The sequence below is a fragment of the Primulina tabacum genome, chromosome 15 (assembly GCF_025594145.1).
Source record: "Primulina tabacum isolate GXHZ01 chromosome 15, ASM2559414v2, whole genome shotgun sequence".
Taxonomy (NCBI): Eukaryota; Viridiplantae; Streptophyta; class Magnoliopsida; order Lamiales; family Gesneriaceae; genus Primulina; species Primulina tabacum.
Window position 1 is genome coordinate 34567050 of NC_134564.1, and position 70465 is coordinate 34637514.

Consider the following 70465-nt stretch of genomic DNA (forward strand, 5'->3'; position numbering starts at 1 on the left):
TATAAATGTACAATAATTTATTTTTCATGTATTCATATAATAATGTTTTATTGTAGAATTATGATATGTGTTATATTTACATATGTATTGTCAGTAATCTTATTTCATTGCATATTTTTTTTGAAGTTCAAATATGGAAAATGCTATGAGCAAAGCTGAAGTTTGCATACCCGATAGTGGTACAACGCACACTATCCTCCGAGATAAAAGATATTTCTTGGAACTAAAACCAACAAAAACAACGGTGAATACAATATCAGGTCCTGTAGACTTGATTGAAGGATGTGGTAAAGCACAATTTTTGTTACCTAATGGTACAAAATTTTTGATCAATGATGCTTTATATTCACCACAATCGAAAAGAAATTTGTTGAGTTTTAATGATATATATTCCCATGGGTATGATACTCAAACAATGAACGAAGGGAATAAGAAATATGTGTGTCTTATCACATATAAATCAGGAAAGAAATATGTGATTGAAAAACTACCAATGCTCCCTACTGGATTGCATTATACACATATAAGTCCCATTTAATCAAACATGGTAGTAGATAATTCTTCAATATTAACCAATTGGCATGATCGATTAGGATATCCTGGTTCAACAATGATGCGAAGAATTATAGAAAATACACATGGTCATCCACTGAAAGACCAGAAGATCTTTCAGAATAATAAGTTTCAATGTAAAGCATGTTCTCTTGAAAACTTATTATAAGACCATCGCCAGCCAAAATCCAAACTGAATCACCAACGTTTCTTGAACGTATTCAGGGTGATATTTGTGTACCAATCCATCCACCATGTGGACCATTCAGATACTTTATGGTATTAATTGATGTCTCCAGCAGATGGTTACATGTATGTTTATTGTCAACTCGAAATGTTGCATTTGCAAGATTACTTGCTCAAATAATAAAATTGAGGAATCAATTTCCCGATTATACAATCAAGAAAATTAGACTTGATAATGCTGGTGAATTTACTTCCCAGACTTTCAATGATTATTGTATGTCTATGAGAATCATTGTTGAGCATCATGTTGCTCATGTACATACACAGAATGGATTGGCTGAATCATTGATTAAACGTCTGCAAATGATTGCTAGACCAATGATTATGAAAACAAAGCTCCCTATTTCTATATGGGGACATGCAATTTTACATGCTGCTTCATTAATTCGCATCAGACCAAGTGCATATCATAAATACTCCCCATTGCAGCTTGCATTTGGTAAAGAACCAGACATTTCTCAACTGAGAATTTTTGGATGTATGGTGTATGTGCCTATTGCACCACCGCAACGAAAGAAAATGGGACCTCAAAGAAAGTTTGGAATTTATATCGATTATGATAGTCCATCAATCATTCGATATCTTGAACCTCAGACAGGCGACGTGTTCACATCACGTTTTGCTGATTGTCATTTTAATGAGAAAATCTTCCCAATGTTAGGGGAGAACAAAAACATACCGAAAAAGAAATTACATGGTATGTATCATCATTGTTACATCTGGATCCAAGAACAAAACAATGTGAAAAAGATGTACAGCAAATTATGCACTTGCAAAGAATAGAAAATCAAATACCAGATGCATTTGCAGACACAAAAGGGGTAACTAAATCATATATACATGCTGCAAATGCCCCTGCTCGAATTGAAATTCCGAAGAAACAAATTGAAAATACTCATGATGTCATTAAACGCCTGAAGCGTGGAAGGCCAGTCGGTTCCAAGGATAAAAACCCTCGAAAAAGAAAATTCATAGAGAAACACGATGATCACAAAATAAAGAATGATGTTCCTGAATAAACACATGATCATCACAAAATAGAGAATGGTGTTCCTGAAGAAACACATGATGATGAAAATGTTCTGTCAGAATCACAAACTGACGAGAATCATGAAATCTCTATCAATTATATTAATACTGGAATAATATGGAACCGAAAAGATATAGAAGAAATTGATGATATATTTTCTTATAATGTGGCAATCGACATCATAAATGATAATGAAGATTATGACCCAAAATCTTTTGGTGAATGTAAAAATCGGCAGGATTGGATAAAATGGAAAGAAGCCATCCAGGTTGAATTGGATTCGTTAAATAAACGTAATGTTTTTGGACCTATAGTCCTTACACCTGAAGGTGTAAAACCTCTTGGATACAAATGGGTTTTTATTCGAAAGCGAAATGAGAAAAATGAAATAGTAAGATATAAAGCTCGACTTGTTGCACAAGGTTTTTCTCAAAGGCCTGTAATTGATTATGAAGAAACGTATTCTCCCGTGATGGATGCAATTACGTTTCGGTATTTGATTAGCTTGGCGGTATCTGAAAATTTAGAAATGTGTCTTACGGATGTTGTTACAGCTTACTTATATGAATCACTTGATAGTAATATATATATATGAAAATCCCTGAAAGATTTAAGATGCCTGAAGCACAAAGTTCAAAACCCAGAGAATGTTATTCTGTGAAATTACAAAGATCGTTATATGGATTAAAGCAATCCGGCCGAATGTGGTATAATCGGCTAAGTGATCACTTGATGAAAAAGGAATATGTAAATAATTCAATATGCCCTTGTGTTTTCATTAGTAAAACAACATCCGGATGCGTAATTATTGCTGTATATGTTGATGATTTAAACATCATTGGAACAAATAAGGAAATTCAAGAAGTTGTGTCATACTTGAAGGAAGAATTTGAAACGAAGGATCTTGAAAAAACCAAGTATTGTCTGGGTTTACAAATTGAACAAAAAGAATGTGGAATGTTTGTTCACCAGACAAATTATACAGAAAAGATCCTTAAACGTTTTAATATGGATAAATCAAATCCTTTAAGTACTCCAATGGTTGTTAGATCATTAAATATAGAAAAGGATCCATTCCGTCCATGTGAAGATGATGAATATATTCTTGGTCCAGAAGTACCATATCTAAGTACTATCGGTGCCCTTATGTATCTTACAAATTGTACAAGGCCTGATATATCTTTTGCCGTAAATTTGTTGGCAAGATTTAGCACATATCCAACAAAGAGACACTGGAACGGAATTAAACATATATTCCGTTATCTACGAGGAACGACAGACTTGAGACTTTTGTATTCAAAAGATGCTAATACAAGTATAATTGGTTATGCCGATGCTGGATACTTATCTGATCCACACAAGGCACGTTCCCAAACTGGATATGTATTTACTCGTGGAGGCACTGCAATTTCTTGGCGTTCACAGAAACAAACGCTCGTGACAACTTCATCAAACCATGCCGAGATTATTGCACTACATGAAGCAAGCCGTGAATGTGTGTGGTTAAATCAATGACCCAACATATCCAAATCTCATGCGGATTATCATTCGACGAGAAGCATGTGATACTATATGAAGATAATGCTGCATGTGTTGCTCAAATGAAAGAGTGATACATAAAAAGCGACAGAACTAAACATATTCCTCCTAAGTTCTTCGCATTCACCAAAGAGCTAGAGAAGAATAAATGTATTGATGTTCGTCACATTCAATCAAGTGAAAACTTATCAGATCTCTTCACAAAGGCACTTCCTACGTCAATATTCAGAAAGCACATATATAATATTGGGATGCGCAATCTACGAAATTTGTGAAGAATTGTTCGTGTCAACATGAGGGGGAGCTTACGTGACTGCACTCTTTTTCCCTTACTGTGGTTTTTATCCCAATGGGTTTTTCCTAGTAAAGTTTTTAACGAGGCAGTACAAAAACACGTAATGAAGACATCATCGTATCATGATTATCATCACAAGGGGGAGTGTTGAAAATAAAATTTGAATGTTGAAAAAGTAATAGTTGAATATTTGAATGTTGAAAATAAGAGTTGTAAAATTAGAAATTTGTGTGTGATGATGTAGGTAATGATGTATTTTATTTTTGGATTATTTGTAAAGATTTCCTATAAATAGATCTCTCATTTGTGAAGAAATTCACAATTGAGTAGAGAGAAAAATATAATAAAGTGTGTAGTTTTGTAAATTTTGAGAGTTTGAGATTTTTATTTTATACCATAAATTTTTACTTTTCACAACAAAGATGATGTGTTTTGCCGAAAGCATCATTATACCAAGTCATTAAACAAAATAGTTAATAAGTTTTCAACTGTTACAGAAAAAGAATTTGTTGGCAACGGTCTTTCACTATCTACTCTTAGTAACTCACAAGGATCAGTACTCCCTTGCACGTGCTGAATCATTTGATTCACTCGGTCGAATCCTTCCACCAACTGTATACAATTTGATATATCTAAGTGCTATCGGTGCCCTTATGTATCTTACAAATTGTACAAGGCCTGATATATCTTTTGCCGTAAATTTGTTGGCAAGATTTAGCACATATCCAACAAAGAGACACTGGAACGAAATTAAACATATATTCCGTTATCTACGAGGAACGACAGACTTGAGACTTTTGTATTCAAAAGATGCTAATACAAGTATAATTGGTTATGCCGATGCTGGATACTTATCTGATCCACACAAGGCACGTTCCCAAACTGGATATGTATTTACTCGTGGAGGCACTGCAATTTCTTGGCGTTCACAGAAACAAACGCTCGTGACAACTTCATCAAATCATGCCGAGATTATTGCACTACATGAAGCAAGCCGTGAATGTGTGTGGTTAAATCAATGACCCAACATATCCAAATCTCATGCGGATTATCATTCGACGAGAAGCCTGTGATACTATATGAAGATAATGCTGCATGTGTTCCTCAAATGAAAGAGTGATACATAAAAAGCGACAGAACTAAACATATTCCTCCTAAGTTCTTCGCATTCACCAAAGAGCTAGAGAAGAATAAATGTATTGATGTTCGTCACATTCAATCAAGTGAAAACTTATCAGATCTCTTCACAAAGGCACTTCCTACGTCAATATTCAGAAAGCACATATATAATATTGGGATGCTCAATCTACGAAATTTGTGAAGAATTGTTCGTGTCAACATGAGGGGGAGCTTACGTGACTGCACTCTTTTTCCCTTACTGTGGTTTTTATCCCAATGGGTTTTTCCTAGTAAAGTTTTTAACGAGGCAGTACAAAAATACGTAATGAAGACATCATCGTATCATGATCATCATCACAAGGGGGAGTGTTGAAAATAATATTTGAATGTTGAAAAAGTAATAGTTGAATATTTGAATGTTGAAAATAAGAGTTGTAAAATTAGAAATTTGTGTGTGATGATGTAGGTAATGATGTATTTTATTTTTGGATTATTTGTAAAGATTTCCTATAAATAGATCTCTCATTTGTGAAGAAATTCACAATTGAGTAGAGAGAAAAATATAATAAAGTGTGTAGTTTGGTAAATTTTGAGAGTTTGAGATTTTTATTTTATACCATAAATTTTTACTTTTCACAACAACGATGATGTGTTTTGCCGAAAGCATCATTATACCAAGTCATTAAACAAAATAGTTAATAAGTTTTCAACTGTTACAGAAAAAGAATTTGTTGGCAACGGTCTTTCACTATCTACTCTTAGTAACTCACAAGGATCAGTACTCCCTTGCACGTGCTGAATCATTTGATTCACTCGGTCGAATCCTTCCACCAACTGTATACAATTTGATATATCTAAGTGCTATCGGTGCCCTTATGTATCTTACAAATTGTATAAGGCCTGATATATCTTTTGCCGTAAATTTGTTGGCAAGATTTAGCACATATCCAACAAAGAGACACTGGAACGGAATTAAACATATATTCCGTTATCTACGAGGAACGACAGACTTGAGACTTTTGTATTCAAAAGATGCTAATACAAGTATAATTGGTTATGCCGATGCTGGATACTTATCTGATCCACACAAGGCACGTTCCCAAACTGGATATGTATTTACTCGTGGAGGCACTGCAATTTCTTGGCGTTCACAGAAACAAACGCTCGTGACAACTTCATCAAACCATGCCGAGATTATTGCACTACATGAAGCAAGCCGTGAATGTGTGTGGTTAAATCAATGACCCAACATATCCAAATCTCAGGCGGATTATCATTCGACGAGAAGCCTGTGATACTATATGAAGATAATGCTGCATGTGTTGCTCAAATGAAAGAGTGATACATAAAAAGCGACAGAACTAAACATATTCCTCCTAAGTTCTTCGCATTCACCAAAGAGCTAGAGAAGAATAAATGTATTGATGTTCGTCACATTCAATCAAGTGAAAACTTATCAGATCTCTCCACAAAGGCACTTCCTACGTCAATATTCAGAAAGCACATGTATAATATTGGGATGCTCAATCTACGAAATTTGTGAAGAATTGTTCGTGTCAACATGAGGGGGAGCTTACGTGACTGCACTCTTTTTCCCTTACTGTGGTTTTTATCCCAATGGGTTTTCCTAGTAAAGTTTTTAACGAGGCAGTACAAAAACACGTAATGAAGACATCATCGTATCATGATCATCATCACAAGGGGGAGTGTTGAAAATAATATTTGAATGTTGAAAAAGTAATAGTTGAATATTTGAATGTTGAAAATAAGAGTTGTAAAATTAGAAATTTGTGTGTGATGATGTAGGTAATGATGTATTTTATTTTTGGATTATTTGTAAAGATTTCCTATAAATAGATCTCTCATTTGTGAAGAAATTCACAATTGAGTAGAGAGAAAAATATAATAAAGTGTGTAATTTTGTAAATTTTGAGAGTGAGATTTTTACTTTTTACCATAAATTTTTACTTTTCACAGCAAAGATGATGTGTTTTGCCGAAAGCATCATTATACCAAGTCATTAAACAAAATAGTTAATAAGTTTTCAACGGTTACAGAAAAAGAATTTGGTGGCAACGGTCTTTCACTATCTACTCTTAGTAACTCACAAGGTTCAGTACTCCCTTGCACGTGCTGAATTCATTTGATTCACTCGGTCGAATCCTTCCACCATCTGTATACAATTTGATATATATAATGGAAATATGCAAATGCTGCAAATATGGAAAGATAAAAAGATCAGTCAAAAGCAAGAAAAATGGTGATATGATATGTGGTCATACCTATTTATACAGTAGCGTTTTCCAGTGGGAGGTGGCCCATCATCGAATACATGACCAAGATGAGCGTCACAAGCAGCACATAGAACTTCTTGACGAGGCATGAAAATGATAAAAATGTCTAGCTTTGACTTCACATTGTTTCCTATTGGTTGATAGTAAGAAGGCCATCCAGTTCCACTATCAAATTTAGTGGATGATCTACAAAGTGGTGCAGTAAGCTATCAGATATAGGCAAGATTAGAGCAAGTCGAGAACCACGAAGAACAACCGTACTCATTCAGAAAAGCACTCACTCAAATAAAGGAGTGTCGCAGCAGATGCACTGGTGAGTTCCAGGAGTTTTGGTGTTCCAGTACTCTCTAAACACAAAAACATCGATAGAACTCAGAACAATGAAAATTGATTTGTTGATGATATAATAAACATCCACACCAGCGCATTTTTAATTAAGAAACATTAGTCCACTAGGTTTACACACTAATTCTATTTCAGTGTCCCGATAAAGGAAAATAATAATGATCATCTCTGATATATGCCCAAATTCCTCATACCTCCTTCCAGAATCTCATATCAATCCATAACTTTCTATTTATATCTATCAGTACTTAAGTTTAGATGTTAACATATATCTCCACAAAAAATATTAAAACAAAATTACTAAATACATCCCAGGCGTCAAGCTAATTATGTGGTCATGTGTTTTGAAATGCACAATCCGATATACAACTTCCATTACTTAAAAGAACTTGTAATTAAAGAAAAGGACTTGTCTTACAACTCCTTACCAACTTCCACAATTTTGCATCGCGTACCAATACGATGGATCGAGAGCATTTTAAAAGGGCTCATACCCGGTGAATGCCCTTTCCGTACCCTTCTGCCGAGAAACGTAAAATTGTGTCTGCGTTAGTCGTTATTTCCAATCTTCATCATTGATGGTGCCATAGTTCATGGCTCCTGCCTCTTCACAATAGCTCATTAAATAGATATTAAGTCGGAACAAAGTGGAGAAAAAGTTTAAGCTAGATGATATTAGAGTAGTAGCAACATCAACAGCAATTTGGAGCTTTCAACAACTAATTTAACTTACTTGTTCTGTGGCACAGTTATCCCATAAAGTTCGTTCATTTTCACAGCTAATAATGCTTAAGAGAAAATATTCTTTGCAACTTGAAAATGGCAAAAAAAGCCCAGGACTATAAGCCAATCATATTATCTAGATCCAAAAAGTAAAATGCAAAATGCTGCTAACCTGAAATGTTATTTCTGATCATGCTCGTGGAAATACTGACATTCACACACATGCACCTAACAATTTTCAAATCCTAGAAATCTAAACCATTCCATTTTAATTACTTCAATATTGCCATGCACAAAAATACATCAGAATAAAGCATCAAATCCATCGATTATTGAGAGTTGGGACTAGCCGCGCCTCAGAAGTTTGGTTGTATTGAAGGTCAAAAGCACCTTTTTTTAAATCTTTTTTTCCTTTGTGTAAAAAAAAAAAGAAGAAGAAATTACTCAAAGCTTTGAACTTGGCTTGCTGGCTGCAGCTAAAACCATGAACTCACGTATCAGGATGAACCATCCTATTCTCCTTTCTTCCTCTGTTTCCTTTCCCCCCTTTGGGTGAATTGGGAAGCAGTAAAAACATGATTCAAATTAAATGACAAAATTTCCCAAATATGCAGCATAAAAACAACTACACAGGCAGAAATTCACACCCAAAAATAAATAAAAAAAGGCAAGTTTTGAAAGCAAATGAAAAGATACCTTGAGAGCTGTCCCTTAGCTGCGAAGAAGATGAAGAACCCATAGCAGAAACCAAGAAAGAGGGGCTGTGCCTGAATTCGTTGGGAGTTTTTCCACTAGAGGCTACAGAAATCTGACGTTTGCTGATAAAAGCCTAAAACCCAGATGGGAATTCGTTGAATAATGTCAAAGAATTTATACTGCTTTGATTTACGCAGCAAGATGCCACGAGTAATTTGAATATTCGAAAACTTGATTAATAATTCTTGATTTTTACATTTCTAGATAATTATACGAAATGTTCGTTAAAAATCATACATTCTTTTGTATTTTCTGGCCGCACGATCAACAAGGACTTCTTGGTTCTGATTATCATTATTTTGAAAAAATCGTTTATTGTGGTCTCGAAGTGGTCAGCTTTTGTACTTCCACGTGGCTTTAATTGTTTAAAAAATTGTAGCATTTTTTTAAAAAATTGTATCATTTAAAAAAAATACTAAAAATAACGGTATAAACAAAATAAAGAATAATAACTAATGTAGAGGTGAAAAAATCCATATCAAATTTTAGATTCATTAAGATTATCGTCTCGAAAAATATCGAATTTATCGAAGTTTTTTGCATGGTTTGGTATCGATATCAAAATTTTAGGTACATTAACGATATAAATTTGAAAACTTTTCTATATATATCGAAATAATATATATAATAAAAATATATAATATTTTTGAACAATAAAATTCATTTTTTTAAAAAAATGTAAGAAATCAAAATATAAAACGTTATATATCGATATTGTACCGAAATCTAGTATATCGCAATATTTCAATATAATCGATATGCCGATTAGAATAGTTGTTCGATTTAAAAGAGAAATTTTGTTTACATTTTTTCTATAGAAAATATGAAATGAATTGAGGATGTTTTTAATAAGATAAGAATGTAATTATAGAATTAAATATTTTGATATCTTATAATATAGTTATTCTGAAAGTTTCACATTTAATAATAATAATAATAATAAGTATATATATAATAACAATAATAATAATTCTTTCTGCTTTGACTCATTCGCCTCACGGCGGATTTTTGAAAAAAATCAAGGAAAAAAGTTTTAATTTTCAACTTATATTTAGTTATTAAATTTTAAAAACCCTGAAGACCAATCCATCGGATTATTCTATACTAATCGCAGCTCGGAAGCATAGAGTGCACCCTCCCGCTGTCAGAGTCAGGCAACCAACACAGTGAGAAGAAAACGAAGAGAAGGGAGAAGAATACCAGAAGGAAAAACATGGGAGGATTATCGACACTTTCAACCTCAAGGCCCTGCGGTCATCATCCCCACAACTTCACTGTCAAAAACCAACCAATCCCCTCACTCCAATTCAATGCCATTCCCTCAAGAAAAGTGAACCCGTTTTCTTGCCTTGCTTTGGACTCATCACGAGAAAATACACCACCTTTAGTGGTGGTGGGATCAGCCAATGCGGATATATATGTGGAGATTGACAGGTTACCCAAAGAGGGAGAGACTATATCCGCAAAAACTGGTCAGACGTTGGCTGGAGGCAAGGGTGCGAATCAAGCAGTTTGTGGGGCGAAATTGGCATATCCCACTTACTTTTTGGGGCAGGTGGGGGAGGATGCTCATGGGAAATTGATAACTGACGCGTTGGAGGGTGGAGGGGTCCATCTTGATCACTTGAGTACTGTAACTGATGCTCCCACCGGTCATGCAGTGGTGATGCTGCAGGATGGTGGGCAGAACTCTATTATTATTGTTGGGGGTGCTAATATGTTTTGTTGGCCTGAGACTTTGAGTCAGGAGGATTTGGAGGTGGTGAAAAATAGCGGGATTGTTTTGCTTCAGAGGGAGATTCCTGATTCTGTCAACATTCAGGTTGCAAAGGTGTGGACTTTGGTTTTTTTTTTAATGGGGTTTTCATTGTGTTTGTGGTTGTTTTATGTTTGGGTTGGAGATTCGTTTGGTAGAAATTGGATCCGTGTGTGCTTGCGAGGCTTGTAGATACTTGTTCATCACGAATTTGACTCTATGAATGCCGATTGTATTTTTCCCTGTATTGTGTTTTGCCATATTAGGCAATTTTTGATTTCTTAGTTGAAATGTAACACAAATTGTTATTCACTAATTTTTGGGCTGATTAATACTCCCTCTGCGTCACGATATGAATCTTGGCTCTTCTTCCTGTTTAGTCTTTAGATTTTAGATTTTGATTAAATTTGTGGAATTGGCATTTTTGCTGCTTGAGGACTAATCTTGTATTAAATGGTGATAAGGGTGAGGCTGTGGCCTGTGAGGGTGCATACTGTGATTTTGGTGTCAGTTTTCATCTAATCTCAATGCCAGCAACTTGGGTTTAGATGCCATAATAATGTTTAATATTTAGGGGAAATCCTTTGGAGTGGCTCTAACTCTATTCTAGATGTTATAGCTTAAATAGCTTGGTTAATGAAATGTCATCATAAATTTTTTTTGGAGATTTGATTGTGACGGTCAATCCATCCACAAATACTAATTGTTTCATTTATAATATATTTCATGGATTAAGGCCAGCTGCTTACTTTGTGCGCACCTAGTATGTTATCATATCTGAAGTTATGTCCATGCTGTTATCACGGAAAAAACTATCAAAGAGAAATGGGTTTCAGCTTCAATCTCTGAATGACTTGAATGTTTTTTCTTGTGACTTCTTGGGTAGAATGTTCCTAAGAATATTGTAGCATTGAAGACCTAAAAATATTATTATTTTTTAAAAAAAATAATTGTACTTTCAATGGTTATAGATTCTTTTTTGTTTATGTATGATCTCTCTGACTACAGGCTGCCAAGAGTGCACATGTCCCTGTGATCTTGGATGCTGGGGGAGTTGACACGCCAATCCCGTCGGAACTACTTAAATTTATTGATGTTCTAAGTCCAAATGAATCTGAGCTTGCTCGTCTAACAAATATGCCAACAGAAACTATTGAACAGATCAACCAAGCTGTGGGTAAATGCCATGAATTGGTGAGTGTTTCTTTAAGGTTAACTGATGTTTCGTGCTTTTGTACCGTGTATTAAGCTTCTTTTGGTCAAGCTGTCTCTATCATCATCATTATAGCACATTCCCGCTAGTCGCGGGGTTGGTTACATGTATATTAATTTTCTAAACTAAGTAATTTTCTCATATGTCATCTCTTAAACCAAGATATATGATATTTTCCTCAACCACTTTTTCCGAGTTTTCAATGTCAATGCTTTGAACTTTTGATGGTTCCCACTGCTTTTTGTTCTTAAAAATGAGGATCAATTCTGGTTCCCTGAAATTTGTTGCAGCTTATTCAAAACCATAACCATTGATGTCGCAACACATAGGTGCAAGGTGTCTGCCAGAGCTTTAATTGTCTCATCTGATAGTTCCTACAGCCGAGTGGTCTTTTCTATACGTTATCACGGCCTATTATTTATTCTGTTTAGAAATGCTTCCAAATTGCTGTAGTTTTGTACGTCATGGTCAAATTATGTTCCATAGTCTCTGCTAGCAGAAAGACTGTGGAGGGCTCTCCCCATAGGGTCAAATTTATAAAAATGCACAGAATGTTGTGGTATTATTGATTCAAAATATTTGATCTATATTTGCTAGTTTCATTCTTGAATTACATGCATTATTCATCAAAACCTTCTTCCCTTTGGGAAATGAGAAAACTGAGCTCTGAACGGGGAGACTTATACATCTAGCTCCATTGTCTTAATAATAGAGGTTAACATTTGTTTCAGGGTGTTAAGCAAGTGCTTGTAAAGCTTGGAGCCAAAGGGTCCATCCTTTTCACCGAAGGAGAGGAACCGATCAAGCAGTCCATTGTATCAGTTCCCAAAGTGATTGATACAACCGGAGCCGGTGATACTTTTACAGCTTCTTTTGCTGTGGCCCTTGTGGAGGGAAAACCCAAAAAAGAATGCATGAAATTTGCTGGTATGCATGACAATTCCCCACTTTAAGTTACTCTGATTTTTATCTTACATAGTTTTTAATTATTTTCAGCTGCCGCGGCTTCTCTCTGTATTCAAGTGAAGGGAGCCATACCAAGCATGCCTGATAGGAAATCTGTCTTGGATCTTCTTCAGACGCTTTGAGGATACTCAGTTTGGTAGCATAGCTCATCCGCATGCAAGAACCAGGTTTGTTTTTCCTGTGTTTTTCAATGTTCTCCGCCACTTGGATTGAAAGAACTTGTGCTGGATGCACAGATTAGAGCCATTGATTTTGATGGAGATTGTAGATAACAAAATATGGTCAGCAGTATGTTCTTAAAAAAACACCATCTAACTCATAGGCCATAGCCGACAAAATTTGCAGGAGTAGGCAACAAGTGTGGATCAGTGGCAAAGCCAGTGACGAAATTTACTTCTTCCATCCACTCTTGCCCAAGTCTCATGACAACTTTGAGTGTAGAGGCTTACCAAGATGCAGTTTTGATGGTCCTAAAGTACATATGCAATCTTTTCTTATGGAGTTGTGATTTTGACTACATAGAACATATGTTTCATGAATAGCTTGTTTTAAGGCACTGTCAAGTCTATCTATATGATGGGATCTCAGTGATTCACATCATCTTTAATAAGAAAGCAGTGCAAAATATTCTTTTTACAGCATGTTTTTCTTTTTCATACATTGATAGTAAGACCTCTGCCGTCGAATATTTACTCTGTTGTGGGTAGGAGTAGGATCGTCAATCGGGTCAAGCCGGCCGAAGCTCGGGCGGTCCGACCATATAAAAATTGGGCTGGGCCTAATTAAGGTTCGGATGTTTGACCCGAATAAAATGAGTCAGGATTTAAAGCCCTAACAATAAAGACACGTTTGAATGTTAAAATAAATATTTTTAATAAGTTCAAAGCTAGATTGTTATTTGGTAGTTATCACGAAACTAAAAAACTTATGCTCAACCCCTTTTGTGTTTAAAATTTTTATTTACAAGCAATTTAGTCATCCATTTATAGTCACAATCAAGAATTTTGTGTGTTTAGCTTTGTTTCGAGAGTTTTTGGAATAGAAAAGTTTTGTATGGTTTTGTTTTGGGAAAATAAAATTATTATTCTAAATATTGAATTATGTAAAAAAATTATTCGATAAAATTATTTTAAAAATAGTGTTTTAGGTTAGAACACATGAGACAATCCAGGAGCATTTGTGAAAAATGATGAAGAAATTTACATGGAATTAATGGTTATGTTGGGAGATGCCACATTTTGTATAAACCAAAATGATGAGATTGATGCCAAACTTTTTGTGAATATCCCGTTCAATCAAATGTGTGGTTCTAAATTTATGTCTTGTCAATTTATTTTAAATAATTAAGTATTTATCTAATATAAATGAAATCATTGAATTAAAATTACAATATTATTTTTTATAGTTTTTTATTTATATTAATTTAATTATAAAAAAATTACAAACTAACTAAGCGTCTATTTTGTCTTTTACAAAAAGATTTTTTAGTGAATCACAACTAACTTCTATTTTATTTTATCTAATACTAAATTTATTTGATACTAGTTATGAGCTTGCGAGAGATTCCATGGTTATGTTGAAGAGATGAAAATAATGAAAAACATATTTTTAAGGACAGCAAATGAAAAAAGAATAACACTTTTTGAGGAGGAAATTAAATCCATCCTGGAAGACAAGAACAAAAAAAAACCTAAATTCTCAATCTCTTCCACGCAGTGAATAATATTAAAAGTACAACTTATTTATCATTACATTGATACTTATCACCATTATATCGTGAGATTTTACGTTCAATATACACTGAGATTTGTACAAATTGAATTTTTGTGTTGTATAAATACTGTAACATCACTCTAATTACATAGCTTTAAAGAAAGGGAAAATAAAAACCTGTCCAAGACGCATGAAAACCTTATTACATGGTAGGAACTAGGAACCTTATTAATGGCATAGTTTTATCGCATGGTCAACAATTTTTAGGCACAATCAAGTCGAAGTTGCTAACGGTCCACTCTGCCATGACATTCTCGCTGACATATATCTCAGTTCCTAAATCAACAGATGGAATTATGCTGGAATCAAGAGAGATGTAACATAAAGTTGCATATATACCTGAAAAAAGAAAAGATTCTGAGAGAGCCTTCCGACGTCAAGTTCCCAAGTTCTTGGATCTCCGACCCAACTCTCACCTTTCTTCGAGGGATACCCGTAATCTCCCCAAACTGGTGAGGTAAATCTGCAAGATTTCTTGAGTAAATGGTGATCGGGACCTCTAACAAAGAAGGGAAACAAATAAAAAACATGGAGTAAATGGTGGTTAGCGTACATAAACATAGGTGCTAAAGGTAACATTTCGCCTGCATTTTATTCTAAAGTAATTTATATCTATACTGTATTATAAATCTAAGGGAATAAATTCAAAAGCTTCTCATATCAAAATCAATAAAATGAATTTGAAACCAAATACTTGATTACAAATGATTCTACTACAAAACACACGCTAATAAATTTTTTCCAAAATGGGATTCCGGTCGCCTTGGCGCCTAAGCACATATTTTGTCCTCGCAAAATACGAGCGAAAACCAGCATAAAAGCTGTTCAATTTAATGTGTTTTTTATGAGATTTTTTGCCAATTAAAACAATAATAAATCCAACAAGAGGAAGCCATTTAGAATTTTACATAACGATGAAGAAAACAAAACCTTCGATACATATTTTTTTTTTTTAAAAAAATAATAATTTCAAAACGGAAATTTTTGGTAAATCAATACGATTAGTTAAGAGAACTAAAAAGACGTCATTCGGTTGTGTTTGATCAGTAATTTTGATTTCATTAATGAATTTTGAGAAACAAAATTAAATTAGACTGTTAATTAAGAATAGATAAAAGGTTATAAATCTATGAACGCTTTTTTCTCGATGATTAGAAATCCTTTGCTGTTAAACTTATCCATCCAGAGATAGAACAAATGCAAATTGCTTATAAATTCAGTTGGTTTAAACTAGACTGATTTACTTTCTTTGCAGTGGTTAACTTTTAGACTAGCTTTCTTTCTTTGCAGTGGTTTGAGCTGGGACGACGCTTCGTCTCCAGATTCCAGCCAATGCACTTCCAAAGATGGAGTGACACACACTAGAAACCGCACACGGCACAGCCGTTAATGGATCACCGAAGTGTTGAGTCGCAAGGACAACACCGAGTACTGAATTCTGATAATATATAAAAAGAATGTCGTAAGCCGCAAATTGGTCCAAGACCTCAACAAATCTACCTTACAAAGTCAGTTAAAATTTGAGCCATAATCAAATTCAAAGAACTTATGCTTGTGAAAGAGCAAAAATACCTGCATGCCAACCTCGATAGAAATTGTTCTTGATGATGAGACGTCAATCCCAAGAAGTCTTGAAAGAACATAACCAAAGAAAAAACCAGATGCGTGGAGAAGAGCAACAGCTAGGACCACTTGCCGGCCGGACATGAGGATCGCGGAAGAACTCTGAGCAATTGCATTTCCACAAAGAACCGCAACAGTTGCTACAGCAATAGGCGGCATCAATGGAGATACAAATTTAACCAGTTTCTGGAAATACTGATTTAGAAATGCACCAGCTAAAACAGGAAGAAGCACAACCTGAATGATGCAGTGTCTAAATTTATAGTTAATTGAACAGAATTAATAATCAGTGGCAACGATTAGAAGATTATATACCAGGAAAGATATAGAAGTAAGTGGAAAGTATCGGAGATAGAAAAATGACCTGCAAAGTCGACATGAACAGACCAGCTGCATCTACAGCAACAAATTGCCCTGCTAGTTTTGCTGTGAGAAAAGGGGTCATGACCTGTAATAGAAACGATAAAAGATTGAGAAAATAGGTCATGTCTGTGATGATTAGTGGCCACCGATTTTTTTGGGCAAGCAGCGTGAAATAGGAGAAAACAAATAACTCTAATTATATTGAACACAGGAAATGTGCTACTAACCACAGCAGAGAGGGTGCTTGCAGCAGTCATAAGTACAGAAAGAGCCACATTTCCACTGTAGCATAATGTTTGTCAGGACTTTTTGTTCACATATTTAACAAATTAAAGACTGCTAAGCCAAAGATCTACATACCGTGCGATATAAGTGACAATATTACTTGCAGTCCCTGATAACCCATGAACATAAAACGTGTATATAATTAACCGGCAAGAATTTAAAAGATAAAACAAGAGACAGAGAGAGCATTTCATCTGATATACCTCCAGGGCAGCAGCCAACTAAAATTAAGCCAGCTGCATAATAAGATGGCAAATTTAAGAGCTTGCTCACGAGAAAACCAGATAATGGCATCACCTGCAACAACAAATGCAACCTCCAGGAGTGTAATAAAGATTAAAGAAAGATAACTAACTGGATTAGAATCACCAACATGGTTGCAAACAATGAACTATTGACTTCTCAAGAACCTTTTTACATTTTGTATGGATCATAGACTTTGCTGATGGACGAGAAAGCAAAAGAAAACTCAAGAAAGTTGGTTGTCATCCCATTTTCCTCTCAAACAAAATCTTATCAATTTGCAAAAACTATGATAAATAGTGGAATCAGAAAAATAACAATAATTTCTCCCAAAAAAAATTCTCATAGGATTGGCACAATGTTATTCAGAACACATTTACACAAACATTTCTTTCACATTAATCATTAAAATCAAGCAAACAAATATTTTTACCATAAGCTTTCCAGAACACAAACAACCTTAATGTTTATAAATTGAGAAATTTCACTGTAAACGCATGCAGATTAAGGTATATGATGACAGTCCATTCAGACGTACCTTCTTCAATAACTAATCAAATAAGTTGGAAACTCCAGTTACCAGAGGAGCCCTTGTTTCAGCATTAAGCAAAGATCAGCTTTCTCAAATTAAATAGCATCACTTTCAACCTTCTTTTTTACTTGCAAAGCTGATCGAATTATGCTTTCATTCATATTCAGTTTCCTCTAACAACGAACTCGGACAATTGAACAAACTAAAATTAAGACCACACAAGTCTCAAAGAGGCCGGACTCCAAAATTTTGTCAATAAGCCTACGGGGTTTAAAGCTCACTCTTTAGAAAAATTAAACATATTTGCAGTCTCAGACTTTTGTGTTCACTACAGATGCACATCTGAGGTGAAGGTACCTAAATAACAATTGGCCAACACGCATGCCACCATAAATTTTGAATTACTTCTAGCTTATTTCATATCTCACGGTAAAATGCACAACCATAGAAATTGATACGCTTGAAGTGATATCCAACACATATTTCTTAACAGTTAAAGAAACCCAAAAGATTCAAGAAGCAGAAAAAGCAGGATATACCGAATACTGTAGCGCAAAACCAGAAAACAATTCCTTAGGCATAGCGAGAGCGCCACGAAGATCATCAAAGGTGAGAGTCATTCCCATGCCAAGCATAGTGACGGTGATTCCCATCACAGTCCATTGAGGCTGGACCCAATTGAATGAATTGGGTCTCACCAGACCCAGCAAGCAGCCCAAAGCCACCCACACTGGAAACGCAGTTGAAATCGTCTCTCCAACCACTTCAACCCAGCTCTTGCTATCTGTAGTAGCCAGATCATTCGACGAATTGCCACACAGTGGCGATTTCAATCTGGGCCTGGAGATTAAATGGGTCGTAAGTAAATGCTTGGGGTGGGAGATTTTAAGCTTTGGACTCGTATATGAGACTGAAGCGAGGAGCAATCTGGGCAGGGACGTTGGGGCTGCTCTTGGGGTGGAAGTTGTGTATCCTCGAGTTTGGGGTGCCTGAAAATGAAGAGCTTTGGTAGTGCAAGACTGCATTCTCAACTCCATTAGGCGGCAAAGCATTTAGTCTCCCCAGTACTCGCAAAGCTGCAGATTCGTCAAGAATGCGAATATGACAGAAACCAGCCAGATCGGTTGCGTCCAGGTTGCGATCACCGCTGGTATGTTCTCGTACCGAATACTGTTTCCTGTGTGAATTATCAATTCATCGTTGGTGATCGTGACCGCACGACCGACCTGCCATTATACATCCTGTGTTTTAGCTCATCCTTGTTTTCTTAAGTAATTTCAGTTAAAAAAATCGCAATAAAATAAGCAATGCATATATTTCTACCATGGTTAAATTGGTGAGAACTAGAGGTTATGAGCAAGAAAGAAATTATTTTATGAATTAATTTAAACTCTATCTATGTTATACCAAATTGCACAAAGCTTTTCTTACTAGTGGCTTTTTTCATTTCAAAATTCAACCAAAGAGTCGGTCTCTTGTGAGACGGTGTCGATGGGTCAACCATACCGATATTCACAATAAAAAATAAGACTCTTAGCATAAAAAATAATATTTTTTTATAGATGACCCAAATAAGAGATATGTGTCACAAAATACGACCTTTTTGGCTCTCTCTTTAGCCATATGTCTCTTATCCCTAGGAGGTCTTCCTCCACTAGCAGGTTTTTTCGAAAAACTCCGTGAGATCGTTTCACACAAGTTTTTGCTTCAACTAAAAATGGCAGCTGAAGAAGACAAACCATCACGACTCGGGAGAAATACGTCCATAATCATTGATTTGTGTATTTATAGTATTTTATGTGTATATTAAAATAGTTATACTTTTTTTCTTTTAATAGTTTTTTTTATTTTCAATGTTTATTTGAATAACAACCCGACAATGCATTTAATCCCCCACGGCCCAGTGACTCTCAACGTGTTATCTTCCTGTCGCTGGGAGGGGCCGAAATAAGGCCTCTTGTGCCCAACTTCTACGGCCCATTTTGTCATTGGCACAAAATATTGCTTTGGACCTTTGTGTTGTTGAAGTAATAGCATCAATATCATACATCTAAAATGTCACTGTTAACCTTTGGTTTATTGAGCGTTAATAGCTCTGCGAATTTCATGGTAACAAATAAAATAAAATTAAGGAGAGTCATATATCATGCACAAGTTTTAGTCAACTCGCCCCTTTTGTGTAGTAGCGGTTAAAAGATAGATATCAAATAAAATCATACCAAAATTTTCAAAATGAAAATTGAACGTGATCTTCCAAATACAGTGTACGTTGTGAAAAAAACACAATTTGCCAACATCAGAATCTTGGAAAAATAAAAGGAGCCAAAGAAAAAAATAAATGGAAATTGGTCGTTACTTTGTGCGCGGGCGGTGCTCCGAAGCATAAAATCTTGGATCCGTCCCTGGTCATGAGTCCACCACCCATGTGAATCATGCATTGTTGATACTTGGCAGAAACGTAACTACGCGGGATGGTTATTGAGTTCTTGTATGGCCCGTGACTAAATGGGAATTCATGAACTTCGAACGGTGAAGCCATTAATTTCCAACGGCTGATAATAATATAACACAATAATACACTACCATGGCCCATGGATCATAATCCAACGGCTTAATCCGTCAGTGATCCTCACATGGAGCATTCATGAATAACACAACGTCTACTGAATTGTTTTTCAATGATCCCAACAGAGAAAAGAAAATAAACATCTTAAAAATACCTTTAATATATCAAAACAATTGTCGAATAAATGGAAGCACTGTGGAATTTGGAAGATAAATGGAAGGTATCAACACAGAAGGCTATTGCATTGTTTTCATGCATTTCCATCTCGGTGATCGCTATATGTGTAGTGACAGCACTGAAGAGAAGATCAAAATGTAGGCAAAAAGGGGTAAATATTTTGAATCAAGAACCATGCGGTGGAGATGTTTCGGCAGCTGAGCTTCCAGTACACAGGCGGTGGGACTCCGTGAAGAAGGCTCTAATGGGATCTGTCCGGTGGAGCGGGCTGAGAAAATGGGAGGAGGAGGGATATTCAAGAGGGAGTCAAAGAGAGACACCTACTCCGTTGCTCGTGGGAAGAAATCTCGAAGGATTGGATGTAGGGTGGCAGAGTCATAATTCAACTTCCGCCGTGTGGCAAAGGCCAATTCTAATGGGTGAAAAGTGTGAGCTTCCGAGATTTAGTGGGCTCATTCTTTATGATCAGAGAGGAATGCCACTGCATCAGTGCGAAGAAGAAAGTAACATTCACATTCAGGTACTAATACATTTGTTTTTATTATATATAATATATATCCAATTTTGAGGATCAGGGGTAAATTTTTTATTGGCCGATTAATACGTTTGTTGTGGTATATATAGGAGAAACAACCAGTAAAAGTTGAGAGAACTACACTGAAGAACTTGCTATGACAGTACCTGTGATTACTGGAGTTTGTTCCGAAGCCGAGTGAAAAACATGCACTTACATAATTAACGATGTTGCTCGATCGAATGCAACTCTATATGATGGTTCTGCACATATCTTACTTTTTTTTTTAGATCGATGCACCATAAAATTACTCTGCTCGAACTAACATGGAACCACATGTGCATGCTACAAAAAAAATTGAAGGAATGAATTGATTATAGTGATGGGAAATGCAGAGCAGTACCTGACTTTTTTCTCAGTGTTATCAAATTTTAGTTTTATCATGTTTAATTTCATCATTTTTTTTATCGACATTGATAGTGTTGACACACATAACTATAACGTATGCATTATCGTTAAATTATATTGGATAAAAAGACTAAAGTTGCCAAAAACCATCAAATACACTGCTAAAATTGGAATTTGTCAATATAAATTATCAGAATAGAAAAATGATAAATATATTGGACCAAAATAGATTATAATAATTAAGTTTTAATTAATATCTTTTATAAATTTTTTATGACAATTTTGATTTCTTTTCGATGTTTAACATATGATTATAATGACTCTGCTTTGAATTAGTGAAGAAATAAAATGATTTATTAGATGTTTACTGGCTGATTCAATTATTTTGTTATTTAGATAAATATGATTTCATTATTTTACTTTTTATAATATTTTTATTTAATTTGATATTTCCGATGTTTTGTTTCGTGATTGTAATGATTTTGCTTTGAATTAATGAATTAAAATAATTTATAGTGAAAAAAAGCAGTAGTTAATTTGATTGATTAGTTTTTAACATGTACCGTAATTTTGCCACGTGTAATATGTGCATAAAATAATTTTTTTTAACAACTAAGATAGTTTTGAATGTACCTCTTATGTATATAATCTCTTTATGCAGTATGATTTAGCTGATGAATGTAATTTGCAAGTTACTGTCTGCGTTGATACTTTGAGTTTATTCAAACATAACAAAAATAACGATGGCGAGTTACTAAATTTAAAAAATAAATAAATAAATTATTTTATAAAATATAAATATTTCATTACAAACTCAATTTATATCAATTGATTATAAAATTATTGAATGATTTCTCATAAAACAATTCAAATAATTATAATAGAATTAATTCTGATCATGATAAATCTTGATAAAATCGATTATATTATTTATTCATTTATTTTATTATGTATAATAATTATAATAGATAACAAAAAAAAAAGTAACTATTTATATAGTTATATAGAAATTTAGTTAATTCAGTTAAAATGTAATTTTTGCTTAATACAGGGAATAAATTGTATAATCATCAATATTACATGAATTCGTACGCGCCGCGTGGTAAGTCAGCACCTCCATCGTCTATCCTCGATCTTTTTTCCTTCCATCCTTTTACTTGTTCTGAATTCTGAAAATTTTCTTTCTAGAGTTGGTAGTTGAGATCCTCGCCAGTATCTTGCTTTTGTTGGTGGATCCTGATCTGGATAATTGAATAATTGTTAGTTAATTTAAAGATCCCGTTCTATTTACCTGAATTCTGTAGATCTGATCGAAGTTATGGTGTTTTGTTGTTGATTTACTGTCATTTCTCCGGAACATCGTGTATGTGCGTCTACATATGTGGAATGTATGTTATGTATGTCAGTAGTTGCTTTGTGTGCGTGTGATGTGGTGTTTGTTATTGTCGGTGCTGTTGAGGCTGAGTATTTACTGATTATTCATGGAAATAATTGCTTTTGTGCGTATTTAATTGGAATTGGTACATTTGATGATGTGCATCAAATCTTTGAGTGTCATCGTGTTGTTTTAGCTAGCATTTGAGTTAGAATGTTAATTGCTCGAGCAGCGGTTTGATAATTTCTTAATTCTTACTGGCGTGTCTCTTTAATGACGAAGCTTTTTCTTGTTCGACGATATGAATCTGAGGTCGTATATTTGTTTGGGCTTCCATTTACTTTCTACATGATAAATTATGAAAGCAATCTTAACTGTAATTTACCGTTTGTTTATTTGTGTTTCCTGTCTTTCAGTTGAAATGCGTGCTTTTCTGTTTATAAAACATTGATGGTAATATATATTATTTGCTTATTTGTGTTTTCTTGCAGGTATCAAGTTGCGATGACAACATTTACACCCAAGAATATCCTAATTACTGGGGCTGCTGGATTCATTGCTTCTCATGTTGCAAACAGGCTCGTCAGGAACTACCCGGACTACAAGATTGTTGTCCTTGACAAACTCGATTACTGTTCCAATCTCAAAAACCTTATCCCCTCCAAAGCTTCTCCCAACTTCAAGTTTGTTAAGGGTGACATTGGCAGTGCCGACCTTGTCAACTACCTGCTCGTTGCTGAGAACATAGACACCATAATGCACTTTGCGGCCCAGACCCATGTTGATAATTCTTTTGGAAACAGTTTTGAATTCACCAAAAACAATATTTATGGCACCCACGTGCTTCTGGAAGCCTGCAAAGTTACTGGCCAGATAAGAAGGTTTATCCATGTTAGCACTGATGAGGTCTATGGTGAGACAGACGAGGATGCTGTTGTTGGAAATCATGAGGCCTCACAGCTCCTGCCAACAAATCCATACTCAGCCACAAAAGCTGGGGCTGAAATGCTTGTCATGGCTTACGGCAGGTCATATGGGTTGCCTGTGATTACCACACGAGGTAACAATGTTTATGGTCCAAATCAGTTTCCTGAAAAGTTGATCCCCAAGTTTATTCTTCTAGCCATGAAAGCTAAAATCTCTCCCAATTCACGGTGATGGCTCTAATGTACGAAGTTACCTTTACTGTGAGGATGTTGCGGAGGCATTTGAGGTCATTCTTCACAAGGGAGAGGTTGGTCATGTCTACAACATTGGAACAAAGAAGGAGAGGAGAGTCATTGATGTGGCCAAAGACATATGCAATCTGGTTAACATGGATCCAGACAAGAGCATTCAGTTTGTAGAAAATAGGCCGTTTAATGATCAGAGGTACTTCCTTGATGACCAGAAGCTAAATAATTTGGGTTGGTTTGAAAGGACCACATGGGAAGATGGGTTGAAAAAGACCATAGAGTGGTATAATAGTAATCCTGATTGGTGGGGCGATGTATCCGGCGCACTACTTCCTCATCCTAGAATGCTGATGATGCCTGGTGGAATAGAAAGACATTTTGATGAAGCTGAGAAGTATGAATATGGTAAGTCTGAATTTGCTGGAAATTCTAGTCAGGCAAAGATGTTGGTTCCGGCCTCCAAAGTAAGTACACCTCAAAAACCGGCCTTGAAGTTTTTGATATTTGGTAGGACTGGATGGATTGGTGGTTTGCTTGGAAAATTGTGTGAGAAACAGGGGATCCCATATGAATATGGGAAGGGACGTCTAGAGGATCGCTCACAGCTTTTGGCAGACATCCTAATTGTTAAGCCAACACATGTCTTTAACGCCGCAGGAGTAACTGGTAGACCCAATGTTGATTGGTGTGAATCTCACAAGACTGAAACAATTCGAACCAATGTTGCTGGCACACTGAACTTGGCAGATGTATGCAGAGAGCATGGACTCCTAATGATGAACTTTGCCACTGGATGTATTTTTGAGTACAATGATTCACACCCTGAAGGGTCTGGCATCGGATTTAAGGAGGAAGACGCGCCCAATTTCACCGGTTCTTTCTACTCAAAGACAAAGGCCATGGTAATTTTCTTCTTTCATCAAAGCATGATTTTGATTCTATTTTTGATTTATGCCTCGACATGGCTATTAATATTTCCTTTGTGCACTGTGAATCAGGTGGAAGAGCTTTTGAAAGAATATGACAATGTATGCACGCTCAGAGTTCGAATGCCGATATCTTCTGACCTGAGCAACCCGCGAAATTTCATCACCAAGATTTCTCGGTATAACAAGGTGGTCAACATTCCCAACAGCATGACGATCTTGGATGAGCTTCTTCCGATTTCAATTGAGATGGCAAAGAGAAACCTTAGAGGCATATGGAACTTCACAAACCCCGGAGTTGTCAGCCACAACGAAATCTTGGAAATGTACAAGAAATATATTGATCCGGATTTCAAGTGGGCAAACTTCACGCTTGAAGAGCAAGCAAAGGTCATTGTTGCTCCCAGAAGTAATAATGAGATGGATGCCTCTAAGCTGAAGAAAGAGTTCCCTGAGTTACAATCGATCAAGGAGTCATTGATTAAGTACGTTTTTGAACCAAACCAAAAAACTCCGGTCGAGTAAGCAAGTTATACGGACGATCTTTGGGACAATTCTGTATCTTGCATCCATTGATGTGGCATGGGTTAACGGGTTGTGTGTACGTGTGTTAGTTCACCAATTTTTAGTTATATGTTATTTTTAGGTTCCGTATTTTCTTGTTCTTTTAAAATTTCTACGTTTAGTGATCGTTAGTTACAAATAAATCAGTTATTTGGGGCTAGTCTAGTTTTTACTTTTGCTTGTCTTCTAAGGTGAAGCTGCAATCCGTCCTAAGCCTAGCTGTTAGGTTAGGGGACAATTCAAAATCACGCAAGGGAATTCCTCCGGGGTCAAAAAGTTAAGTCCTCTGATAGGAAAAAAAAAGAAGAAAAGGATTCCATACCCAAAGGACGATCTCTAGGCTCAAAGCTAACAATTGACCAGGGTCGGCAAACGACCATCCTTTATTTTACGGCACTTGGTAGCAGTGAATTAGTGGGTGTTACTATAATTACCTTTTATATGTGCAGCCGCTGTTCCGGAAATCACATTACCCTCAAACTAATACGATGTCGAGAATGAAATACGAATTAGAGATGAAGGAAACGGCAAAAAGTAGGAGTACTACTTAATTTAGAATAAAACTTTAACATTGTACAGGCTCACACCACCACATTGGACACCAGTTTTAGCATCACGAACTCAATGAAAGGATGAAAAGTTAAAGAAGGAAGGCTCCGCAATTGCTTTCAGGAATGCAACCACATCGTCTGGGGTGTTTAGAAGATATCGAGCATTTGTACGGGGTCGACCAACAGCACAAGAGAAGTAGTTTTCCTTCTTCAGATCGAGAACGTTCCAAGACGTATTTTCGGGTGATGACCGCCGACTGCTCCCGGAGGAGCTGCCATTTGATTTCTTTTCTGAATTTGGACCAGCGGAAAGCTTTGGAGTTGGCCTTTTCTCGACGGAGGGCTTCATTGTATCTGTTAGTTTCGTTCTGGGTAGACTCATGACATCAGGGGGAAGCTCTGGTTCGAAAAATGTGTAAATATCCTCATCCTGAAGCAAAGAAAAACAAGGTCAGAGGGAGATTGAATAGACACTACAGGTGCATAGTAATTGTCATTCACTTCACAATAAAAGTCGTTCAGCTGCCATAGATAAATATTGACATTTATTTAACCGTTACAAAAGACAGGAGGTACGGCATCATGAGTAGTCCTATTTAAAATCTAGGTTTTGCTCCCAGCTAGAGTTATCCCCAACGATGAAACTTCAAGTTTCACTCAATCAACATCTCTCAGCTAGATTGGGTCGGCCGTTGCTTAATTACCCCAAGTCTCCCCATCATCGATATTTCGAGTCTGCCACTGTTTTCATTTGTAAGCAGATAGAGAATTAGTTGGACAGATGTGCTCTACTTTTGTAAGTCCGCCTGTGAGATTTTTACTCTATTACTACCCATTACCAGGTGTTTAGTTTCATAATGTCAAAGCTTTTCGACAGGTTAAAGTTGGTGTTATTAGTAGGCAACATGTCTAGTAAAGATCCCAGGAAAATACATCCAACGTATGAGTTTACTGATAGATTTCTGAGTTTCATGGAAACAGAATTACCGTGTGACAGTAACATTGTTTTGATGGATCAAATATGAAAAAGTTGAAGAGATGAAATTTAAAGTTTCGAGATCATTCTTTTCAAATTTTCAGTTTTAAAAAATAACAATATATGTATACCTTTCCTAAGAAGTGCCCAATGCACAAGACATAATCGATGGGTGTACAGATGGCTTTACTATGAACAATCTCTCCCAGTATTCTGTCAATAGCAGCTCCCTGTTGACAAAAGGAAGGGAAGGACCGAATATTAATGTGGAAAACGAAAACGTAAAGGAGGACATTTAGTAATCAGTCAAACATTAAAAATAATCTAGCAATATGACTACCTTTGTGACACCCACTGCTCGCACCTCAACAGAGCGGCTTCCATGGACAACATCAACAGATGAGTTAGAAATTGGACCAGTCCATAGATGTTGCAGCATGTCTCTTGCTTGTAGTCTTCCAAATTCAATATCTAAAATTGCACCGAGTAAATTGGAGCGAGAGCAGTTTGAACATGTAAGCGTGAGAATATCAACTTCTTACGATACATCATCACTAAGCTTATTACCTGAATACTTGTAATTCCATACAAGTGAAGTTTCACGGCGTTCAAAGTGAGATCTCGGGGTTCTTTCGGTGAAATACTCAAAAACATGCTGAAATGGTCGTCAGAAGCACCAAATCATGCAATAAGTTGAAGGCTGGACAGAGAATACAATGATGATATTAATAAAGTTCCAATCACCTTGACACTATCCACCCAATCCATATTTAAGTGTTCAGGCATCGTTGTCATCCATTCTCCTTTTGTCGATCGTAGAAACATCCCATTCTCAGCTGCCAACCACATGTTGTACTCCCCAAAGTTCTGCAAAAGATTTATTTCAGAAGGTATATAGAGTAACAAACAAGGAAATATAGATACATTTACATCGTCAAGGACACTTCTGTCGCTTCCACTAAGGACCACTATTGTTGTATTTGGATCGCTGCAGAGTCTTGTCAGAGGTCCTTTCAACTCAGGATGCAACTTAAGCTCCATTTCTTTGATCTGATCCCCCCTCCTTCCAGGAGTGTCGATTGGTTCAGTCAGTGTAGCGTTGAAGCCCTATGGATAATAGTAATGATAAACAAGCACCAAAATAATAGATTGTTACTCCCTTTCATTTAACCATGTACCATAGGTATTTTGTAACATTAAAAATTAAGATACACCTAAAGATTAATGTGAAAATCAAAAGTCAACAAATAAATGGAGCATACCAGTATAAGTAACCGATTTTTAGATTGCAAGTAACGTTTGATAGCATCGCTGACGACAAGTTGAGGTGGAACTTTTCTTATTCTCTGCTGAGCTTCAATAACAGTATCATTCAGTTCACTGCATGCATCAATAACATAATGGTTAGGCTTCGGGTGATCAGTAGCTAGCAGACTTCTACTTTTGGGCATGTATTGGACATGTTATTTCTACAACTGCATCAAAAAACACCTTGCAGCAACTAGTTTCTTTAAAAGTTCAAATAAAGAACTAACATTATCTTGGTCAGTTTGCTCATTCTCCATTACATGTAGCTATCTCAAAAGGTTGCTATCACATATAGCTATCTCAACAAGACCATATATAGATTTCATCATGGTTAAATTCAAACAAGAACATTGTCACGCTATTGTATGGAACGGAAAGGAGTTGCACCTGGATAACACAACCCATCAAATACAGTGGCAACACTTAAATTGCTTCTATCATATTGAGCAATTTCACATCTTTGCATTTTCCAGTACAAGATCTTTTCACCCAAATAGACAATTCCAAGTGACATGAAAATTTTGAAATAGTGACAGAACTTGGACGGAGTTAATCTAATGCATCTTTTATCACCTGATTAGAGGCTATGGCACAGTGTCATTGAGGTTGCACGTTACCTGATATTCTCATGTCCTCATACAAGGGAACATAAATAGAGTTACTTCCATTCATTATGTAAATTTGTGCCCACTTCACAATTGTATCACCGTACGTAGAAGAATTGAAATAAAGCCACATCTCTCTCCATAAAAAAGAAAAAAATCTTTCAAAAGCAAAAGATTTGACAACATAAGTGGAGTGTACCAAAATTTAAGCGTGGGTATCAAACCTCTTGAATAAATCATTTTGAGACTAACATGGGCATATATGATGATCAAATAGCAGGGGTATCGACCTCTTTGATAAATCATTTTGAGACTAACAGGGGGGTGTATATGGTGACAAAATGGATGACAATAATACGTGTTTTCTTTCATCAATCTTACCCAGTGTAAATTGTGAAAAAAATTCAGCAGGGCCCATATAGGATGACCAAATAGCCTGGGTATTGATGTCTTGGATAAATCATTATATGACTAACAGATGCGTATATGATGACTAAATAAATGACCATTACACTCCTTTTCTTTCATCAGTCTTAGCCAGTGTAAATTGTGAAAAAATTCAGCAGGGTTCTGATGTAAATGAATAGAGAAGCTCACATGTTGATCAATACCAAGCAACATCCTGTGAACTGCTAATGGTCGGGCATTTTCCAGGATAAAGAGAGATGTATATACGACTGGAAGAAGAATGGAAAAGTTCTCACTTTAACTACAGTTCCACTTGAAAATCTTCAAACTATTTCAAAATGAGAAAGACATTGCTCTATGGTCACTGAAAGTGAGACATACAATCCTAGAAATATAAGATTATGTCGGACAGAGGATGTCGTTGAAAGACAGAAAACCCTAGGCAGTTCTTTGAGTAACTATATTCAGTACACCGTCCATTCAGCAGATGTTATATTCAAAACAACTAGCTAAAAAACTTACACACCTCACAAAGAATTCAGCCCATTGTTGAGCAGTATGAGTTGTCACATGCTCAAAGTTATGACGGTGGCGTTTCTCTCTTTCATCAGCGTGCATATTCAAAGCTTGGTCTATAGCTGATGCAACTTCTGTAATGTTCCATGGGTTTACAAGAATCGCACCAGCACCAAGGGATTGTGCTGCTCCAGCAAACTACAATGATAGTGTGATACCCGAAAGGAAAAATCATAGTGGCAAAATAAAAAAAAAATATCAAACATCATAACAAAAAATCGAAGGATAAAAATTCATGGTCCAATAACAAATTTCCGAATATAAATGAACAAAGAAAGGTGGTTCCACTAGAAAAAATAGAAGTGTAGAGTCTGAAAGTTACTTCACTGAGGATGAGAACCCCTTTTCTGGAATCTTGACAAGCCACAAACTCATAACTAACAAGATTCATTCCATCCCGCAATGAAGTTACAAGTGCCACATCTGTCAACCACAAAATTATCAGAAGATAGCTTCAAATCAGTTTCAAAATCCGAAAATCAGCAATGATTAACCCCCACATTTTCAGTAGTTAGACAACATTGATTCTGCAAGGGATAGTATGAGTGTCCTGTGCATTATCAATTTTAGGTGGTATTCAATCTCATCTATGCTCCTCTTGCTTACAGTTTGATCTTATGCAGAAATACCGTACCAGAAGTATCACTGTATTGAAGATCCAACTGTTTTTCCACATACATCCAGTTTTAAGAAGAGAGATTATTTCAAATGTATTATGGCGTCAAACTTTGCAGTCTACCACTTTCAAGATGGCTAAAATAAATACACAAGACATTTCAAAAAACTGCATATTTGTTGCATGGTTTAACATCAAGGTGGTTGAGAATATGTGGTGGCATGACATTTGATTCATGAAATCCTAAAATAAAAGGAGAAACTAGAAATTGACATTCAAGCCACAGCTATTATTACCAGTGACAGCATATAGTGCACACAAAGCAAGGAAGTCAAGAGAACGGTCCTGCATGAGGGGAAAAAGATATTGCTTCAAATATTTTAACAAATATAAGAACACTTAAAATGCACACAATCCATTAACAGCATCATATATGCATGTGTGTAGACAGATTACAAGTGTGCGATAAGAAAAAGAAGAATCTGAGAAGCTGATATCTTCCCAGCATCCTCCATGTTTAGCATGGCATGTAGCATGATTTTAGATCCTTCTAATGTGTGCCATATTCAAGTTCAGATATATTTTTTCCATCTAAAAGTTTAAATAAATTCTAGAATCTGTTGTTTAGACATGGACTGCCAGAAAAATAAAAGGCTGATAGAGGATGACATTTGTAGCCATCCAATGAAATTCAAAATCCCTGAATAATTATTCATCATAGATATAGATGCTGGACGCACTGTGAAGAGTAAAAACACAGAGAAACTGAGTAAAGACATGGCAAATGTGAAAATTCAGTAGAAAGGTGAAATCCATTGTGATTAAATATCTGTGCGCTTATGAATGCATGTGTGGCAGTTAAACACCATAACTGTTGAGTGAATGACAGAAAAAAGCTAACCAGATGATGAATTGGAACAGCATTCAAAGTTCCAAATCTGCCATTGATCCGTCCGACAATTTCATGAACCTGGCTCGTAAGTTTTTGATCTGGGTAGAACAAAAGAGGGTAACAAAATGACATGACGTCAGGCAGAAAGAAAATCCATCTGATCTTTGCATAAGCTAAAATGAAATTAAATTTTGGAAGAAAATAGGTGAAACCACATTAGGCCATACATTCGGGAACATCAGTTCTTGTTGGCACTGCAATTTGTAGCAAAACCACCTTATCCTGCCAGTTTGGATTCTCTTCTAGAAACTTTTCAAATGCTAGAATCTTTTGAGGGATTCCTTTGATCATGTCAAGGCGATCCACACCAAGCATCACCTGTAAGATTATAATAGTTTAAAAGTAACCAGCAAAATTAAACGGTATACTTGTGCAAAAAATTAAACAAATTACAAAGGGCTGGCATAAACTCTGTGCAAATTTTGCAGCGGACTGGTTGGCAAATCACCTATTCTAAAATTCGCTTGCGTAGAAAGGGAAGTGATCAAAGTAAAATCAAACCAAATGTCATAGCCAACTAGGGGTTGGGGAGATAATTAGTTCTGAACACCTAGCACGTTCGGTATGGAGCAAGGGAGATAAGAAACAAACCTTTCTTCCAGAAAATCTTTCTTTCAATTCTTTGATGCGTTCCTGGACCTGAGGAGCTTCAAGAGCACGGATGAACCTTTCTGAATCAATGCCTATGGGAAACTGCATCAAAAGATAAACAAATGACCCAAGTTATGAAAAGAGTAACGTATGGGGCAATAAAGAAGCATATTAAACATCAAAATATGGAGCATTCAAGATAAAATCATGTGGACATACCGCAGCCACACGAGTTACTCTTCCTTGGTCCTCTACGCCTTCAGGAGTACCTTCAAGTCCAAGAATACGAGTACAAGCACTAACGAAATGTCTGGCATAATCATATGTGTGGAAACTGGAAACAAAACCCCCTAAACTAAGTTAGTAAATTCTGCAAAGTTTTACAATAATAAAATGGCATAAGTAAAATCACAAAATGCAAACAAATAAATCCCGGCACAAATACATGGGAGCCATATCTTACTTTATAAGCAAGTTTAACTTTGGACTCATGGAAAGAGGTCAAATAAATGTGCTTACACAGAAATCTGAAAGAGATAACAAACATAGGTGAATTTGGAGGAAACTAGCCAGGTGGCAAGAAAATAACAGACACCATAGCACGTGCCACTACACACATCCGAATCCAACAAATAAGAAATTATATATATAATGGAATGTTTCATTATAACTGACACACTTAAAACTTAATACATCATTGAAATATTGCAGTAGTTTGCAGCTAGGAATTTGTAGAACAAACTGGTATATGATTTAGTACGAGAAACGTATTACCCAACCAAATCAGCAGCTAGCACTGCATGAAGTAGTTCTGATCGAGATGGCAGAGTCCGGTGGATTTCAGAAGATGGAAAAGGGGTATGTAGAAACCACCCAACTTTCATCCTGCTATTATATTCTTTGAGGCATTTGGGGAGGAACATGAGATGGTAATCGTGGCACCAAACAACATCTCCCTCCTCATAGTGTTGGTTAACAACATCAGCGAACATTTGATTTGCCTTCTTGTATGCAGCAAACTGCGACTGAAAACTCCTGGTTGTTGCAAGACGGTCTTCTTGTGGAAGTCCAAGATAGTGAAACAGAGGCCATAATATGTTGTTGCAATAACCATTGTAATACTGGTGAACAATCTCTTCATCCAGGAAAACTGGGATACACTTCTGCAGTAATTAGAAGAGAATAAGTTAACAGCAAGATCCTGCATGCATACAGTATGTTAGACACTTAAGATAAACCTGAAGAACCATACAGCTCAAATAATTAGTAAGTCGGAAAAGTAGTGCCAGTTAGACCACAATCACGCAAGTATTTCACCTTCTCAGCTAGGGCTTTAGTAAGAGCCTTCTGCCCAACCTCGTCCGGCACATTAACACCAGCCCAACCAATCCAACGCGCCTCAAATTCCTTTACACCTAAATCAAGTGATTGCATAAATCAAACCAAATACAAGCTACTTACCGATGACCATCCTGTGAAATAGAAAGTGGAGGGAATAAGAAAAGAAGCACGCTAAATGCTCACCAAGAAGAGCGCTTACTAGACCCCCAGCACTTATCTCCAATGACCAGGAATCTTCACCTCTCCTCACTGCTGATACAGGCAGTCTATTAGCAACGACTAACAGTCTCTGTTTGATAGACCTCACATCAGACCTTTCCCGCCCTTCATTGAGAAACTGCACTGCTCCTTCCAGATGTTCCGTATCATGCTCAGAGATCTCAACCCCTCTATTGCCATCAGTTACAGATGGAGATCTGCTGTTTCTTCTCAGTTGTCTTTCTCTTAAGAGTCTCCCAACTCTAGTGTTGGGAAGCTGTAAGTTGTCGTTATACTTGTTCCCAGGCATATGGGCAGTTTTCCAATATGGGCTTTGTTACAGTTCAAGTCTGACAGAAAGCAACTGCCCTGCATTTTGATTAGAACAGATTGAGAAGTAATCATTCCAGATAAATTCTCCAATACTATGATACTTGGGACAATTCTCAATCGCACAATTTTTCTGTAGAAACCGTAGATTACATATTTATAACAGTAGAGGAATTCTACCGCTGAACGTTGATGCAAAGGGAAAATTTTGCATATTCACCAATCAAAACTAAAACTAGAGGACAGACAGACATAGAAAGAGATAGCAAAGAAAAAGGGATCCACAGAAATGTGTGGGGGAAAATGAGGTCCACAGAGAGGAGTCTCCAGCATCAATAACTCGTTTCATATTTACCTACGCCATCTAAATTAGTGTAATATCCGAAGCTAATCAGAAATTGTCAATGCAACCAAAATTTTATTTTTATTTAAAAATAAACGATTCTAGTTGCCAGATAAATGTAAACATGATGTGTTAGTGTAAGAAAGACGATGCACACGGAGACATCGACAGCCACACGCATATTTCAACAATCAAGAAAATAGGGGGAAAAAATCGTGCGAAAGTGAAAATTTACAATTAACTAATACACTAGCACTAGAATGCAATAAAAAGCGAAAATTTTATCATCTAAGTACTACAGCAGTGGGTAAAAAAAAGGACAGCTCACCCTGAGAGGTAGAACTCAATATCAATTTCAAACACACAAAATATTCCCCAGTAAAACAACGTAAGAACTCGAAACCCAAATCAATATCGGACCAGGAAATCTTTCAAAAACATAAAAATAAAATAGAAAAAACTACCAAACTGCAAAAGCACCGACTGCAGCCGATAACAAGCCACGAGGATTACTCAATTCGATTCCAAATCCTCTGAAGAAAGCTCCTTAGAAGTATGGTAAGCTTTCAACAGCTCGTATGACAAAGAAGAATTGATTCACATACAGAGACAAAAAAGAGTAAAGGGATGGTGGTTGAAAGATTCTCCGGGTGGCAGAAAAATAAAGAGAAAGTGAAGCCGTATCCTCGTGTAAGCTTTACAAGATATGTAGAGCCTCACCGCCATGCAGATGGAACCAAAAAGACTTCACTCCAAAAAAAATTGTATTTTGACGTGCTAAATCTTTCTTGCTGACAGTTAAATAGCTGGAAACCTGGGGCTACGTTTACAAATTACAGCTGAGAGAGAAACCAACTCCCTGTGTTTGCGTGTGCTTCGCAATTGACTGTCATTTCATTTGTATTTACCACCGTATACTAAATTTGACATTCATCTTTGTTCGTAAAATTATAACGTTCAGGGAAGCTGTTATTTATTAACTTAATTCCATAGTATTATTTATCCATGGAATCCTCGCACAGCGACAGGCCTTTTAGTCAGTGGGTCCTTTTTTACTTGGAACAAGGATACAAATTTGTACAAATCAGAGAGCGTCAATCGAATCGCTTACATCTCGAGATAAAAATTCACTGTTTAATATGTATCAAGTTCAAAATGTATTTTTCATACATAAAAAATTATCTTTTTTTACATATATCACATATACATATAGATTTTTGTTGAGAAAGGGAGATAATATTTTATAAATTCATTAACCCAGTTCATTATCATACTTAAGAAATAGTTGAATTCGCAAGTCAACCACATAAAACCAAAAAAAAGTGTGAATGTAGTAAAAAACGATCAAGGAATACGTAGTCAGTGCAAGAATTTTCACATGTTAGTTACTGTTAACTTAAGTTTTGTCTTTTTCTCTTCTTCCAGAAATTAATAGATATGACTTATGAGATCAATTGTACGTGAAATGTCGTTTTAAGAAACTGACTGATTTGGAAACAATAAATGGTCAGGAAATTAAGGTACATAAAGGAATTCAAGTAACTGAAGCAAAATGCACTTCGTAGATGCTAGAAATTAAGGTACATAAAGGAATTCAAGTAACTGAAGTAAGTGCATCTTGGTATATACTATTCATATAAATAATCTCATCATCTACTTAACACACCACGAATTCACGTGAATTATTAGGTCAAACATCCAAATTTTATACTAAATTTGGTATTGTTGCGATTTTCTTTTTCTTTTTTTTTTTAAGATGGAGATGATTTCTTGGGAAGATAAAAGAAAATTATGCTAATTTGGTTTACTGTGGCAAAAAAAAAAAACAATTAATGAACAACTAAATTTTTTAGTAGCTACCGAACAATCACGGGAAAGTCGCTCCTCCCATCAAATAAAATAATCACAAAACATAATACTCTACCTTCACAATAACTGATGTGCCCTAGCTGTCTTCAAAAAAAAATTGGCCATAGCTCATAGCTGTGTCTTTGTGAGATAAACTATCGCAATAACTAAAAAGTTTAAGACGAAGAGAAATATACATATTTAGAATATAATATTTTGAAATTTCCATACCGCATTTAGTAAATGGAAATATCAGTGGGAAATCTTTCAGCTTTTGATTTGTGGATGAAAATTGATCCTTATATTTATACACGGACAATGACAGCTTGCTACGAATAAAAAGTGAACTACAGTTATCATTACAAATAAATTATATCCCCGAATGATCATGTTTCAAGGACGTAGTTACATGCAATCTGGAAGAGTGTAACTTGTGAAATCTTTTATTTAAAAATCTAAAATACTTTCACAAGCTGTCACATAATTTTAAAAAATTCTAAAACTTTCGTTGAAAGAGAGATTTCTATGTATAGATAGTCGGAAAAAGTTGAAGAAGATAAATCCTTGAGAACTAAAACCAAACCAGCCTTTCCTTCTTCTCAAAGAACTATCCTATTTTTTAATTTCTTTATTTTTCTAATAAACCACTAACTTTGTCGCTCGCAGTTATATCATTCCTCCTTTTTTTGGTTCATTTTTTTGTGCCTGGCGCTATACCTTGATCTATAATTATGCATCTGGTATCGAGGGATGCAAGATTCTAAGTATACATATACTCTATAAGCATGCCACGCAACAATTTTTCGTAAGTACCTGCAATCCGACTTCCATTAGGTGTCCCGACACCCATTCAAAAACATAGTTTTGCAATACTGTCAAAGTTTCTACGAAGAAAATGGAATTTAAAAATAACTGACGAGTATGTGTATTTGAAGATTTAAATTGCTAACATGAATGCGATATAGGGAATATACTAGGGGGCAGGGTTTTGAAAAACAAAAACAAACATAAACCACAGGAAGGATGGTGAAACGGGAAATAACATGTAATGATTTTAGAAAAGTTACGCGGATATAATAAACCTGACTATGGCCGCAGTGCAAGGTATCCAGGCAATCTTTGGTCGAAACAAAGTCACAGCCCGTCACATAAAGGGATCAAAAGATTCTAACTCATGACTTAGGCTCAACAAATTAAGGCTTATGGCATACTTCAAATTTTATGAGTGGTTATGTGTCCGTCCGTCTCGTTTTGGGATAAGATGATAAATTGAAATACAATGATACATAATTATTTTTCAACTAAATTTTTTGTAAAAATGGATTCAAATGCTAAATGGTATAAGGATATTGAATCCTTGGCATAACAAATTAAAATTGTGTGGAGATTTCAAATTTACAGAATTCGAAATGGTGAACCGAGTGGCGAGTGCTGCATTTTAATTATAACATCAAGGAAGTGTCTGGTTTTACTTTTGGCATTTAGAGTTTTTTTTAAAAAAAATATAATTTTTGATACTACATTGAATAATGTGATATATTTAATATTATTTTTATTATTTTCTGAAGGAAAAAATATTAAATATAATATAATATTATCTAGAATTTTGTTGGGTTATTTATTTCTATTGATTTGTAGATATTTTAAAATTTTAAAATGTAGCGTACGTATAATATTGAAGTATATTATTAATGATATAATTTTGTAAAAATAATTTTTAAAAAATTAGTTGTTAGAAGATATGATACGTACGCTACATTTTAAGAAGTATAATACTAATGATATAATTTTGTAAAAAAAATTTAAAAAATTAATTGTTAGAAGATATGAAATAAACATATATTTTTTTCAAAAGAATAGTATTTGATTTTAGGGAAAACTACAATTTTCTATTGTGTTTCAAATTTCAGTACCATGTATTTTTCTTGATTTTACAATTTTAGTCATTTTTCGTTGTGAGTACTAATATAACATTGAACACATCAATGTCATGTATGCACTATATTGTTGTCACTCGAAAAAACGACTAAAATTGCAAAAAAAAAAAAAAAAAAGTAACAGACTAAGACCGATATTTGACAACACAAAGAATCAAAATCGTAAAAAATTAAACATATAGAAGCAAAAATATATTTTTCTTTGATTTTATTTAAGAAATGTAAATACTCCGTGGAATACAACCAAACAAAATCCAGACCCTTTTATCAGATGTCAAAGTATCATTAATTCATTATCCTAGCGACCTACCTACTTTTGCATTATGATGCAGCTTTAGAATCTAGAAAATGAAGAGGAAAAATCTTATCTAAGGTTGGTTTATCTACAGGCTACTTTGAAAAGGATATATTATTGGGGACAGAAAAGACCCTCGTGTACCTTTTGTTCTTTTTCCTGCCAAGCATAGTTAAGTGGAGAAATATTTGATTCTTGCACTAGATTACTTGAATACTAATAAAACGAATGTTACAGGTACAAAACAAGCAAACGGGAGTGCCTTATTCATGGAAATGATCCTAACACCAAAATTGGAACTTGAGAAAATATCTAGATGTGTGGTCTTATGTTTTGCGGATATGATTCATCATGAATTAATTAATCCCAAATAAACTGTTAGAGATGATATTTGAGGAGATAGAGTACCTTGAAATTCAGGAAAGTGTTTCGACCTTTTCATTACTTTCATTTTTGTCGAAGTAACGCTACTGCCACAATACATCTGTGGCGGGCAAGAAATCATATGATTGTTTCCGATTGAAATTGGGCTGTCCAGAACGGCTACTATATTCTTCACGAATCCGTGCTACTTTGGTTTCAAAAGTTTGATGCTGTTGTTTTATAGATCTGTGAAATTAAGTCTTTAACGGGATTGCAGATTGCACTGATCCAATAATAAAGATTCCGCACAGGCAAAACATATTCTATTTTCATCATTTGGTTGTAAAAACTCAAGAGAACAGAGCCATTCCAATCGACACTCTGCAGACATCCCCAAGCTTGCATGTGCTCATTCTTATATTTACCTTATGGGACCAAAGTTTTCTTAAATTCCTTTATGATCGGGCAATCCTTGAGAATACTTTACTGTAAGTATTTAACTATTCTCTAATAAATTCAAGTATCCTGTTTCATGTCTTTTTCTTTGCCGCCTTAATGTCCAGGTCACACATTACATGAGTGGTGGCATACACCATCTCAGCTTTAAATGGAGTTCATTGCATTTAGTACAGGATACATAGCTCCACATCTTTTCACAAAAGAGCATAATCACTTCAAACAAAATCCCCCCAGAAGCTCCAAATTCAATTGAACGATAAGCAATTCTATCAAAATATTGTGACAACAAAGAAATTTCACCTAAAGCCAGATGATAAAAACCTTAATATCTAGGCACAGTTGATGTTTTCTAATTCAGACTTAAGCAGATTGTTACAAGACGTGATACTCGTCGATCCCTAGCCTGCAAAAAACTGATGACCATTTAAGTTTTCCTACCTATTGCAGAAGGAAATCAAGCCATATTATAACCCTTTTATCTACATGGTAAAAAAACTCAAAATAATCAGTCGATGCTAAATATCTTTCACTCCCCTTCAAATCAAGTTAAACCAAAGGAAAATATACAAACAGATTATAATCAGTCGATGCCAAATATCTGTCACTCCGTTTGGAACCATTCATTTAATCCGCAGACTAGTCTAAATTCAAGAGAGATTATAATGCATCTCCTCTGATCGTTCATTTTACTACTTACGAGTGAAATTGATTATTAGAAGTCAGTTATACTCCGACATTCCTGGACCTAGAACTTCTTATCCTTACTTGAAGTTCAAAGGAAAATCTACAAACAGAAACACCACAACTCCGCAACAGCAACAATATTCTCAGGCAATTCCAAACTCTAGCAAGAAGTAATCTGATCGAAACTCCGTGGAAACAACAATTCAACAGTTTAACACGGAAAAATCATTCATCAAACCACCAAATCGGACAATTTCAAGCGTACCATGCTCTATTTTCGGAGGCACCAAATGATCTAAAAAAAATAGGCATAAAAACTTACCTGAAATTGGAGAAATGCTGACGTCAGACCACCATTAAAGCACTGGAACTCGCCTGTGTCAGTTGCAGTGGCTTTTGGCCTGGGCAGAAGACGTAGAGTTCTCGAGAAGAAAGCGAGAAAAAGGTCGAATCAAAAGGTTCGCTTTTATAATATGCGTGTGATGCGCATACATATATAAAGGTTGGGGTTGTGTGCATCTATGCCAGGGATAGTGAAAGAGAGATGTACCTGCGTTGCCCAATCATTTGTAGGGAATTTATTCCCCCACTTCCCTATTTTATTTTTTATTTTTTTTATAATAACTTCCTTATTTCAGTACTATTTGCATCCTAGTTAGGAATTAAGGTTCGAGTTCTTCTCCCTTTTGAATCAAATTTAGGCCGGAGCCAAGTCAAACCAAGTTTTAAAAATTTGTTTCTGCTTGTTTTTAAAAAAGATTCCTTCTTTTTTTTTTAATGTTTTGTACGTTTGGTGTTGAAATGTCTGCTCCTAAATGAAATAAATTCGCCACATTTTCAAGGGGGTTGGCAAATTTTATACGCACAATAAAAAATAAAAAGTGCAATCTTTAACCATTTTAACCAAAAAAAATTATAATTTTGAGGAAGAAAGATTAGAGATGGAACTCCTGGCAAATAAACTTGTCAAAAATATCTTAAATCGGAAAAGGACTTTAAATTCATTTGAAATCTGATTCGATTGACAATATCGACAAGATATAATCGAATCCAACGAGTTGACATATAAACGACACTCGTCAAACTTTGTATTCGTGTTTTTTCAATGTGTTTTGCAACACGTTGAATTACTGCAACTCTCTATGGAATTAGTGTGCGTGGAGCCCATCACTCGAATTCTGCGGAACATAATCATCGGGTGAAAGACAGAGTAAAGGCAATTGTCCAAGAAATTGTGACATCTAAGTCGAAGAATTATCATACGTGCATGAAACATGTTATTAGTTGCCCCTGTATAGGGTGGGAAAACGTTTTTTTTTTTTCTGATCAGATATTCTTTCATGCATGCAAAATTCATTAATTTGTGGGAAAGTATACGAAGAATAAATCAGAGAACTTTGGTGACTTTTTTTAAATAGTATTTTTAAAATAGTTTATCATGTTTACAAATTTTTTTAAAAAAATAGTGATGACTGCTGACCAACTCCTCCGACGTACAGTGTGCTCCTGCTGGTAATGGTTATTGAGGTCTTCAACTACATTCTTCTAATTCAACTTTCGCGTACTATATAATTGAACACTTTTTTTTTCACGCTGCTCCCACCTATTCAACTGCACTCCGGTCCGGTCATACCCACGTAAATCTCCGTTCTTTTTTAGATAAAAAAAAAAAGTGATACTGGCAATAAAGTTGAGTACATTCTCTACTGTCTGTAAATCACATTAATTTTTCGACCTGCAACTCGTGGCAATAAAATTTGATAAACTCCATTCAGGTCAAGTAAATCTGACAGTACATTCTCAATTACTGATAATTTCTCATCTAAATCTAAGGTTCCAAGGCTTCAAGCACAGACCAACACAACTAACTACTGCATGTACTAGAGGTTTCTTGATTCTAAAAACATCAAGGGACGGATCAAAAGTTTTTTATCCGGTTAGACTGAACTAGATACAAATTATAAATTTTTAGTGGAGATAAATTCTGAAAATTTAATGTATCAAGATTTATATTAATAATAAATCAAGTTTCTCGTGATGTATGTATTTAATCGAACGCACAAAAAATAAGTAAAAAAATAAAAATTAGTAGTTTTTTTAGGGATTTTCAATAAGTTTTTAACAATGGTATGATACATATCCATTGTTGAATTAATATTTGAGCCAAACTATTATTAAAAAAAGGTTGAGTCAATTTGGGTCGATTAATATTGATATATTATTTTAGAAAATATAGTCATGTATACATAATTAAGTAATAAATTAACTACCATTTATATATATTTAAAGTATAACCACATATATTCAAATTAAATCCAACCCAACATATGTACAAAATTATGAAGTATATTCACTACCATTTATATAAAAACCATCATATATATTCACACAAAACCCAAAAATTAAGATGGGTTAATCCATATATATATCACATAAAGCCGAGGGGTTAGGGTGGGGTATATGCTCGCGCGCGTTCGAACAAGATAAAGCATCGTATACACATACTCATTTCCTGAAAACTAACGGCATTGTCAAAACAAATTGGTGATACATACTTGTCGTCTAATTCAAATCAAGATTTGCATGTACCAAACCAATGCCCTTAAGTTTAACAAGAAAAACACCAAGCCATTAGAGAAGAAAAACAACTTTTATTCAGACCATTATCACAATATGTCAATATCCCTGCTGAAAGTGGAAGAGACGGCATGATTCTCTTCACTGTCAAACAAAGTTCACAAGAAATCGAGAATAAACGGATTACTACAAATTCATAACTTCGCCAGTGACGGCGTTCGGAAAGATATATATAAAAATAGAAGTAACGAACCATACCATATATTGTACATCAACTTGTTTCCACTGCAAGTGGTAACGGAGAACTGCTGAAAGTTACCGTGACTGCAGGACAAAGAAAAAGGTTTATTTATCACTCCGGACAAGCAAAGAGAAAGAAGATAATGACACATAATAAATATGGAAATTTCAATACCTCGTGGTTCCATCTTTAACCAATCTTGCCCACACATTAAAGCTTCTCTAATATCAGGACTTACAGCACTGCGATACTGGTCAAGTACTCTGCCCCTGTTGCTGAAAGCAACATCTGGTCCAAGAGTGGACACAGGAATACCAAGAACATCACGTGCCATCATTGATAAGATAGGATACCGTGGAGTGTGAACTTTCCACCAATTCAGTATGCTGAAATCATAATTGCGAGGAAAGACAGGCTCCTCTAAATACTTGTCGAGATCTGATCCCATGCTCTGACTCTGTGATGTTTCATACAGGAACTTGTCAAAGCCCTTGAGTTTGTCTCTAGTACCATTGCTAGTACTGGGCAAACTGCCTCCAGATCTCGCTGAATCTTCGTCGAGCAAAGATAATCCCATGGAATACTCATTGAAAACTTCCCTAAGCCCATCAGAAACTTCTTTGATACGATCTGGAGCGTTACTTCCATAAATCTGTCTATAATAGTACTCGACCAACTTCATCTTAAAACGAGGATCCAAAACAGCGGATATGGCTAAAGCTAAGCTGCATTTCCTCCAATACCAGTCAAATTTGTCCTTCATCTTCAAGGCCGCAGAACTAAGAAAATCATCAGGGTTCTTACTCCACTCAATTAACTGGATGTGCATATCACATATCTCTGGGAAATATATGTTTGAAGTATGACATCTGTTCCCCATAAAAACATTTGTAAACTCAAAGAGAAATTTCAAGTAACCTACCATAGAACTAGCCCATCCCCACTCTGTCTCAGATAAAGACATTGAGTATGAAGGATCATGCTCTTGCACGAGACAAAGAGCACCTTTGTATTCTATTGCTGCCTCAAGCATCATATATGTTGAATTCCACTGCACTGGACAGTCAAGAATCAGATGCTTGTCACTGTTGATACCTTCTTGGTGAGCAATTTCATTAAATTTTACAAGGATTGCTTGTTCACTTTTAATGTACCTTATATTCTCTCGAATTTTACGTATCACACCCCGGAATTCTTCCATGACCTCTTGGGCAGTGGATTTCAAAAGATGTATAACGCATCGCATGTCAAATAACTCTCCACTTCTTTAGAAGAGGTCTATTTTGAGATAACCAATCCTTAATCCTGAAAACCATAACTTCATAAGCCATGCAATCATCAAATGTAATTGAAAACAGCTTATGGTCAATAGCCCAGTCAGTCAAACACTTGATAATAACTTCTGAGAGTGTATCATCAGTATGAGATGAATCTAGTGAAACGAAGTTAAGCATCCTCTTCTGCAGCATCCAATCCTCATCAATGTAGTTGGCTGTCAAGCATATGTACTCAGAACTATCAGGTGAACCCCACATGTCAACTGCAAGGTTTACTCTACCATGTATTTGACGAATGGACTCGTATACCTTCTGTTTCTCCTTCCCATAGATTGTCAAACAGTCCAGTTCAATGGCATTGCTATCAAACTCAAACATGGGTTGTAGGTTCTTGACGAATATCTTGAATCCAACATGATCCACCATGGCCAAGGGATAACCGTGTATCATAATCATTCGAGCAAGATCCAACCAACTACGCTCTTGATCAAATTTAATACTTCCTAGACTGATCGTTTGGTTTATTTCATCTTTCATTTGCTCCTGCTCATACTTAAGAGGAATAGGACTTAGAATTTCATCTTTTATTTTCCCATCTTCATAGGTGATAGCTGTAAGACCAAGATTACTTTGACCAAGAGTACCGTCTTTTCTCTTCCTCTTGGCAGAAAGTATTTGAGAAACATCATAATTGGATCTCTTCAGGCATCGCACCAGATGATTTCTTAAATGAGTCGTACCACTGTTACTGGACCCACTCAATTTCTTTTTGCAATGGAGGCAAACAGCATATTGCGCGTCTGCCTTCCTCACTCTTTCAAAGTGATTCCACACAACAGAAGTCAACCTCTTTGTTTTCTTGGCAGGGATCTCATTTGATATTTCCATGTAACGGGCTTTGTATTAGGACTGTCTATTTCATCTGCATCAATTTTGAGATGAGCTTCAGTCACCGTCGAGCTCATTTTACAAACAAATGACGGCAATTTTAAAGATCTTTACTTCATCTTTAATAATTGGAATGAAAAAATTAGCACAGCTACCAGCAGGTTTCCCACTCAATACCTCCCAGTGAATGCATAACCAAAAAAAAAAACATAAAGATCCTCAGTTGTCATTGAAGCTGAAGCAGTGAAGACCCTCTTATTCACAGGCGCGCGCACGCACAGAAAGGTGCGCACATATGCGGTAAAGCTAATAAATTTTCACTTAACCCTATCCCATATGCAATTCAGTAAACTTGATTAGAGTTCCCATTCCGCTTTCTAACAAGAGCCACATTACTTCCATTCATATTATCCAAAAACAAAACAACTCCAAATGAATTCATGCTATATAGCACGGAATCCGATACAAATTATAAACAAATCTTCCTAAGCAAGCCGCAGAAACGGGAAACCATTCAAACGTTGAAATTAATAAAAGAACACCCAAAAAAAGTTTTAGATCCGGATCCACGTCGAGTGAAATCGGGTCGGGCCAAAACATGAAAAGCAAAATCGTACCTGCTAGTGTATTCCCGGCTGACGGCGAATTAAGAGGCAGAGTCCGATGGAGAGGATCCGAAACAGATTAAAAGGGTTAGGGTTTGGAATATTTGCTCAGATATGGATTTCGGATTTGATAGAAATCAAATTCTCTTTTGGTATTTACACCCGATAAAAATGGATCCGGTTTACGGTGGTCTGATTATGTCGTAACTGAAGTAAACCCGAGTTTATCAATCGGGTTGGGTCAATGTTTTGGGTGGTTTAGTTTAATAATAGCACTGATTTTATAAGATATTTAAAATAATTACGTAATTATATGCATTTTAATGTTTTATAAATCTATACTATTTAATACTTAAGGCTCCGTTTGGCACGTGTGATAGGATAATTAAATGATTAATAATTAGAATGATTAAAAATGAGATATATGGATTAATAGTATATATTCTTAAAAATAATTGGATAGATAATTAAATATTTATAATTATAATTTACATTATTAAAATTAATTTAAATATATTTATTAGAAATAAATTTGTAAATATGCATGTACTTTAATAATTAAAATAGCAATAATATTTTGAATGTTAATGTTAAATAAAATTTTAGTAATAATTACAATATTATTGTTTTTTCTTAAAATAATTATAAATATTTTAAAATAATTTGATAGATAAATAACTATTTATAATTATAATTTACATTTATTAAAATTAATTTAAATCATTAAAAAATAAATTAGAACTGAAAAAATATTTATTTTCATAAAAAAATTAATTAACAAGATTATAAATTTATAAAAATTTAATTTAAGATAGATTTGCATTACAATTTATTTTCTTTAAAATGATTGAAAATAATAAAAATATATGAAATTAATTTATAAAAAAATATAATAAAAATTTAAATATTATATTAATTATTAAATTTTCGCTAATTTTAATTTTCATATTATATTGAAAAAACAATTCAAGGGTATTATGGTCAATATACAATCTTACCATGATCACTTTTCAAAAAATATTAATTATCACACCCTTTGAGTAGGGATATTTAATCACACAAATAACATGAATAATGTGGGCTTTCAATAATAATCAAGTGCTTGTAAATAATCATTCACTTATCATGGCTACCAAACATAGCCTTATTATATTATAATATACGAGGGGTTAATTTTTTTTTTTTTGAATCATGAATATGATTTCGATATAAACCAAAAATGTCTTTATAAGATTAAAAATAATTCATTTCATATAATTTAAAAATATTGTTTTGTTAAATTATAGTTAAATATAAGTGTCATATTTCAATAAACTATTTTTTTTATTTATCTATATTATTTATTTATTTTAAAGATAAACAAATAAATTAAGACAAAAACATCAAGTTATTAGTTACAAGTTCTCTAAACCGAATAGGAAAAGCCCTACAAACCAATGTTCGTCAATGACGAAAAAACTTTTCGAGTTGATTAGTGTACAACTTCATTAATCGTACTTCTCATATGAAGATAAAATTATGAGAGCTAGCTCAGGAAGTTCCTGAATTTCTAAAATTAAAGCGCCATCAGACCAAGATCGTCTATAGATTATAGTTACTGCTTGAACCGTCTGAAGAGGATCTGAATATATGCAAACATTAGCGAGACCAATATGTAAGCATAAATTCATACCAAAAGAGATGTATCAATAGTAAGAATATATAGATTGTGTATACGTAACATATATTATTTTATATATGTATCATAAAATATGTTTTATTATAAAAAAAATTAATAGTTTATATTAAATTTAGCTTTAAATGAAAGGAGGAGGTTGGGGTGATTTAAATAGAGGAATAGAAAAAGGTGGAGAAATAAGAGATAGATAAGGCGGAGTTGTGGCAAACAATTATCATATGTTTAATTAGCTTTGAAAAGTATCGAGCATAAATTTTTTGGGGTGAGTTTTTAGGTGGTTTTCAATTTTTATGGTAAGGAGGATAATGTTGGGATTACGAAAAATACACTTAAAAAAGTGGCTACTAAAGGGTTAAAGAGTACTATAGCATTATTAATAGAAAAATATGATTGGATTATGAACTTCAGCTAATGTCTAAAATTTGAGATATCGGTATTATATTAGTCATAGATGATGAATTTATTATGTTAACTACTTTTTTGTAAAGAATTTAGACTTTATATAATATTTTCATATGATCTTATAGGGTATTAGGGTCGGTTTTTTTTAAAAAAAATAAATTAATTTCTAAAAATTAAATCAAAAATAATTTTAAAAAAAAAAAGTTGCAACAATATTGATTTTCAACGGTCCAACGTGGAGCACGTCCGCGCTTCGTAAGCGCCGACGCTGTTCCACGTGAGTACTGTCCGCGCTTACGAAGCGCGGATTGCAGTATTTTTGCAAAAAAAAAAAAATAATTATTTTTGGATTAATTTTTTAAAATTAAATTATTTAAAAAAAAAACCCATTAGGTTCTGATATAAACATAGAAGCGATAAGTCAAAAATCAGTATTAAATATTCATTAGTTTCAGCCACAAGTTCAAACAACCATAGAACTGTTGAACCAATGCAATGTGAATATAACTCAAAATGATAAAAAAAAATTCAATGCAGTTACAATAAATAACTAGGTAGATTAGTATATCTACATAACGGTATGAAACCTTGAGAAGAGACTTGTCTTGACGACTGAGAATGCTAGAATTCTTAATCGAGTGTGATGTCATCTGAGATGAGTTTATACAACATGATTATTTAAATAAAAGTCTTCTAGTAAAATTTTGCCGACAACATAATAAAATGGAGACGTAAACCGAACTTTCAAAAACACACTTGCATGTTCAATCGTCTATTTTTACAATTTTAACTCAGACACAAATATCTTTTTATCAATTTTCATAATTTATCAGTGTAACCAAAAAATTTACTATATTGACTCGAATTATTTCCATATTTTTATATAAGTTACTGGACTGATTTACATGCTTATATAAATTTGTTTTTTTCATTTTTAGATTTATTGCCTCCCCAAGATAATATTTAAAATGCATGTCCACGTGCTTGTATGGAGCGCGCATAAACTACAACAAAGAAGTATTGGCTGGTTCATTTAATATATAGATACAACCACCTAGTCTACACAATATAGGGTAGGTCACTTGTGAGACGGTCTCACGAATATTTATCCGTGAGACGAATCAACCCTACCGATATTCACAATAAAAAGTAATACTCTTAGCATAAAAAACAGTACTTTTTCATGTATGACCCAAATAAGAGATCTGTTTCACAAAATACAACCCGTAAGACGGTCTCATATAAGTTTTTGCCCACAATCTATGGTAGTAATAATTCAGTTATTGTCGAATTTTCGCAATGATAAAAAATTAAACCAAAGTAAAATAATAAGTAGATTAATAAATATAAAAAAATTTGAATTTTTAAAACTATAAATACATTCATAGATTAAGCAACTATGTTGATCACTAAATAATATAGGTTGCCTAAAAAATATTTCTTCTTTTATATTATATTAATTTTCTAAAATAACGATAAGAAGTTAGAAGTGTTATGATAAATAAACTATTATATTTAATTATAAAACTCAATTAGCCGAAACTTATAAATTATTTGTGTTTACTTTTATGGAGCAAAATATATATAATTATATTTAAATGTTTTCCAAACATTTTTTAAACTTTATATTAAAATTTAAAAGTATTATTCTTAACAGAATGAAATTATAGTTCCATAAAAGGGAATTTCCAAATTTATGTTATTTGACAATAATAATAATAATAATAATAATAATAAATGCAACGAAGGAGCGTGCCACGGTTACTTAGTTTTATTGTTTTTGAAAATAAAGTTTTAATAATTTGTCAACTTTTGGTTTGGAGGATAAAATAAACTAATAATTAATATGTAAATGATAAAAGAAATGATTGTGATAGAAATTTAATATATAATGTAAAATTTTATTTTGTTTGGTATGATTTGTAAGTGTGGGAGAATTTTGAATTTTTTGATGAAATGACAAAATTGTCAATTTTTTTTCCTTCTTTACTCCGGCGGCAGCGACGGTGTGGTGGTCGGCCGACCGGCTGTGGCGGTGGTCGGCCATTAGTAGGCGGCGGCCGACCGGAGGCGGTCGACCGACGTCGGCGGTCGACCTGCGACGGCTGCGGTATTCCGGCGGTCGGCCGGCAGTAGGCGGCGTCGGCCGGCGGTTGTCGGCGGTCGTCGTCCGGCGGTCGGCGACGGCGGCGGCGGTCGGCGACGGCGGCGGCGGTCGGTCGTGGCGGTGAGTTTGGATATAAGAGAAGGATAAAATTGAAAAAATCGGATTAGATAAATAATCATAGGGGGTGAGAAGTGATTATTTTATCACACCTTATACAATATAATCATTTATAGGAGAGATTGAGTTGGTTAAATAAAAATCATACCAAATACTTGATTAGATGAGTTTAAAAATCATAAACTCACCTAATCCCATGAACCAAACGCCCCTAGTATTTTAAAATTTTGAGGTGACAAGTCACACGAAACCCCACACAAGCTGAGCTTATTTGGCTTAACCGCCTCACTGACACCACACACGAACCAACACATATTTTAATAATAATATCTATTAGTATATCATAAAGAAACAATATTTTAGAATTACTATAAAAAAAGATTACTATTATCATTATATTATAAATAAGTAACACTCTAGAAAAATATTTTGATTACGTCACTTCAAAATTGAATCAACACTCTTATTTTTAATTAATTTACTAATTATTTATTTAATAATTTATTCAGAAAACTGCTCACAAATAAGAAATATATATTTTTAATTAATTAACTAAATATTTTTAGATAACTATTTTAAAAAACTTTCAATTTTTTTAAGAAAGAAATTGAGAATTACTATAAAATAAAAATTATTCGGGGTAGTTATATAAAAAAATATAGTTAATTAATTAAAAATATATATTGTTTATTTTTTTGAACATTTTTTTTATTTTTATTCATATAACTTAATTAAAAATAAAAATTATAAATGTAATTTTTTTTTAAATGATCATACATAGTTATTCTAAAGTACTTCGTTTTTTTTATAACATACTATAGAAAATAGATAATAATAAATAAATAAATATAGAAAGCCACAAAAAAAAATTTAAAAAAATATATAGAAAATGGATCCATTAAGCATATAGCCGAGTACCAACCATTATAGCCTAGCCTCCTCTCTTTTTCCCTCTGTTGAAGGAGCTTCATCTGTCAAAACCAACCTTAGATTTTTCCTTTCGTTTTGATGTTTTTTTTCGGAAAGTTTTAAGGCAATTGGGATGAAGATACAGTGCAACGTTTGCGAGGTGGCGGAGGCGAACGTCCTTTGCTGTGCAGACGAGGCGGCGCTGTGTTGGGACTGTGACCAGAAAGTGCACAACGCCAACAAGCTCGTCAGTAAGCACCAGAGGGTTCCGCTCACTGGCTCGCATACCCAGATGCCCAAATGCGATATTTGCCAGGTTCGACCATTAGTGTTGTGTATCACACTTTTGAGGCCAAAATTTTGTAGAGTTGTAAGAATCAGTACATCTTCTTGTGTTTAGCGGATGGGGTGGTGAAAAAGTTAATTGAATTATATTTAATTTTTCGGTTTTTTTGTTTGAAGTTTGACCCGAATTGATATATATTCTGGAATTGTTATAATTGCATTTCAGCTGTTGAAGTTTGACATTTTGTCGGTGGCATATTTGAGATTCTTTTAATACTGTTTGGTGCTAGTTGCTTTGAGCTGTTTAGATATTTTTTTCGGCTCAGATCTTTATTTATTCTCTTCCTGTGGTTATTGACGTTCAATCTAATTCTAAAAGAAATTAAAATAGTGCTGTGTAACTTGGTGAACTTCATTTCCTACAGAGACGTACGAACCTACTGGTGAAGGACTCAAACGACGTAGATAAAGTTATATTCCTAATTTTTCTGCATTACCAACTTTTACTCCTAAATTGAATTGGGCATCCTTTCTTCTTGTTTCTCCACCTCCATGAGTCTGCTCCTGATTCCATGATTGTTTAATGGGCATTGGTGCATCTTGTGTTCTTTGATAATGATGTTGGAATGCTTGAGTAACAATTCGTTTGAATAAACAACAACTGTTTTCGTGATTACACCATTTCAATCTTACCAAATAAAATGTCCCATAAAAAATTATGATTAAAATCCCCGTGAAGGAAATATGATATAGTCATCATGGCCATCTTGGCTACGGTTTAGGTGTTCAGTGCATTCAACTCAGCAGTTATACAATTACCTGTTGGTGAAGACAGTGAAGGACGTATATATTTTGCTTGCAGGTCACACTTGCCTTGATATGCCTTCAGGATTGTTGACACTTCATTTTAGGATACACTCAATTTCCTCGATTTGTGCAGACCCTGTTTAAATCCCTGTGGAAATTGAGTTTTATGTCCTCGTAGAAGAATGTTTAGAATTCATCTCTTTTGATCCTTTTTGCCTAGGATTATATGGGCCAGCATCGAATTGTACCACTTCAGAGTTCAGAGTGAGAAGTGGAAACTCAGGTCGATTGGGATGGATTCAACTGTCCTTTTTCTTGTGTCACCAGAATTTTAACTGACTTGTCATATAACTGACTCTGTGGGATGGACCAACTGTATTTTGTTTCTTCTTTAATTTTCTTATGCGCTATGTTTGATAATTGATAGACGTCTTGTTCACTTAATTAACCTATAAATGAAGTTAATATATATGTCCATTCAGTCCAACTGTCCTGTTACTCCAATCATGCTGCCTGGCGCAAGACCAATTATCTTGATGAAGTTAATCTATTAATTATTGATGGTTTATTTCCTTGCCTAGATATCAAAATGCTATCTCGAAAGTGTAAAATAATTGAAATGATGTATTTACTTCGAACCTTTGTAATTAAATGATGATATGACACTCCTTTTTTCTTTCGTTTCTAGTTGTCATATAGAATATGTATTGCCTTAGACTGACATTGACCAACAGATTTTATGATTTTCCATTTGATGGTGATGGTGATGTCGATGTCGATTTATTGTGCAGGAAGCGATTGGCTATTTCTTTTGTCTGGAGGACCGAGCTCTCCTTTGCAGAAAATGTGATGTCGCCATACATACTGCAAATTCCTTGGTATCATTGCACCAGAGGTTTTTGCTCACTGGAGTGAAAGTAGGCCTTGAAGCAACTGACCCTGGTCCATCACCGTCTTCGGGGAAGACTCAATCCAATGAAAAAATCTCTAAACCAGAATCTTCTCTTCCAAAGAGGCAGAGGACCACCCAAGTCTCATCAATAGGTCAATCCAGTAAAATTTTACCTGTCCCAGTTAGCGAAGGTGGGAGTTTTTCATCGTTAAGGCCTCCTTATGCTGGAGTTTCTGCAACTGGAAGTATTTCACCATGGCAGCTGGATGAATTTCTTGGATTTGGTGATTTCAATCAGAGTTACAATTTCATGGACAATGGCTCATCTAAGGTATGCTTTTTGCGTCATTTATCTCTTCGGCACCTTGTCCTTAATTATCCTTGTATGTATACAATGCAGTTCATATTTTTTCATCGGTCATATTGATCATATACATATTACTTTGTGGCCTATGTTGATGGTGACTTAGTTGGCTTGCAGCTCTGGCGATAGTGCTAGTTGGTTCTTCGGAATCCATATTAATGATATTGATGCTGCCGTTCTTTATGAGCTAGTCGATTGGCTTGGAGATCAGCTCTTAGTTTTAGCATTTTTTTTCTTTTTATTGTGTTCTTCCTTGAGCATTCTTGGTTACAGTCTTGGGCGATGTCGTTCATCTTCAAAGTATTTTCTTCCGAATGGTGTCTGTTTAGGATGTAAATCAAAATCGAGCTTTTAATTTCTGTGCCATCGCATTCATGTTGGGCTTCAGGATTAACTTTGCACAGGTTTGGGATATATTTTCCATTTTTAAACCATTTTACTTTTTGTTATGTTACTTTTCGTACAACTTCCACTCCTTGTAAGTTGAAGTATAGAGTTATCCCACGTGATCACCAGCAAAAAAGAATGAACTCTAGCAATCTCCATGGTTCATGTGTTTAATGAGTTTTTTCACTGAAGTATTTGCTTTGGACTGACATGTTTTTAAAAAATGTGAATTTAGGCCAATCACCTCTTCACATAGCATTCTAGCATGTTTTTTTGCTACCAATCTATTTGCTATGGCGATATACGTCTCCAATACCGGAATTTGTTTTTCGTCAATAGCTTATGAGTATTTCTAGTTTAAAGGAGCTGGTTTTAACTCAGTATCATCTTGGACGGAGTTCCAATCAACTGGCAACCTATCTGAAATTATTTTTACTCCCATTTTGACTTGATCGAACTGAATCTATAAATGAGACAGCTCGTTTTCTTTTTTATATGTATTAACCAGTGATTGAGATTGTTACGGTTATTGTTATATACCCCGGATGAAGTTATATTCCTTCATGAAGTTTATAACTATTGAAATAATCTTTGTGACACTTCAAACGTCTACTTCTGCCCTCTTTCTGTATGGCTTTCGCAATATGACTTTAACTAACACATGCGAAGGGGATGATTTAGAGCTTAACATTATCTTTCCGTAACCAAACTTCTCCAGGCAGATAGTGGGAAGCTTGGAGATTCAGATTGCTCCTCGACCATACAAGTTGCTGATGGAGATTTTGATGGTGATGAATATTTTGGACAAGTCCCGGATACATTTTGGACGGTGCCACAGATTCCTTCTCCACCGACAGCATCCGGACTTTCCTGTCCTAAAACTTATCAAGATCCTTCCGACTCTGCTGCCTTTGTTCCTGACATATGCTCCTCAACCTTGCAGATTTTCAATCATCATGCTCACTCAAAGCGGAGGCGACAGTTTTGACATTTACACCGAAACTTGCAATTCTACCATGATATTCGGCTCATAGGCATTAATAGAATTCTTGCCACTCGACCTCAGTCTGTTCGGTAGACAATTAGTTGTGGGATGATTGCTTTGGTGTGTTAGTTTGCTGTTCTTTTATTGTTCTAGTGTCGAAGGTTGTGGAATCAATTCAGATAGCAAGTATTTGTTAACTTAATATGATCAATGGGATGGAGATGTTTTGTTTCGAAAACGCTGGTGTCATGTATAAATTGGAAACCATGGAGAGCTGCATAAATATCCAGAACTTTCCAACTTTTCTCTAATTTTGTTCTAATGTGCTAGTTAGATGCAACTTGAACTAAAAAAAAAAAAACAGCTTCTGCACTGGGCATGGTTTTGCGGCACGTGAGTCTGGAGGCAGTTTTCAAAGTCAAGAATATATAATCTGAACATTCTGAAAATCTTGGATGTATCTATTTTGTCCATCTTTAGCAGCATTTCCTCTCTTACACTATGCTATATAAATGATCACCTTTCATGAAATTCGACCATGGATATGTTCAAAATATTATTGAAGTCTATCATGTGATATTCCGATCACATAAACTAAACAAATCATAGCTGTAGAGTTCTAACTGGGAATACATGTCTCGAGGAAAATGAGATCATTGGACGGCGTTATAGTCTACCCTTTCCTCTTCTTAGGGTTCAAAAATATTTGAATCTATGCAGCATTATAAGCTTCAACCTCAGGATGATAAATCGACAATTATGCAATCGAGTCGCGGAGCAACCAGTTATCTCGAGTCTGTGGTTCCTATGCAAGATTTTTGAGCACTAATTGCTGCATGAACACTGCTAAAATGCTGCCCATCGATATGTTGATTACGTTGACAGCGTCGTTGTTCAGCTATAAATCAAAGTGAAAAAAAGAGAGCAGAAAACATGAAAATCGGTAATACTTCAACCAACATGAATGTAAATACAAATATTTCATGAAAACAGGTCACAGCATGATGATGATATGACTAACCCATCGAAATCCTTCTTTCTCTTGAAGTGTGGCACCTATGATACTTTCGCCAAAATTAGCAATCTGGGAAGCGATCACACATATGATGGCTTCAGATAAACTTATCTGTTTACACGTAATTCTTCATCAGTTTGCCACATTCCAATAAAATAATTCACCGTTGTAAGCGATCACACATATGATGGCTTCAGATAAACTTATCTGTTTACACATAATTCTTCATCAGTTTGCCACATTCCAATAAAATAATTCACCGTTGTAAATTTTTTACTCAGCAGAAAACAATAACCATGAAGTACATCCAATGGCAACCCTCTGGCCTCTAGTGTCTCTTTTTTTTCCTCATTCTAAAGTCACCAAGCTCTTCACAGCATTAACTCATGTTGATAACATACATATACGTTACATATGTGTGTGCATAAGGAACCCAGAAGCATATATTTCAAGGAATATGGTGCAAATTCGAAATCCTTTTTTGCAATAAGCTTTGAAAAAGAAATGAAAGGCAATTACTTTTTTACCTCGCTCAGTATGCAACCAACAGAAGCAAGAAGAATCGAAGCTAAAAGTCCAGCAACAGTTCCCTCAATGCTAATGGCTCCTTCTGTCCCCCTAGGTACTATCTTGAATGTCGTGACTAAATACCTATAGTATCAAGTAGACTGAAGAAAATGAATCCAAACTGTATCCATGTTTAGGAGTACCTTCGCATCTTATTATATTTTAAAAGTGACGCATTTAAGGTTGTTAGAATATGAAGTATATGAGCATAACTATAAAAACCAGATACAATAGAATAAATTTCCCTCTTCCCTCTCAAACATAATCTTCTTCTTTTACAATCAAATCTTGTTAATTTATTTCTTCATACGTCTATTTCTCAGCATTAGTTGTTCAAAGGAATCACTAAGATGGGATCAATATAGAGTTGGAGATAACTAAAAACACAAGGAAAGCCGTACTAACGTTGTCTTGCCATACGCCTTTCCTATCTCGCTCGAGACAGTATCACTAAGTTTTGTGCAGAAACTAGCGACAAAACCAAGTTCCCAAAGGTGTGTAAATGCATCTCCACCAACCCCATAAATACTGAGGAAAGCACAAACACAGCCTGCAGCACTAGATCCAATCACACTTCCAGGTCCCCTTCTTCCTTTTCTTTTCTCAGCAACCCCTTGAGCCTCCTTTTGAGCCATTTTCACTTTTGTTGCCAAGGTCCCCTGAAAATGATAAGTTGATTAACTCGTATCAACTAATAAAAAGCACATGAAAGTTCTTGTAATCAGATCTGCAAACAGCATGATGATAATGCCAATAGAAACATATCCATATAAAAACACGTGCCTAATTATTTTGATATGAAAAAATCACCGTTTGTAGCACCATTCAAGAATGCAAGTGATAAAGAAAGTCAAAACCGATCAATTATGTAAATCATGGCAGAGCTTTTTCTCAATATTAGTTAATTGTATATGCTGATTTCAGACTTAGCTAATTACAATCCTTGTATTTATTGCAATTCTTTTCATGTCCTTTAGCACCGATACATACTGCACTAGTAATTATCATACAACAAAGATCATTTCCTATTTTCTGTAGTCTACCTTTTCTAAGGCCAGAAGCGATAAATAGACTAGTTCGCCGGCTCGAACTCAACCTCGAAACACGGAACTTATTAATCATTGACGCCCAAATAATGACTAAATAACTTTTACATCCCAAATCCCAATAAAAATAAATACAAGTGAAAGGCGTGATGGCACCAAAGTTTTCAAGAGTCGAACGCAAGGAGAAAATTAAAATAGATTGGATCCTTAGCTCACAATGACGAAGTATGAGGCAACAAGAAGGAACCCAGAAGAACCAAAGGCACGCCAAGTAAGGGTGCCAAGCAAGAACGCCGCAGCAATACCGGAAAATGACAACCCCGAGACGAGAATAGGAGAGCCCAGAAGAAAGATCAATAAGTTGTTCAACACTGCATTCTGCCACGTGAGCGGCGATGATTGGACTAACTGAATGGCCCGTTGCAGCAGGCCTGTATCAATATCAGCTCTTGCTGCTTGAATGCTGGTTGGCATTCTTTTCTTGATAGTGGAGTTATTGGGCTTTGAATTTGAGGTGGAAAGGAAGGATTTTGAGGTGGGTGATGAGAAATTGGGAAGAAAATACGAGGGCTTTGAGGTGTGAGAGAAGGAACTCGAGAGGAAAGTCGCCATATTTATAGGTCGCTTTGGGTTTTGTAGAGAGGAATGACGCAAAATTTCATTTTAGAAGCGATTTGGTTGTGTTGAAAACAGAAGTTATACGGACTGAACTGACAGTAACACCTCACATAATAATAATAATAATAATAATAAATTGTCTTTAAATTTTTGACTATTTTATTCTATTGTTGGTTGACAAACAAAAATGTAGAAAAAAATTATAAAATAACATTTGTCTACTATTTAATTAAAAAAATATGGCTTCATGTGTATTTGAAATGATGAGGTGGTCATTTTTTTTTACTTAAATAGTTGAAAATACACATGAAATGACATTTTTTATTTAAATAGTTGGCCGAAGTTAAAAAATAAAATACCCCCGATTTAGGGATGTCACGTCAATATATTTTGATATCGTATCAGCATTTTCCAAAATTACATCTAAAACTTGACAAAAATGATAAAAATTGAAAGTTATTGTACTAAAATTAAAATTTGAAATTTAGTAGGCCAAAATCTAAAATTAAACATTTTGGTTGACTAAAAAAACTATTTTTTCATTCATTTATACGTCTTTGTACCTTTAAATTATCCTTTTTCATAACTATTATAGCTTTAACATCAAATATTTTGTATCTAATGAATTGATCGAAATAAAGTTATGCATTATAATTGTTAGTTAAGATATTCTTAGAAAAAGGATGTTTGCTTAATAATCATGGGCTAAAGCTTACCTGTAATGGGTAGGAGAGATGCCTTGAAAGAAAACTAGCTTAGTTTGGGAAGGATGTGTGTTAGAATCAACCCACTTGGACCAAGTTTTCAGTCCCTCACCAAATGCTATCAAACGATCCATGTCTTTATATAGTTTATCACCTTTGATACCCCGGGTCGTGGACGTTTTCCGGGACATCCCGGGCCAGGGAGCCTGTCTATGGAGGGTGCCCGGGTAAGAGGGATGAAATGCTCTCGAGCCGATAAAGCGACAAGATGGGTTGACATCCGAGTCATAAGATTGCCCGGGATGAGGAAAGAAACTTGAAGAATTCATGGAGTGGACAGTCAGTAAATTGGCCGGGCCATAGGAGCACCCGGGACATTATATCCCCGGGACATTATTAAGGAGTCCCGAGATGCATGTTACCCAGGCTGCTTCGATATCAGTGCCGCATTTAATACCGTCGATAAAGTAGGGTGTGCGTAGCCGACCTATCTCTGACATCAGTGCAAATGGTTGACAAAATCAGGTGGGCTGGATGTGACTAGTATACGATTTGACATGTCAGAACAATATGGTATAATCAGCCACCCTACTACAATTAATGCTCAAAAAACGAGGTCATCATTACATCCTCTATTATAAATACCAGGTTTTTTACTTGCATTTACTCTCTATTCAGATATTAACTCACATTGAATACTCTCATTTATTGCTCATTTACTCTCCACTTTCCACACCAATCACACAGCCATCACTTGGCTACATTGGTTTTTTTGTTTGAGTTCCTTGCTGACTTAAGCATCGGAGTGGTCACGCCGGACACTCCTCCGACGCCCATTCACGTGGTTCTTTTCTTGTTCGCAGATCTCTCAAATTATTCAAGGAGTCAAGAAGTTCAGCCTAGACATCCAACTCATTTTTCCGTCAACATCTTGATAGCAAATCCGGCAGAGTACCCGACCCGACTCGGCCACTTCGCCCGGGTTGCATCAACCTTCTTGGATGTAATCCCGTCTGAAAATCATCCAAAAATATCCAATATTGTTTATACTATCCAGACTACAAAAAAGTTGTCGAATTCAATTCGAGTTTTTCGCTTTATTTCGAGTTAGAAGTTTGATCAACAATTTGCTTACGGTTGGCTGCTCCCCTTGTGAAGCCACCAATGCCATGTATTGAATATAAGCATATCCACTCCTTTCCATGAATTCCCATTTTGGATCGAATCCAACTTCAGAATTCTGCCGTTATTCTCTTTCACCAAATCTACCAGAAACGCGTTACAAGACAACATTAATGATATGTTATAGTCCTGCAAGATAACATTTGCATGTGAATTACTGGAAAATATACACACAAACTCATTTACTTTACAGACAAGGAGGAAATTATTACTAATATCTAAATAAAAGAGATTTTTCAGTTCCTGGTAAATAAAAGGTGGACAGATTTCCATTCTTCTGCAAATAGAAATTTGATTGCGGCACAGTTGCGTGCAACATGCATGTAAGAGATTGCCATTGGTTGAGGCTCAATGAATCCCCAACGAACATTATTTTCTTGCCTTTAATTAAGCCTCATCAAGAAATCTTGCCCGTACCAAATCTGTGCGCTAATATTCATAAATAAAAGTGGCAATACTATTTAAGACATATATAAATTAGTTTGCAAGCGAGCCAAGGGGCTTCAATGAGTGGTTCACGTTACTTGAACTCAAGTTCGTCCAACGTCCATAAGTACTAATGAACCCAACCTTTTTTTTTGCCGAAAGCATATTTGAATCACTAACTTGTAAAATAACGGTCTACTCCTAGTTCAAACTTAATTTTCATGGATCGATACGCGCGGATGAGTTAGCGTTGGCCTCGTAATTGCTCGCTCGATCCAAGATGGAGCTCGAGCACGAAGCTATTATACACTTATGCTCTATAATTCACATACTTGGGCAGTTCACAAGAACCAGAGGGCTTCCATCTGTACTTGAGGTAGAGCTTTTATCCTGCCTTCCATTTCCCTCACAGTCAAATTGCTTTTCGATAAAAGAACACATTGAAGACAGGATATGTATCATCGTATACCCAACTACCTTGAAAAAAAATCACACCCAGTAGTATTAATAAAAATGCAGGATATCGGCCCAAAAGTTAGCAAGAAAGTGCAAGTAAAACAGAAGAAAGAGCTCAAGAATCCATTTCCCATCTCTTGCCTAAGAAAATATGGGGAAAAAGATAAAAAAAAAATTCGAGTTCATATATACAATTTTAAGAGTAAAAGAGTATTAATATATGTTGGTTAGGTCTCAAGTTGGTATATATTGGTATTATAATATCAATCTATCTTGGAGGTTAAGACAATTTTCCTTCTCACCAAGCATACTCAAGTGTTCATGATGATTGATGTTTGGTGGTTAACTTAATTTTGTTTTTATGAAATTAAAGCGTTAATATATATTTCATGATCTACATTTTAATTTAAGAATTATGATAAATCTAATTTCCGATAAGTAATTTAAATTATCGCAAAACTATAATTAGATTAAATCGATATTAACTATACGGAATCCACTAATTTCGATTTTAATTTGGTTATGAATTTTGAAACAAGTATCACCATCAAGGTTTTATAAAGTGTGAAGCGTCCCGAAGCACGAATGTCGAGCTCCAAGCTTTTCAAGCTTAAGCGAGATTAGCACAAGCTTAAGCGTGAAAAAGTATTTTTTATTTTTAGTGTTGTAATTATCTCAAATCAATAAATAGATAAAATAATACATTAATATGATACATTTAAGTCTGATGCATTAATTCTCATATTTATAAAAGCATAAAAATATCAAAATTACAATTTTTATTTGTTTTTGCAACTAGACTACATTCAAAAATGATAAATATTTGTCAAATCATTATCAGACATGCTTAATCATAATTAAAATTAAAAATAAAAATCTAAATTATAAACCTAATTTATTATTTTAAAATAAAAAAACATACCTTCAAAATAAATAAAAAAATTAAAAAGAAATATATGCGATTAACTGTGCTTAAAAATACTTAATTAAACATATTAATTATGCTTAATTCGTTCAGTTTAACCGTTTTTTCCTTTTTAACATATATTGAAGTGCATTTTAAGACAAACAAATTAAAACATGGTAAAAATAGTTACTCGACAGTTGACAGATTGCAGTTGTATAGTTTGGCTATCCTGTTTTTATTAGTGTAGACATGCATGTTCCTTTATTTAAAATCATATATTTTCTAGAGTAAAAAAATAAAAACTAAAACTTGGATGAGACGGTTTCACGGATCGTATTTTGTGAGACATATCACTTATTTGAGTCATCCATAAAAAATATTACTTTTTATTTTGTCTCACCCGCCTCACAAATAAAGATTTGTGAGACCATAGATCTACTCAAAAATTAAATATCTAAAAACCTCCATTTTGAAATATATAGTTCTTTCTCTAACAGTGCGCACCACAATAGTCGCACTCTCAACCAATTCGTCCACAAAAGACATGTATGGTGAGGATAATTTGAATATTACATTCCTATATAGAGATTTAATTCATATTGTTAAAATCATACCAATCGTCTATTTCATGGACAACCATATGAATTAGGTAAAATAAATTGATCATCTAGGAAAGAAGTCGAAAGAATTATTTTTATCACAAAAATTGTCTTCCGCTCGTATAATCCAAAACATTTCCTAAAACTTCTTTGGAAACTCTTGTCAGGTATCAATGACTGAATATATATTTCTTCTTTCAAAGAATGAGACTGTAAAGAATTTGGTTCCAGGTATCTGGAACTCCAGGCAGACACCAATGGCTGCAATCCATCCCCGCTTCACCGCTGAACCCGTAAATGGAAGGATGCCCATCTTTTCGCAGCAATGACAGGTTTGTTACGTCCAGCAATTCCGTAGGTTTCTTGATTGTGCTCAATACCCTTTTTAACACAGTTAATGCAGGTGGCAAGCCTCCTGGATATGTTGATCCCAGTAGGGGTTCTTTCTGGCCGGCACAAGATTTTGCACGCGGTTCTCCCCATAAGCTCCCACTGTTAAATAAAAAGAATTCAATAAATGAGGCAAAATACAACATGATTCATTTAAAATTCATCTTATCTGAACAACTCTATGCAACATATTTTTTCAATGTTTTCTAATATAGTCTTGCCCTGGAGTTTATGAAGTCTGACTGAAGGAAATTTCTAAAAATGTGTCTTGGTGATTACATCACATTAATGGCCCCTAGGATGCTCTGTATGCACGTATTCGAAATTATGATCCTCATATGATCAATTGTCTTTTGGGATGATTAACGACGTTATACTATTCCAGATTGAGAATATTTTTAGTGTAACTTGGTTGTCTTATAAAATAACATCCTTTCTCTAAGCTTCTTCATCTGTTAGGCCTAACATTTCAACCAAATCCTTGTCAGACATGTTAATCTACCAACTCGCGTATAAAAATATCACGTGCAATGAAACTCTATCACTTAAACACTTACTTGTAATGTGAGGGAGATATCCCCTGAAAGAAAACTTTGGTCTTAGCAGGATCGATGTTGGCATCCACCCAGCCTCCCCATGTAACAAGTGCTTTCTCAAAGGCCGCTGTTCGGTCCATGTCTTTGTATAACTTCCCTCGTGTTTCAATATAATCCCATCTGAAAAGACAACAATTCAATGACGGTACTTGACAAAACTGAATTACCAACTTGTGACTCTTATTTTTCTTTGACAGTAATAACAGCAGTAATAAAGATAATCTCAAGACATTATTAATATATTTGAACTCACGGTTGGGTAGGTCCTCTACGATTCCACCAATGCCATGTATTGAACACTAACATGTCAATCCCCTTCCACAGCTCGCCGCCTTCGATGGAGTCCAGTTTTAGTATTCGACCCTTCGGTTCCCTCACGACATCCACCAGAAAAACATTGCGATCAAGCATTACCTTAATTCCGAATTCCTACATTGTCAAACGTGATTTTGAGATGCAAATTTAGCTTTAACTTAGCTATATATAATCCAAGAATATGAATTAAGGACACGCTAAATCCATCGTGACTTAACAGTGAACGAGTTTTACTCAAGATTATGAGTCGAAAGTCTCTTCCCCTTGAAGGGAGAAACAAGGAAATTGACCTACTTGTGAGAGAAGTTATGCTTCTTTTACAAAAACCATAATAATCTGGTAATCTTCTAAAACATTTGCGATGGCTTGACGAGGACTTTTATGGGAAGGACTTTCATAGGATATAAAATGCAAATCAGCCTTTGTGATTTTAGCTAAGCTCTTGTTGTCCCGACTTTTTTATTCGTCTCACCTATTTCATCTATCGTTTCATAGGTTATCCTGGTGATGGAAATGGCACACGTAAACCATCATCCACATAGTGGAAAATTTATAATTTTTGTGACTGATGGGAAGTAGAAAATCTGAGTAACTTGATCATGAATGAGATCTACCAAACCAATCAACGCACTTGGTAAATAAGGAGAAACATGTGACAAATAATAAAGGAAGGAGGGGTAGCGGTGTGGAATTGGAAGGCCACTTTTTTTTTTGTTCTTTTTCGTAAGCATCGTGGTTTTTGAGATACAACTTCCAAGAGGCCAAGAAAAGATACCATACTCGTACACGCAAATTTAGTTAGTTAAATCTGAAAGAGATACACTTTTTAACATAAAAATCTTCAATTTCCACTGATAATTTTTATTGAAAAACTGTAAGGATTACATCAAAATATTTGAAGGAAACTAACCGTCAAAGTGAAGGTGGAGACATCCTCTGATCTGGTCTCGTTGTATTTGGTCCCGGGCACTGCCGTGTAAAGCATGCATAACAAAGACTGCCATTGGTTTCTGCTGAGGGAGTCTCCCACAAACATTATGCTTTTCCCTTTCAGTCTTCGCAATAATTCGACCCCATTAAACCTGCACGAATTTTAACCTTACATACATTTGTAACTTTTTTTATTATTATTTACAGAAAAGAGAGGGGAAGGCTCGAACACAAGCCGACATCAACAAAATTTAATTTAAAAAAAGTGGTAATTGATGAGCTTTCTGATTCTAAGATAATACTTCGTAATCACTTCGCAGCTGATGTTAGAGACGGACATAGAAAATATATCAACGGGAGTTAGCTAGGGGACGGAAGAGATCGATTCATTACAAGATTTTAGATAAATAAATTGCTGACAATATATATATATATATATATATATTGATTAGCAACAGAAAGAATAACTGATAGTTTTGAATTGTGATGCAGACATTTTGAACAGAGTTATGACAATCATTCAAAACTGATATTTTGACAAGGAGAGGAACATGAAACTGACACCGCATTAAAATTGCTTGAATTAATTGCTAAAGATATCCGGATGGGAGAAAGTATTAGAATATGTAATTAGAAATACAACGAATGAACAAAACCACCGATGACAACTGGAACCCCACATGTCCATTGTAAATCATTTATTGCAATTCATAGATCAATTTATGACAAAACAATAATAAATCGCAGTATCCCGGATTGTTTCACCCTGTCTGCAAGGTATGAGTGATCCGGGCCCACCTCCATGTAAAAAAAATAAAAATTGATTCGGAAAAATCCGAGCCGTTGGATCGACCCTTGCGGGCACTGCCAGCAGGGGTAGGGTCGAGTAAACCTAGTATTCCCGCCGTTTGATTTTTAGAAGTCCCTTATTTGTATTAAAATTTCAATTATCGCATACATCTTGCGTAGTGCAATTTATCTTATCAACATTAAGCCACATGATGTCCTCATACGGTAGTTCTATCAAAAAGTTAGGAGTCCAATCTTTCTCTGATCTTGCTGGTTGCTCCGTTGACAATTTGGATTTTTCGGTCATAAGAAAACAATTATCAATTAAATCATTGTATGTTATTAATTCTTTATTATCTCGTATCATGAACTAAACGATGTGTAAAACAAATACATGTAACTTTCCAAATATATTAATAAAATCTTGTATACGATATGAGATATAATAAAATGGCAATCGAAGAAGTAGTAGTTGAAACCTTTCAAATTTTTTATCGAATATATTCTAATGAAATTTACTAACTTGCAAAATTATAATATTGGAATTTGGGAATATAATGGTAAAAAACAAATTGCACCGACGAAACTGGAGAATAATTCACCAATCTATAAACGACAGTCGACAGCTCAAAACTCCACAAAACCCCGAGGTTTTAACCGACCAAACACCAACATGCATCGGAACAAGTAAAGAGCTAATTATGAACCAAAAAACGGCCACAGAAGAAGAAATCATCAAACAAAGCTAGATTAATTGATTCACCATTTATACCTGGGTAGGTTGCAGCCATTGGGCTGCCAACTGTAGTGGAGGTACGACTCATCGGGGCGGCCATTCTTCTGGCAACTGAACTCCTCCTGAATGAAAGGACAGGCTGTAGAGTTGTACAGAGGGTACGAAGAGTCGCGTACCCATCTCCCATGGAAGAAGTCGCAGCTATCCTCCGACTTTGATTGGTGGAAATACAGAAGCGATAAAATTACCACACCGCATTGAATCTGAAAGCTCATCTCTGCGATGTTTCGTTGTCTGCACACTACACACACTATCGTGTTTGTGTGTGTGTGTGTTTTTTGATGTTAGAGAATGTAGTTAGCTGTGTATATATATTTTGAGGGTGGGGACATGGTGAGTTGGTGACAATAACAAAGACGGCAATATTTTTTAAACGGGGAATCGACGTGGAATTAATTTTGTAAAAAGGATTAAAATTTACTTTCAGACCGCATAGCCTGCGGCGCAGATCCTCTTTCCACCTATGGAATTATGCACATTAAATTTTGAAATATATAAATTCACATACTTGATGAAGATAAAAACTCGCGTGAGACAGTATTACGAGTCGTATTTTATGATACGGATCTCTTATTTGGGTCATCCATGAAAAAATATTATTTTTTATGCTAAGATTATTACTTTTTATTGTGAATATAGATAAAGTTGATCCGTCTTACAGATAAAGATTCGTGAGATTATCTCAGAAAAGACCTACTCCTTGGTAAAATATATGAGTATTTGATCAATTATCGACATTCGATTTTTTTGTTAATATTTTTTCGAATGAGTTTGTTCTACGGAGTATACTTAATATTATTTATTTATTTAACGTGATCTGGAACGTGAGTGAAAAAGTAAAAACTTTAAGTTTTATGATAAAAATAATAATTAATTTTGGAACAAAAATGTACTTTTTTGATTCGATAGTTATAATTATAAAGTAACAAATGTATCATCCGTAGTTCTCTCACATTAATTGCAGACTTGCAGTATGCTGTACGGTTCAGACAAGATTTTGAGCTCTTCTTTCGTGTAGAAAAAATATAAAATCACCAAAAAATATAGTCCACATACATTTAAATTTTAAAAAATAGCTATTTTCAGTTATGGTCGTCTTATATATTTATAACATATGAATATATGTTATAATTGTTATGAAAATTTACTCGAACTATATTAAATTTGAAATATTAATTGCATATGCCATTAATTAGGATGCAAAACGCACACGCTGAATTGAGGTGGTCTTCAAAAGATAGCGGGTTATATATTGAGCAAAAACTTGTGTAAGACAATCCCACGGATCGTATTTTGTGAGATAAATATCTTATTTGTGTCATAGATGAAAAAATATTATTTTTTATTGTGAATATCGATAAAATTGACTCGTCTCACAGATAAAGATTCGTGAAACCGTCTCACAAAAAACTTACTTTAGATGTTGTGTCTGTGCAACTAAAACACATCAGACTATCCCTAGCAACAAAACGACTGCAAAGTTTTTGAAGGATTATAAATTTCGACATCGAAGAGTCTTGGAAGCTACGTAAGTAAATATTTAATGAACCAAGAATGCAAAATAAGTTCCAATTTTATGGTTTTAAATAAATATATTGCCTGAAGAATATTTATAGCAAAAGTCTGAAAACATTTAATTCACAAAACTGCATTATTCACTTTTCATAAAAATATTGTTTTGAAATTTTAAATTTCTTGGAAACAGTGCTTAAAAAATTTGTCCATAGAATCAACAATTACAAAATCCTATTGTTCCTTTTTCCACTTTTTCTGAAAAGGAAATCCATCGAGTTATAAACCAAATATATTTCAATTTACATGACTTCTCAAAACAACAGCAATTAGAGTGGAACGTGCTTAAGCCGAATTGGAAAGTCAATACAACAATAAAAAATTTAGCTAAAGCCTATATACAATCTAGTAATACAGCATGACAACAAAAAAGGATCACAAAAAAGGGTTAAAACTCGATACCACTGTTGAACTGAACGGAGTAAGAAAGCCTGCCAACATTGCCGATGGGAGTTTCAACTTTAAGGACTACACCTGCATTCCCAACATTTCCATTCCATTTGGACCTTCCAACCTTAATTAGGAATTCGAGAGAGGGAGTAAGATACTTCTTGGAATTTCCGAGCAGAAAATAGGAAACTGGCATAAGTATGGTAAGGGTATCATACTTATGATATATGCGAGGTAAAGGACACAAAACTTACAGATACAGATGCAAATGCCGAGGGATGGGTAACAAGGGAACAGCCCAAGTTAAGATTCACTTGCTCCTTCACTGAATGAGTAAGTTCCATCTGTAGACCAGGACAGCTACCACCAACTATCGGACATACGCTAAACATGAAGGGAGCATGCAAAAATAAGTAAAATGTAAGTCTCAACGTTTCCAGATTGCACATGGTCGGCAAAGGAAGATATGAAAGATCCATAATATTGAGCCAAACAAAGCAAAGTCCAGCTGCTCCATGGATAGCCAGGACGAATAGAAGTATTTTAAGAAAATACACAGAGGGAAAACAGTGAGGAAAACACGCAAGTAACAAGATAAGTAATCAATATCACCTGACTTGTACGGTGGGCCTCACCAGAAGGCCAGATCGCTTCCAAGCTAAGGCCTGCTCCAGGCCCAAGGCAAATGATTTGTCAGGCCACTGCAATGTTGGTGTAATGCGTGTTCCCCATTTACTCTTCATAAATTAACAACTTTATCAGCAGTGAGGCTCAATAAACGGGTAAAGTCTTTTACTGCTTAATCATTGGGCACATGAATTGAGTGCCAATATATTCAATGACATTCGCAGACTCTTCTAAAGATGATGGAACTTATTTAATAAAATTACGGATATTTATAAGAGCATTCAAGGAACAGAAAATTTTGGTAACAAAAATCAATCTCCATAGATAATTGCAGTTTCACCTTGCAAGAGAAACTGAACTTCATTTCTCCTGGATATTGACCCTGTGCTTGAAGCAGACCCCCACACAGGGGCAGGAAAGCACTGGTCGATAAACCCTCATCAGACACATACGTGACCTGGCCATTTGGAAACTGCAAGTCCATGAATGACTGCATATACAAGAAACGACAACATTAAGAATCAGTACAGCACAAGAGAGTGGAAAGTTTAGAAATTCGAAAACAAATTGCACAAACTATGATACTCTGAGGCAAGTTGTTTAGAGAACAATTTCATTGATGATAATTTAATAAGATAAAAGACCCATTACCGATACAGCACAATCCAGAAAAATTTAAAAATCTCTGTTTACGACAATTCCAATTCATTTAACAGCAGCTATTAATACAATAAAAAATTAGAGGCCGTACTGAGATTAAATCTAAATTATAAACTAGGAAAAAGCATATAAGATTCTGAGGTTCCCCTTTCTACTTATACTCATGATGCATTTTCGGGCACATAACCAAAAAATTGAAAGTTTTTACTTTGCTTAACATGTATACAGTTTGTAAAGCTTATCTGTTCTGCAAAAGTCGCAGTTGGAATAACAATGCCCATTTTGCACCTAGGAGTTGTTTTAAAAACAGTCGCAACTTCTGACATACAGGGGCACCATTTATATAATAAATAAAGGGTTCGAACTTACACATGCCAAAGGATTAAGGCATATCATAGACATTAACAGCCACCTTCTATGTTTCGACCACACTGCTGGACAAAGGGAATGCACTCCGTTCTGTATAACATCAAGAAGCAACCAATCAATTTTGCATTACGGAAAACAAGATATGTATAAGACTATAAGTAGCTACTGATATTCAGAAGATAGTTTTGTCATTTAGTCTTTCTTGGGGCATTTAATACTTTATGGGAATGTTCTGGATGCAATTTTAACAGTTCTTTTTAATTTCCATTAATAGCATGGAAATCTCATTCACTCAACCAAAGTTCAAAAACACAAGTAATACAAAACTTCAAGATCATATTCACATAGTACATAGGTTTGATAGGTTTGTCATACCTTCCTATCATAGCCATACCACAATAGGTGTTGTTTTGACAGATGAACAGGCAAAAGCAAAGTGGAATCACGAACGAATAATACAGGCCCAAGCTGTACAAGGAATAGAGAAGAATTCTCATTTCCTGATGTGGAACTTCCTTGTGATGCCTCAACTCTCCATAACTCTCCTCGAGCAACCAATGAACTTTCAACTTTTTTTGTTCTACTGGCATAGGTTGATGACACATTGATAGTACCCTGCATTTGTAGAACAAGAAATTCAAAGGACAAATATATGGAAAATATGAGGGAGGCAAAATATGGAATGCTTTCTCGTCTTAACAAAATATAAATATATAAACAAAAATTTAGAGATTTTATCAAAAAAGAAAGATTCATAATATCCAAAATCCACCTGCGATCGACCCAAATGTTTCAATGCTTTGGTAGCCACACCAAAAGTCTCATCTTCTTTCGACTCCTCTACTGCCATCCCATCGTTTTCGTGGAGTCCATAATCCTTGAACTTCTCGGCCAATGATCCCAAATCCTCCTCCAGAACAATACCCATATTTGTCCCCGGGCTATTGCCACCCATGCCGAGTGACATCCCTGTGTTCTCGTCATGCCAAAAAGGCACAGGCAGACGCCTAAAAAACTGTTGAACCACACCATTCACACATGCCCCAAAATCAACCCCCGCCTGTCCTATTCTGTTCCCAATATCAAAAATCGCAGTCACACCATTAATTGCAGAATTATCTACTACAAGTGGAAATTCTGGTTTCGTGAAATTCTGCGACTGGAAATCAACTTCAAATAGCTTCGGTGTTGGAGGATTTGGCCATGAAAACGAGGGCGGTGTGATATGATTATGAATTAGACCTGTAAAAC

The 70465-nt window shown here is 35.1% G+C and overlaps 8 protein-coding genes, 1 long non-coding RNA gene and 4 pseudogenes across 14 annotated transcripts in view; 4 read left to right on the forward strand and 9 right to left on the reverse strand.

The window, feature by feature from the left end:
- Positions 1-6768: 6768 nt before the first annotated feature.
- LOC142527336 (peptide methionine sulfoxide reductase B1, chloroplastic-like) lies at positions 6769-9159 on the reverse strand (annotated as a pseudogene).
- An 826-nt stretch (positions 9160-9985) lies between these two features.
- LOC142527353 (ribokinase) lies at positions 9986-13470 on the forward strand. 5 transcript variants are annotated; one of them, XM_075632126.1, is made up of 5 exons: positions 9986-10730; positions 11664-11849; positions 12600-12795; positions 12865-13001; positions 13071-13470. In XM_075632126.1, exons 1-4 carry the CDS (start codon positions 10113-10115, stop codon positions 12954-12956), a joined length of 1092 nt encoding a protein of 363 aa, XP_075488241.1. In that variant the 5' UTR covers positions 9986-10112; the 3' UTR covers positions 12957-13001; positions 13071-13470. The 5 variants fall into 5 exon arrangements, with proteins under 5 accessions (XP_075488241.1, XP_075488243.1, XP_075488244.1 ...); XM_075632128.1 differs by having other exon boundaries at positions 13157-13470; XM_075632129.1 differs by having other exon boundaries at positions 13164-13470.
- Positions 13471-15796: 2326 nt separating this feature from the next.
- On the reverse strand, positions 15797-18913 carry LOC142527265 (putative sodium/metabolite cotransporter BASS1, chloroplastic). The gene is made up of 7 exons (XM_075632011.1): positions 18193-18913; positions 17082-17175; positions 16954-16987; positions 16821-16875; positions 16595-16678; positions 16180-16467; positions 15797-16045 (listed from the first exon to the last, which is right to left on the reverse strand). Exons 1-7 carry the CDS (start codon positions 18703-18705, stop codon positions 15878-15880), a joined length of 1236 nt encoding a protein of 411 aa, XP_075488126.1. The 5' UTR covers positions 18706-18913; the 3' UTR covers positions 15797-15877.
- Positions 18914-20295: 1382 nt separating this feature from the next.
- On the forward strand, positions 20296-21291 carry LOC142527655 (uncharacterized). Its single transcript, XM_075632516.1, has 2 exons — positions 20296-20916; positions 21021-21291. The coding sequence occupies exons 1-2, from the start codon at positions 20404-20406 to the stop codon at positions 21069-21071; spliced, it is 564 nt and encodes a 187-aa protein (XP_075488631.1). The 5' UTR covers positions 20296-20403; the 3' UTR covers positions 21072-21291.
- Positions 21292-22668: 1377 nt separating this feature from the next.
- On the forward strand, positions 22669-25543 carry LOC142526243 (trifunctional UDP-glucose 4,6-dehydratase/UDP-4-keto-6-deoxy-D-glucose 3,5-epimerase/UDP-4-keto-L-rhamnose-reductase RHM1-like; annotated as a pseudogene).
- Positions 25544-25879: 336 nt separating this feature from the next.
- Positions 25880-33984, reverse strand: LOC142526242 (alpha,alpha-trehalose-phosphate synthase [UDP-forming] 1-like). Its single transcript, XM_075630507.1, is given in 18 exon segments — positions 25880-26339; positions 27017-27115; positions 27226-27356; positions 27453-27540; positions 27630-27752; positions 27816-27992; positions 28148-28265; positions 29733-29920; positions 30105-30205; positions 30695-30743; positions 31300-31388; positions 31518-31668; positions 31942-32043; positions 32161-32275; positions 32716-33104; positions 33259-33356; positions 33466-33798; positions 33801-33984. Coding segments are annotated over 18 exon segments (2796 nt in total). The 5' UTR covers positions 33886-33984; the 3' UTR covers positions 25880-25979.
- A 4033-nt stretch (positions 33985-38017) lies between these two features.
- Positions 38018-40316, reverse strand: LOC142526244 (uncharacterized). Its single transcript, XR_012815212.1, has 3 exons — positions 40062-40316; positions 38642-38842; positions 38018-38392 (listed from the first exon to the last, which is right to left on the reverse strand). It is a non-coding gene; the product is annotated as an uncharacterized LOC142526244 (long non-coding RNA).
- Positions 40317-42370: 2054 nt separating this feature from the next.
- On the reverse strand, positions 42371-45523 carry LOC142526748 (zinc finger BED domain-containing protein RICESLEEPER 1-like; annotated as a pseudogene).
- Positions 45524-50530: 5007 nt separating this feature from the next.
- Positions 50531-54571, forward strand: LOC142526360 (B-box zinc finger protein 22-like). Its single transcript, XM_075630698.1, has 3 exons — positions 50531-50856; positions 52424-52855; positions 53994-54571. The coding sequence occupies exons 1-3, from the start codon at positions 50674-50676 to the stop codon at positions 54261-54263; spliced, it is 885 nt and encodes a 294-aa protein (XP_075486813.1). The 5' UTR covers positions 50531-50673; the 3' UTR covers positions 54264-54571.
- A 196-nt stretch (positions 54572-54767) lies between these two features.
- LOC142526359 (protein VTE6, chloroplastic) lies at positions 54768-57577 on the reverse strand. 2 transcript variants are annotated; one of them, XM_075630696.1, is made up of 5 exons: positions 57105-57575; positions 56248-56501; positions 55803-55926; positions 55282-55386; positions 54768-55158 (listed from the first exon to the last, which is right to left on the reverse strand). In XM_075630696.1, the coding sequence occupies exons 1-5, from the start codon at positions 57498-57500 to the stop codon at positions 55066-55068; spliced, it is 972 nt and encodes a 323-aa protein (XP_075486811.1). In that variant the 5' UTR covers positions 57501-57575; the 3' UTR covers positions 54768-55065. The 2 variants fall into 2 exon arrangements, with proteins under 2 accessions (XP_075486811.1, XP_075486812.1); XM_075630697.1 differs by lacking the exons at positions 54768-55158; positions 55282-55386 and adding an exon at positions 55390-55482 and having other exon boundaries at positions 57105-57577.
- A 468-nt stretch (positions 57578-58045) lies between these two features.
- LOC142526122 (protein trichome birefringence-like 43) lies at positions 58046-60388 on the reverse strand (annotated as a pseudogene).
- Positions 60389-61887: 1499 nt separating this feature from the next.
- LOC142527798 (protein trichome birefringence-like 41) lies at positions 61888-66038 on the reverse strand. Its single transcript, XM_075632739.1, has 5 exons — positions 65573-66038; positions 63992-64163; positions 63020-63195; positions 62728-62886; positions 61888-62272 (listed from the first exon to the last, which is right to left on the reverse strand). Exons 1-5 carry the CDS (start codon positions 65809-65811, stop codon positions 61978-61980), a joined length of 1041 nt encoding a protein of 346 aa, XP_075488854.1. The 5' UTR covers positions 65812-66038; the 3' UTR covers positions 61888-61977.
- A 1323-nt stretch (positions 66039-67361) lies between these two features.
- Positions 67362-70465, reverse strand: part of LOC142526767 (uncharacterized) — a 3685-nt gene continuing 581 nt past the window's right edge. The window contains exons 1-7 of the mRNA XM_075631341.1: positions 69987-70465; positions 69590-69829; positions 69215-69304; positions 68526-68675; positions 68171-68295; positions 67813-67942; positions 67362-67682 (exon numbers count right to left, since the gene is read on the reverse strand). The exon at positions 69987-70465 is cut by the window's right edge and continues 581 nt beyond it. Coding sequence (XP_075487456.1) covers positions 67557-67682; positions 67813-67942; positions 68171-68295; positions 68526-68675; positions 69215-69304; positions 69590-69829; positions 69987-70465 — 1340 coding nt within the window. The 3' untranslated portion in view covers positions 67362-67556. The remainder of the gene's footprint in view (positions 67683-67812; positions 67943-68170; positions 68296-68525; positions 68676-69214; positions 69305-69589; positions 69830-69986) is intronic.

Bases quoted from the DNA above. Each gene is read 5' to 3' on its own strand.
- LOC142527353 (XM_075632125.1), top strand. From the start codon at position 10,113: ATGGGAGGATTATCGACACTTTCAACCTCAAGGCCCTGCGGTCATCAT. The intron at 11,850-12,599 runs GTGAGTGTTTCT...CATTTGTTTCAG, and splicing joins TGGGTAAATGCCATGAATTG to GGTGTTAAGCAAGTGCTTGT. The intron at 12,796-12,864 runs GTATGCATGACA...AATTATTTTCAG, and splicing joins AGAATGCATGAAATTTGCTG to CTGCCGCGGCTTCTCTCTGT.
- LOC142527265 (XM_075632011.1), bottom strand. From the start codon at position 18,705: ATGCTTTGCCGCCTAATGGAGTTGAGAATGCAGTCTTGCACTACCAAA. The intron at 16,876-16,953 runs GTATGTAGATCT...ATTATGCTACAG, and splicing joins ATTGTCACTTATATCGCACG to TGGAAATGTGGCTCTTTCTG. The intron at 16,046-16,179 runs GTATTTTTGCTC...ATATATTATCAG, and splicing joins CTATCGAGGTTGGCATGCAG to AATTCAGTACTCGGTGTTGT.
- LOC142527655 (XM_075632516.1), top strand. From the start codon at position 20,404: ATGGAAGCACTGTGGAATTTGGAAGATAAATGGAAGGTATCAACACAG. The intron at 20,917-21,020 runs GTACTAATACAT...TGGTATATATAG, and splicing joins AAAGTAACATTCACATTCAG to GAGAAACAACCAGTAAAAGT.
- LOC142526360 (XM_075630698.1), top strand. From the start codon at position 50,674: ATGAAGATACAGTGCAACGTTTGCGAGGTGGCGGAGGCGAACGTCCTT. The intron at 50,857-52,423 runs GTTCGACCATTA...TTTATTGTGCAG, and splicing joins CCAAATGCGATATTTGCCAG to GAAGCGATTGGCTATTTCTT. The intron at 52,856-53,993 runs GTATGCTTTTTG...AAACTTCTCCAG, and splicing joins TGGACAATGGCTCATCTAAG to GCAGATAGTGGGAAGCTTGG.
- LOC142526359 (XM_075630696.1), bottom strand. From the start codon at position 57,500: ATGGCGACTTTCCTCTCGAGTTCCTTCTCTCACACCTCAAAGCCCTCG. The intron at 56,502-57,104 runs GTGAGCTAAGGA...TATCATTTTCAG, and splicing joins TTGCCTCATACTTCGTCATT to GGGACCTTGGCAACAAAAGT. The intron at 55,159-55,281 runs GTTAGTCATATC...TTTGATTTATAG, and splicing joins AGAAAGAAGGATTTCGATGG to CTGAACAACGACGCTGTCAA.
- LOC142527798 (XM_075632739.1), bottom strand. From the start codon at position 65,811: ATGAGCTTTCAGATTCAATGCGGTGTGGTAATTTTATCGCTTCTGTAT. The intron at 64,164-65,572 runs GTATAAATGGTG...AAATTCGTGCAG, and splicing joins AATGGCTGCAACCTACCCAG to GTTTAATGGGGTCGAATTAT. The intron at 62,273-62,727 runs GTAAGTGTTTAA...TTTATTTAACAG, and splicing joins ATATCTCCCTCACATTACAA to TGGGAGCTTATGGGGAGAAC.